The sequence below is a fragment of the Lottia gigantea genome, assembly GCF_000327385.1.
Source record: "Lottia gigantea unplaced genomic scaffold LOTGIsca_10, whole genome shotgun sequence".
Classification (NCBI taxonomy): domain Eukaryota; kingdom Metazoa; phylum Mollusca; class Gastropoda; family Lottiidae; genus Lottia; species Lottia gigantea.
In genome coordinates, this window is record NW_008706747.1 from 4,744,343 (window position 1) to 4,816,431 (window position 72,089).

Sequence of the window (72,089 nt, forward strand, 5' to 3'; positions counted from 1 at the left end):
ATATTAAAGCTACCATGGACTATACCACATTAAAGCTACCATGAACTATATATCAGATTAAAGCTACCATGAACTATAAATTATATCAAAGCTACCATGGACTATAAATTATATCAAAGCTACCATGAACTATATATCTTATTAAAGCTATCATGAACTATATATCACATTAAAGCTACCATGAACTATATATCACATTAAAGCTACCATGAACTATATATCATATCAAAGCTACCATGAACTATATATCACATTAAAGCTACCATGAATTATATATCACATTAAAGCTACCATGGACTATAAATTATATTAAAGCTACCATGGACTATAAATTATATTAAAGCTATCATGGACTATATATCACATTAAAGCTACCATGAACTACATATCACATTAAAGTTACCATGAACTATATATCACATTAAAGCTACCATGAACTATATATCATATTAAAGCTACCATGAACTATGTATCACATTAAAGCTACCATGAACTATGTATCACATTAAAGCTACCATGAACAATGTATCACATTAAAGCTACCATGAACTATGTATCACATTAAAGCTACCATGAACTATATATCACATTAAAGCTACAATGAACCATATATCATATTAATGCTACCATGCACGATACATCACATTAAAGCTACCATGAACTATATATCATATCAAAGCTACCATGAATTATATATCAGATTAAAGCTACCATGAACTATATCATATTAAAGCTACCATGAACTATATCATATTAAAGCTACCATGAACTATATATCACATTAAAGCTACCATGAACTATATATCATATTAAAGCTACCATGAACTATATATCAGATTAAAACTACCATGAACTATATATCATATTAAAGCTACCATGAACTACATATAATATTAAAGCTACCATGAACTATATAATATTAAAGCTACCATGAACTATATAATATTAAAGCTACCATGAACTATATAATATTAAAGCTACCATGAACTATATATTAAAACTACCATGAACTATATCACATTAAAGCTACCATGAACTATATATCATATTAAAGCTACCATGAACTACATATAATATTAAAGCTACCATGAACTATATAATATTAAAGCTACCATGAACTATATCATATTAAAGCTACCATGAACTGTATATCATATTAAAGCTACCATGAATTACATATCACATTAAAGCTACCATGAACTATATAATATTAAAGCTACATGAACTATATCATATTAAAGCTACCATGAACTATTTTTCACTAAAGCTACCATGAGCTATATATCTTATATTAAAAATACCATGAACTATAGGTATTAAAGCTAACATGAATTATATATCATATTAATGATACTATGAACTATTTATTTTATTAAAACTAGCATGAACTATATATCACATTAAAGCTAACATGAATTATATATCATATTAATGATACTATGAACTATTTATTTTATTAAAACTAGCATGAACTATATATCACATTAAAGCTAACATGAATTATATATCATATTAATGATACTATGAACTATTTATTTTATTAAAAATAGCATGAACTATATATCACATTAAAGCTACCATGAAAGATTAAAACTAACATGAATAATGGTATTGGGATATGGGATCTTGAAATATGAATAGGATATTAAAGTTGCCCTGAAAAAGAACATATTTTATTTAAGAACATGACATATTACAGAAATATAATATAATATGAAAAAATAGTGAAATACAGTACATGTATCTAGAAACAACAATATTTATATCAATTTATAACGTTTATTCACAGGTACAAAATAACAATGGAAAAATTAGACATGAGCAAAGATCCTCTAAAAAGTACACAAAACCCCCCAAAAACAGAACATAGACATTTTTTGAATGATAATGTAACAAAATTTCATAAATACAAAAATAATACATTAAATAAATGAAACAAAATGTGAGCAACCTATTTCCATATAACCAAAGAAATACCAAAAATATCCCTGGTTCTGTACAAGAAGTACTATCACCTCCCTAGGGATTCAAACAAACAAACACTACTGAGGGTATGTAAGATGACAATTTTAAATAGCAATGTATTATAACATGAAAACCTCTCTTGACTGCGAGAACAATTCACAACCTTTGTTGATCTTCAGTTTGCCTACTGTGGGTAATAGAATACCAGGTACATCTAAACGAAAAGAGGAACAAAGAGTCCAGAAGGTTGGGAGCCAGGAAGCAATGTAGACTCCAAAGGAGAAACCAAGCTAAATGTCTGTTACGAATCAAATCTATGGAATGTTTTGACTGACATTGAACTTCATAAAGTAAACAAAAATGGCGATACAAACGAACAAAGATATTTGTGCTCATTTTCAATTCAATTCTTGAGAAGATCTTCCCAGCTAGCTGACCCAATGAAAGACCCCTCCCTCCAATACCACTTCTAGTATGTACACTAAAGCAAGGTTGAATTCTGCTGTAGGCCTATTAACATCTCCATAAAGAGAAGATTTTCCCAACCAGCTAATCTCAATTTAAGACCTCTCCCTCCTAAATCAATACCACTCCCAGTATCTCCACTAAACTAGAAGGAATCCTGCTTTCAAGCCTGTTTATATCTTTGTCAATCCCTCTAGAAATAAAGGCTACAGTACAACTCCAAAGCGGTACACTAAAACTAGGATGAATTTTGCTGTAAAGCTGAAAAGGCTTCCTCAATTCTGGAATCTAACAGCTGTTCAGAGTTGACTAATTTTTCTAAGACATTATCTTCAAGTTCTATTAACATGCCTGTAAAACAAAATTTCTATTCTTGAAATATAGCCAGAGAATAAACAATCCTACCAACCTGTGCTGTGGTATTTTTAAATACAGAATAAGCACTCCGCAAGAAAAATGAAATGAATGGAGCATTACATCCTACACCCCAAAAGGAGAAATATTTTATTTATTGAAGTCAACTGTGGAATCCACAAGGGGAACATCATATGAAACTACAAGTCTGCCAAATTACAAGAATCAGATTTAATACGAAACACAAGAACAAGATCTAATTTTTTTATAGGGTTACCTCAGAAGCAACAGACAATATCTTATATCTGATGTTGGTCTTAGTTAAGTTTTTACGAACAAGGCCCCTGATATTTCAAACCATACCTGTAATTTGAGGAGCTAAATCCGGGTATTTTATCTCAACTCTAGAATATATTATCTCTGCCATGATTTCTGTGGGAGATAACTCTTCAGTCCTCTCTGTCTCTAAAACAGTTCTAGATTTCTCTATCGCTTGTTTTAAATCTGTTGTCGATTTTAATAATTTTGATAATTTATCACTATCCAGCTCCAATAGCATGCCTAGAATCAAATAAGGAATTCTTAAAGCATATAGTAAACTTCATGCATAATGCATAATTTATAATGAGTTTTAAGGAGCAATGTTACCATAGCGATCACCAGTTGTGAATGGTTGCGAATAATGAAGTACTGCAACTCGCAACTCAGTTACATGAGAGTTGTGTTTGAAACTTAAAACCAGTACTCTTATTAAACAACTAGTAATCGCTACTCTACAAGATAAAAAAAGTAATCGCTATAGTGTGAAGACTTCTTTTCCATAATGTTTATATTAGAATCTAGACTGTGGACTTGCCTGTTATTTTTGCAGCCAATAATTCAGAATCTACCAGTTCTAGTATTTTATCATACAATTTCTCTCCTAGAACATCTTTATCACATTCTTGATCTTTGTTTAATATAGAAACTTCAGGCTGTTTGGATTCTTTGGTGCTGAAAAACACGTTGAAAATCTCTTATAAAGATGGAAAGGTTTGTAAAGAGGTTTTTTTAAGCTTTCCTTATGTGTATCAGAGTTTTGGGGCTTTCATTTTTCTCACATCTTAGGATTTCTGTCATAACACACTTAGTTTCAGTAGAATTATAGTTTTCTACTTAAGATTTGGATTTGGACTTTTAAATAGAGATTTGGATACATACAAATTTTCAGTTTTCTCCACAACTCATTAAACTTATCATATACAAAGTAATATTCAAATTCAATAACAAGTTTTGCAAGTCAGATTTTGGCAAGTGTCAAAAAATACAAGTAGACAAACCTGTTTTTTGAAATTGTCTTTTCTGCAACTTTGACATACGACATTAAAACTTGTCTATTCTGCAACATTTCTAGAATTTTGGGGCGTTCACATTCCAACAACATGCCCGTTATCTTTTCAACATTCGTGTCAGTCAATTCACTGACTTGGCTGTAGATATGATCGCCGAGAATTTCTTCTGTTGGATAGACCTCTCCCATTTTATACATCTATCCTTTTACAATTATATTTCAATCTGAAAAATAAATACCAAGTGATAACTAGCTTTTGCGATAGTGATGTCTGAAACACTAACAGTTAACTGAAAATTGGATACCGTATATATGTGTAAATCGATGCTATCAGTGTCTCTGGTACACATAAAAATTAACTAATGATTAGTAAAGCTATTTTCAATTAAAATGTTTAACAATTTGATCAAGATAGACACAAAATCCTGTTGGATTTAGAATAACAAGCATGAAGCCACCGCATGGCTGTTGAAACATCAAATTATGCCAAATTTGAAATACGAGAGCCAGTATTTAAGCACTTTTGCCACTTCCCGACCAATAAAAATAAATTTCACTGTTTCAACAAGAATGACAAAAACACCTGAAGTAATATTTACTGAACATGTCTTGAACTAACATTTTCAGGCAGCTGATTTAGCCTATTGCTTGATCAATATTTAACTAGGAAACAAAAGAATCAAGGTATGACGACTGATGAGGGATCAACAACATTATCTGTCTGAGTCTTTGGGACTTTTCATGCAAATAAGCCACAACTGTAAGGCGTTTTGTCGGGGGTTTTAGTTTTTTTCAAGAATGACATGTTAATTCAGTAATCAATAAATATCAAAAACTCGTAATACATAGACTTCCGCTCCTCCCATTTAGTTTCATTTTAATGTATTTCAAATTATTTTGCTAATTCTAAAATAGCACACTTACCTTCACATTATGTTGCAAAAGAAATATCAAAGCATCTTTCCAAATAAGTGTCAAAATCCTTTAGAAAATTATTACACGTCACGCTTGTTTACAAGAACACCGTAAAATAAAAGTAGAAAAAGGGGAGATAATTCTAAAGGGAAGTAACTCTTAATAAAAATTCAAGACCACAATTATTTCAATGATACTCTTTTGTAATCTAAGACTGGCTTAGCCAAGCATCAGCGACTTTTGCGTTGACTGATAATATAAGAAAGAAACTTTAAATTCAAAAGTTCTTTTTGGACAGTCTTAAACTTAAATTATGCCACAATTTCAAAATCTTTAGGAATTCACAAGACCTAATTCTAAGGCACAAAAACATAAACCGACTTTTAAAATCATTTTTTATTTATTACAAAAGTATCTCATCCAACCTGGATGATAAAGTTCGAGCCATTTGTCCATCTTTGATAATATAAACTGCCTTGTGAAGCGCTGGATAGTAAGTCTCCCTCATTGCACACTTCACAGAGTCAATTTTTTTCACTTCTGCCAGGATATCTAACAAACAAACGAACAATGTTTCCTGATGCTCCCTAACAACAATTGTCATGGTGATGGCCAAACAACTAAACAAATCAGCGAAAAATAACGCCCTACTCTCTGTTGGTGGCTCTTTGCAGTTTTCGCATAAAATAAACTGAAAAAGAAATGTTCAAATTGTATATCCTTTGGCTTGATAATGATAAATTCTCATCCTCCCATACCAAAACAGCTAGTAGGCCTACATTCATTCTCCCACCCCAGGCCATTGAGACAGTTTAGTACCATTGCAGAAGAGTTTTCTCCGACCCTAGAAACAGTCTATCCCCCTACAAGCCCATTCCCCCCAACCTAGAGAACACCATTTCCCCACAAGTCTTTTTTCTCCCACTACAGACTAGTCCATTTCCCCACCACATATATTTCCATTCCCTAAACCCAAAACAGATGCTTCCCCCACTTAAAGAAAACTCAATTCCCCACAACAGAGAAGCTAATTGCATTACCTGGAAAAGCTCTTAAGCCTAACCTGCCTCTTCCCAAGACAGGTATCCCTCCACTCCAGACCAGCCAATACCCCAACCCAGACTAATGTTTTCTGCACCCAGAAGAGCTCATTCCCTAATCTCCAGCCGCAAGAGTAGAGAAAACCAGCCCTGCCCTACCTGAGTCAGACCAGCAAAAGACCTATGTTATAGTTTACCCCCTCCCCCAAGGGTAAACAAGAGAAAACCAGCTCCTCCCTACCTGAACCAGGCCAGCATAAGATCTAAGTACATGCTGTAAAATATCTGGTGGTAAACGGTCTGTTAAAACTACCACTGCATCATTTATAAATTGTATACCGCCGAGTTCTACATACACATCTTAAATATGAAATATTCCAAAAAATAGTTAAGGACGATAAGTTGTCAGGAAAATAGCCGATAACAACAAAATATGTCCTATTTGACAGAAAATAGTCAGAAAATCCACTAAAATCAAACATTGTAATAGTGATAAAGTTCTTTATCCAAGTGGAACAGCAAGAACCATACAGGTTTTGACAGAAATGAAATGAATGGAGTTATACGCCCTACTTTTCTGCACCTTATTGGGTTAAGACAACATGTAATGCAATGCAGTGTACAATGAGGGAAATTTTGACAGGACAGGCCTACTCTTTATTCGCTTTTTAACAGTCGAGGGATCTTTTACTGGAGCACACATGGAGCCCTGGTTTATTGTCCCATCTGAATGACTGGACGCTTTTCCATGCCAGCCCCTCAGACCTGCATGACTGACAGGATGAAACCAGGTTGAAAAATCGGAAGGTATTATCTCGACCTATGCTGGGATTGAACCCTGGCAGACAGGGTAGTGATCAAGTGTCTAACTCACTGAGCCACAATGTCCCTAAAACAAAAATGAGGGAAATTTCGCCAATCTCTTTAACTAGGATAAGAAATAAATAATATTACCTGGAAGATGTTGTGGTATAACTTTCTCTACAAACAGTAGTCTGAGTGGAAATCGGTTTAAATGATAGATAATTAACAGTACTAGTTTATAGAGTCTAGACCATTCTGTTGGTAGCAGCCCAGGTAATACCTTAAAAAATACCAATTACAAATAATGCATGTTTGAATCTATTTGAATGCAAGAAAAATTCTAGAAAAAATAAGCCAAAATACTCACAATACTAATTGCAAAAGGAAACTTAAAATCTAAAACAACATTTTGGCAAAACATTGGTTGCAGCTAATGAACTTTTCACATGAGGAAGTATATCAATCATTAATGAGGAAGTATTTCATAATGAAAAGTGGTATCAGGTGTCTAGAAGAGTAATTCAAATATTCATTGAAGCAAAATTCAGGTCTATTGTCTAACCAGTGATTTCTGAAAACGCATACCCCTGATTTAAATGATATCTAAGTCCACCCAAGTTATGTGAAGGTCAATACTGGGGCAAGATGAGTCAGCGTTGGTGTTCAACCTCTCCTATGAAGATGTCACGATACCTTCATTTGTGATATGAATTGACAACATGGGCCAACTTTCTGAAGCACCGGCCAAGGAATGAGAATTGTTCTGACCTGTATTAGAGCTATAGTAAGAGATATTTGAGTCACTGGCAGCATGTGTAGGTTGTCTAACACCATTTCTGTTACTTCTTCATTGATTACGCCTAGTTCTAGCACCAACTTGACATCTCCTGAAAATATCAATCAAATAGTTCTAGCACCAACTTGACATCTCCTGAAAATATCAATCAAATAGTTCTAGCACCAACTTGACATCTCCTGAAAATATCAATCAAATAGTTCTAGCACCAACTTGACATCTCCTGAAAATATCAATCAAATAGTTCTAGCACCAACTTGACATCTCCTGAAAATATCAATCAAATAGTTCTAGCACCAACTTGACATCTCCTGAAAATATCAATCAAATAGTTCTAGCACCAACTTGACATCTCCTGAAAATATCAATCAAATAGTTCTAGCACCAACTTGACATCTCCTGAAAATATAAATCAAATAGTTCTAGCACCAACTTGACATCTCCTGAAAATATAAATCAAATAGTTCTAGCACCTACTTGACATCTCCTGAAAACATGAATGTCAATGAAATAAAGTTAATGAAGAAAAATAATAACATCAAAAGGATATATGAAATAATGAAAAGAAACAGTTCAACGTCTTACTCTTCTGCCACTGACTGGGCTGATGGACCACCACGCCCTCTACACTCTTTTCAACAAAATTTTAAAAATCTGACTCACCAGTTTCAATAGCACAAGTTATAATTTCTTTTAAATACTGAAATAGAAAAAAGATATAGCTCAGTTACGTTAGCCACAATACTGGAAGCTCATGACAACCAAATTATCCTGGACTTAATTTCAGATTGTGTCCCTTAGAACTTTTTCTCAAGTCTGCACTTGTAACAAGAAAATAAGTTATAAAAATTACTATACCTGTGTATGGGACTCATGTCCATCCACAGTAAAACTTGTAATAAATTTATGTAGAGCTATTTTTATTCTCCAATCATATTCTTCTATATGATACATGAACCAATCAAAATGTTTCTCTGGAAAATTAACAGAGACAATCACTTTAAACAGAGGAAGTAAAAGCCCTTTAAAGGCGAATCTCGTAAGCACTGGCCTGGGCAGAAGAATTTCTTGCCATATATAGCTATTTCTATATACTTCTATTATTTTGAAATCAAAACTAGAAAATGTACCTTGTGAGTTCAAGGATGAAACTTTTAACATGGTGGCTATTTTAGTCAAGGTATAAGTACGACGTTCGTAATATAGTTTGACATTGTGAAGATGTATAAGACAAAGTTCGCCACAGTTTGACATTGTGAAGATGTATAAGACAAAGTTCGCCACAGCTTGACATTGTGAAGATGTATAAGACAAAGTTCGTCACAGCTTGACAATTTGAAGATGTATAAGACAAAGTTCGCCACAGCTTGACAATTTGAAGATGCCAAGATGGAAATAAATGACACAAAAAAATTCAAAGTCCAGCTTCAAATAAGTCTTGCTTACCTTCAACTTTAAAATTCCATTTTCTCAAAGGATTTTTCATCGCCGCTAATAACTTGTGAATTAATTGACGAATCACCATCCTTGTATCAAAATATTCAAATTCAACCAATGATTGAACAACTTCATTATAAACGTCACCAATGTGAAGCAAGGTACAAAGTGGAAAGAGATTTATCAACCAATCACAAGGCTTGTCTCTTGTCGCCTCGAGAACTGTTGTAAAAAGTTTGATGGTGAATTCTAGTGGAAGTGAAAACGTGTCTGTATACAATGACTCCTTATATAAATTGGCAATGATACAAATCAAGACGAATTCCTGAATATTTAGAACTGATGGTTCCTGACAATCTTTGTCTTGAAGAATTTGATATCTGTAATCCTGCAAAATTAAAAACAAGATATCAAATTAAAAAGAAAATCAAAAATACAAGTATGGAATTCACAAAGTTTTATATCAATTTTGATACTAAAAACTTATTGAAACACAGTTTCAAAACCAATCTCATGCAGTGTACAATAAGGTTAAATTTTACCATGACATATGTTTACTTTCTTTCACTTTCCAATTTGTGAGGGGTCTAGGTTTTTCATGCAATTCAAATGACTAGATGATGCTTTTCTGAGTAAGCCAAGAAGCACCTAACTGGCAAAGAAAGTCTGTCTCGTTAAATAAAAATGCGATAATTTATACAAATTACATGATTGCAGTGAACTATTGGTAGTTGCTATAACAACTATTGGTAACGTTTACCTTTGAAACTGCAGAAATAAATTTGAGGAAGTTTTTTTCCTGTTGTTTTTCTATTCGTGATTTAGTAATAACATTTTTTATGGACCAAACTAGTAGAGTCGTTTTCGGATGATTTAGGGTGTGGCGACATTTACATAAGTCAGGTAAAGACTGTAATATCTGGAAAGAAAATCAGACAATAAAATGCAGTGTGCAATGAAGGAAATTTGCAAATAAACCTAACCTTAGCAAGAATGCACATAAGCTCTGATAGTAAACCAGAATTTGATGTAATATTGTGTTCCCTTATTTAAGGAAGATGTATTATAAGAGTATAATATTATCCAAAGAATGGAAGAGACACATACAAAATCATAGTTGTATAATAGCTACTATGAGGTGTGTATTCTCCCAGATCCAAATCTTAATCTAAATGAGAGGGGACAGAGACAAGCAAATGTTGACTGTTGCCAAGGTGATGCTGAAAAGTGCTCACCCTGAGGTGAACCATAAGTCACCAAATCTAATCAGAGCCAACCAGTCAAATTGAAGGATAAGACTGTAGGAAGTAAAGAGTGTTAACTAATGATTGCTATAATGAAAAGTGATCAATTAAAAGTATATTTGTGACTAGCAATAGGTTTAAACAATCTGATCTGATATAAACTACATGGTAGAAATTAACTCTTAACACAACTATCATGTGATCAGAGAGTCAAAGGTATTGTCAAATATTAACTCTACTACTTTGTCCTTACAGCTTCAGGAAATGCAAATCTTTATTTACCTGGATAACTGTGTCTATTTGACCAGAATTATTTATGACAGCATCAACCAGTCTTTCCATTGTGGTTTCTACATCTATCAGCAATAAATACATCACATCTTGCAAAACCTGAAAAATATAACGAAAAAAAAACACCATGCAGTGTGCAATGAGGAAAATTGCCAAAACAGCTGCATCAGCTTACACTTTTTTCAACTATCCAGGGATCTTTGACTAGCAACGGTTTATTGTGCCATCTGAATGACAAGATGTTTTAGTAACGGAACTAAATGGTGCAAATGGAGTCAACCTCACCTGCTCGGTAGAATTGTTGGTAAATTTATTGAAGATAACGGTAAGTTCTGAGTTAAATTCTGGTTCAGATAGTAACTGTAGATTGACATTCTCTCTGTAACCATGGAGAATAAACTTCTGTTGTAGAACTAGAGGTAGATTTCTAAATACTCCACACACCAGCTGCAATGAAACAGTCATACAGTTTTAGAGGTGTGAGTTGACAAAATTAAAAAAAAACGAACACCTAAATTCAAATCTAGACCTTTACTTGATGTAGTTTCTTTAAAACAAACAGATCACAAATCAAAATAAGAGCTCAGTTTATTTTCAAGAAATAATGTGCTGTCGTAACAGTTGCCTACAAAACAATTAGGTTTCAGGGGTGAAACTAGCTCTTTAAACAAAAACATCTAAATGCCAGGACCCCATTCAAGTCAGGGTTGGGTTTGCCACTGGAATTTACCAGGCTAGCAAGTATGATTCAGGGGCAAATACCAGCAAATAGTTATCCACCTATATACACCTATACCATACCTTTCTCAATTTACAAATTGTTTCCTTGGTAAAATTCTGTTGGCTTGAGTTTTGATATATCTCCAATATTTCATATAAATATTTTTCTTTAAATAATACGGCAGGATTCTTCAGAAATAGGTCTAAATATCTAAAAAAAAAAAAAAGAAAGTAAATTGAATTTGAAGTTGTCTTAAAAGACATACAAAGTAATGACTGATCAATTACATGCAAGTTGTCATCGAAAATCATCTATATAACCAAATGTTAAATGCTTACCCTTTTTGGTCCAATTCGTGCAAATCTTGCAGCTTGAGCCAATTCTCAATATCATCTATAAAATACAAATAGAAACAATTACAATTTAATTTGATCCATCTCTTGCCCAAGGGAAACCTTTAAAACCTTCACACTGAAAATACCCGGTCGGTTGGTTGGTAGATGACAAATTAACGTTTTCTTCCAGTGGATGCTAGTTGTTGGTAGTCGTAGTAGTTGGTAGTTGGATTGGTTAAATTGGATGATTCTGTACTGTTGTTTCGATAATTCGAGAATTGGAAATACTTGTTGTAGACCGAGTTATATATTTTTTGGTCAGTGGGTCAATTAAGACAAATCATTTCAGCTATAGTTTATACTTGTTTCATAGTTTGCAGAGTTTTGAGAAATTAATTTTGAAAGACTATCTATTTTACCTTCAAAACCAGGACTTTTAGTTCCAATTCTTCTCAAACAGGAATCAGACGAACTTTCTACAGCCTTTCTCTCTTTCGCTTCTTTTTTTGAGAAGGCTTGTTGCTTGTAAAACACGCTTGAAACTAAATCACATAGTCTATCTTTATCTTGGCTAAATTCTTCAGAAAGATTCTTAAATAATGCTCCTCTAATTTGCAGAAATTCCACACACAAACTTTCCATTTTACTTTCAAAATTGTTCACTTTGAAAAATCTCTTGTTCATGGCTTCTTCGAAATCTACGTTTGATTTTGCCCGGAGAGTTTTGGAGACAAATTTTAAGCATTTTATCCATAATACACAAGGAAACTTGGAAATGTCTAATTGGCTGAAATTCAAATTTGATTTCGCACAGAAATTAGAGAAAAATTCCACATTTTGATCACTTTTTTTAAATTTCAAGTTTGACTTTTCTAAATATAACACAGGCAAGACCAGAATTCTATTTAAAAATTCTGACAAAACTTCTCCATTCAAATTTTCTAGAAGTTCTGAATATTGAATTGTGATTTCCATTAACTTGGATATAAGTTCTTGAAATTCTATCCCATTTTCCTCATAATTGATTGGTTGATCATGAAATCTGAGTTGTAGAAAATGACCAATCAGAGAAGAGATAAGTTGAAGATCTAGATATGTCACAGGCTCGCGTTGAATATGCTGCGTTAATTTAGAATAAAAGTTCAATCTTTCTGTAGTTTCCAACGAGCAGGGAACCTAAAAAGAAAAACATCAAATTAAAAATCATACAGGCCAATATGAAGATTGCTTACAGCAAAAATGCCTAACTCAAACATAACTAGAAGTCATCGAAATGCAAAAGAAATCGAAAGTAGAATTTGCATCCTATTTATCTCATATGGCTAGCTTGGCAAGTATCGGTACTATTCAAGGTAAGGCTTGTATCAAATGCAGTACCAAAAATCTTCCAAGATTTGTCAAGAAATCTCACCTCTACAATAGATTCGAACCAATTAAAAGCTTTCACCATATCAAAATAAGTATCATAACTTATAGATGGTAAGCCTGCCATTGGTCTGGAACAAACATTTCTTTCTTGTGTTTGTAACAAAAATACAGCACTTAGTTTCATTTTCCACCATCTTTGTTGAAGTTCTGTGTGAGGTTCTTCTAACCCTTCGATTATTTCTGATATTGGCTCTTCCAAGACTTCTAGAATGTCTTTGCTTTCATCCTTACCAAGGCCTTTCAATTCTTTATCAACCTAATGTAATAGAACAAGAAAGATTTAAAACTGTAGGTTTTTGGAGTAGCTTAGATAAAGGTAGAAAAAAGAATTAATTCACTAGGACCAAAGCAAGGAAACGAGGGTCATTATCTTGTCAAAAAATGTCTCTTTCCACAGACACAGTTACAAGTTATGCAAACGGAGAGTTATTTGCCTATCCCACATTACGGGCAAGATAGTCCTTTCGTCAGCGGCATTACAATGGTCAGTTGCTGAGTAGGACCGTTTGTTTTTGTTTCATTTATGAGGCCCAATCGGCAATGCAAGAACAAGATTTTGAAATGAAATGGTCAAATGTCAACGACAGAAAGATGGAATGCCTCATACCTTTTTGAATGCAAATTCCCAAACAGATCGTAAAACAGCCATTTCTGACGTATTTTCCATTGTAAAATAGTATGATTTTTCATAAATTAATTTGACAAGTTTCAAAACGCGTTTTTAACGACTAAGCCATTTTTTCCTCCTTTTCAAGAGAGGTCAACCTTTTCAATCTCCAATGCTGGAGAATTCAAACGAGTTGTCTCCCTTGACAAACAGAACACAATAAGTTTCTTTCGATTTTTCAGAAATTCGATCGAGATTTCTTGGAAAAGTCGCCAAAATTAGGAAAAAAAGAACTTTGAGAACCTAAATTGTAACATCATTGTTAAGATGTTTGCCCTATAACCAGCTGATAGACAGTTCCAATGAACCTTGAAACATTAGTCAGAGCCAACAAATTCTTCAGATTTTAGTCTTTAATTTATTAACTGAATCTATTCCATATGACGATAATGAAACATGCAAGGGCTTTTTTCTTATGAAACTCAAAATCACTTTTTGGCTTAATTTACACCCTTCAACTTTTGATACAAAATTAATGACCACAAAATAGAAATATTTTATGAATATTCTATTCAAATAATTGGAATTTGATATCAGATTTAAGAAAAAAGAAATATATCAAAATGAATGACTGCAATTGAAAAGAGGATAACTCAAGATTTTAGTACGGTACTGTAACAGGTACCAACTTTTCGAAAAACACAAAAAACTGTCAATTGCTGAGAATTATGAGTAAAAAGTAGAAAAGGATGTCCATGCTCTAGTCTCATATTTGAAGTTGATTAAATATTGAAATGAAATACATGTATAATGGAAGCAGAGGTCCAAAACCTCGAACATATTTCCCTGTTCGTGCATTCATTTTAACAGTTTTGGTTGGTTTTTACAGAATTGTGATCTGTATCACTTCTGGCATCCTTTTGTTGAATGAACCATCCAATAGAAAATGATTTAGATGTCATGTGATAAGAGCAATGAATATTTACACAAATCAGTCTATTTTTTGCCTCTTTTGGCTTTTCCACCGCGAGGTTTGCCAGTACGAACTCGACTTCTTGGTGATTTGGTTGTGGCTCCCTCTGTAGGTTCACTTGTTTCTGTAGCCTCTTCTGTGATAGTTTCATCAGTTTCATTTTCAGGGTTCTCAGTTTCATTTTCAGCCTCATTTTCATTTTGAGCGTCGTCTGTTGTTTGGTCTTCATTGGACTCTTCCAAACCAATAATGGCTGCATCGGAATTATCTGCAATGTCATCTTCAGTATGATCTGCATCACCATTTTGATTCTCGTCTTCCATTTTTGCAGTTCCGTTTTCATCACCGTCTGCCAACAAACTTTTTTCTTCGGCAGTAACGTCTGCAAAGTCGACAGTCTTCATAGTATCGTCTGGATCCATGGTTTCATCTTGATTTTGAGCTGTCGTCTGCTCTGTGGAATCCTCTTCTGCTTTGCCCTCATCGACTGACTCTACTTCCTCCTTTTCAGCGGTTTCATCATCATCTTTAATCTCAATAATTTCAGTTTTTGATTCTTCTTTTACTACCGTCTTTGACTTCTCTTTGGCCTCTTTCTCAGTTTTCTCTTTAACAGCTTCATCGAGCGCCTTCTTGTCTGCTTCTACTTTCTTTTTTAATTTCGCCAACATGGCAGTCTGCAAAAAAGAAAAAAGAAACTGACACATAAAATTTAGGAACAAAAACTTTGGACATAGTTTAATTATTTCAGATTAAAGGGTTTTCCTTGGGGTGGGGAGAGTACCTGGTACTGGTAAATCTGTGACCTCTATTTTCTCCCAAACCCTAATTAAGTATCAAGCTTTGTGCCGTCTTCCAAATAATTTCTAGTATTTCAATTAAACTTCAGCCTACCTTAAATTTATCAAAATGAACTTGAGTTTTACAATGGCCGACCTTGGCTGCCTCTTCATTATTATAGAACTTATGACAGAGTTTACAGAAAAATCCTGTTACTGGAATCACCAAACTTTGTCCTGAAAATTATCAAAACATTTATACAGTTGAAATTATTTATCTAAAATAAATGAAATCAATAATAACGTAATACTTTTCTGACCCGCAGAAGAAACTGTCAATCTTAGCTTAACAATAATAACAGTGTCACTCACCCACAGGCTTTTTGGAATCAAAAGTTGCCGTCTCCATTTCTTTCATATCTTTCTCTGAAGCGTCAAGTTGAGCCTTGAGCACTTTCTCATCTTTAACTTCAGGTTTAGGTGCAACTTTCTTTTCTGTGGGTTTAGAACTGGTAGAACTTTTACTTGTTCCATTTGACTGAAATTTGAAATATTAGATTTTGACTTTGTAAGAGTGAGTACAACAAAATATTTAAAAAAAAACTTGCATTCATTAGCAAAGTAACTATTAAGACTTTGAAACTATGGAAGAACATGTATTGCCAGTAATAGGTCTGATGAATATGTAAAAGGTCAGATGAATATGTAAAAGGTCACGTAGATATGTAACAGGTCATGTAAATATGTAACAGGTCATGTAAATATGTAACAGGTCATGTATATATGTAACAGGTCACTTGAATATGTAAAAGGTCACGTAAATATGTAACAGGTCATTTGAATATGTAACAGGTCATTTGAATATGTAAAAGGTCAGGTGAATATGTAATGAATATTTATGAATACAATATAAAATATATTAAGCAATCCAAATATGGTTAAAATACCTTGGAATCTTTATATTCCTTAGAGTCTTTTGAGTCTTTGCTGTCTTTTTTGCTGGATGATAATGATGATGATGTTGATGATTTTTTGTCCTTATCTTTGCCGTGTCCACGATCATCATCATGCCTGCGTCTATCTCGATCTCTGTGATCTCTCTCACTACTATCTGATCTTTTACTTCCTAAATCTTTATTCTTCTTCTCATTCTACAAAATGTCACATAAAATTACAGTCTAATCAATACTAGTCCAAGCTTTCAATCCGTTTTTAATTAGCTTTTATTTATAATTTAACCACTTAAGTCAGCCCTCTTGAGACCCTCTTTAGCCCTCAAATCTTCCCTGTCTGGCGCTGGTAAGCTAAACTAGTCTAATGCTTCTCCGAATACTGTTCTGAATAAAAGTTGCTCTCGCTAATGATGTTACAATATCAATAAGAACTGAAAACGTCAATATCTTCCTGATAAGTTACAGACAACTACTGTATTAATATTAAGATTTTTTAGGGACTACTTCAATCCTCAAAATAAAGTAAAAGAAAATGAAACTCACATCCATATGGCGTTTAGTTCCTCGATGATTCAAAACTTCTTTAAAATTTTTAAAACATGGTACATTACACCATCTACATCCCATGTTCACTTGAACAACTCGTTTCTGTAAACAAAACAAAAAACAAAAAATAATTTGTTGATTTGTTGATCAACACGATTGTCTAATAATGTTCAAAATTCCCACCAATATTAGAGGACAGCTTCATAAAACTTAAAATTCTTTACATAACCTGTTTGTTGCATTAGGTATCGTATTGTGACATGACACTACTTATAATCCAAATTCTTTGCAAGTAAATAACTTGTTGAGATCTCCCTTGCATCTAATTGAGCAGAGGCAAGGCCATACGCCATACATCATGAAATTTGTCAGAACAGTTGTGTAAAAAGACTAGATCGTACCCTATGAATACTGGTCTTCTTGTGTTTATCAGCTGGTATTTTTAATGGTTCAACACACAGTTTACAGAATGAATCATCATCCCTGAAACACACAATACAAGTAACATTTTAATGCTTTTGTGAGGCATAGGCAATATATAAGAATTAAACGTTGAGTTTCACTAGCATTATTGGTGTGTAAACGCACTTGATCATGTGACAAACTGAATAAATGACAAAGTCTATGTATGTTGAGTATGATCAACTGCATTTACACACCAATAATGCTATTGAGACCAACGTTTAACTCATATATTTATTTACTCATTTAGTTCAATTATTTAGTTTGCTTAACTGGTTCATTGAAGGGAGTGATAGTAGAAAGGTAAATATTACTCTTTAACATTTAATAATGGAAGGGCAACGCTATTTTCAATAAAAGAAACTTTACCAATGATAGTGTTTTGTGTCTAGAGGCTTATCCAACTTAATTTTTTTGCATTGAATGGTTCTTCTATCACATAGGGAATTAGAAAGAGACTTACTCTAATAATCTAAGATGTTGTTGAGCTTGATTTCTAGCCATATTAGATCTGGCTACATCCCCCACTCCTCTCATACGTTCTTCATGTTGACGAGATCTCATGTGCTGACCAAATCCCTGTTGAATGTTAAATTCAAATATTATAGTCAAATATCAAGTCTAACTCTAAATTAAATCAAAATGTTGATTGAATAACTGTTTTAAATAACAACATGATGAAAGTATAAATATTGAGAGAAGGTGAAATATGAAGTCCAATGTCAAATTGCATAGAGACCATAAATTGTTTGAATTCAGAAATGACATGGTTTCATGAAATCTTTACTTAAATGATTCAATTCCATTTTTAGGATTTGAAAATTTCTATTAGTCATTTTATATCAATGAAAATGGCGATGCCATACAGTGAGGAATGATGGAAATTTTGCCAGGACAGCACCACAGCCTACTTTGTTTTCCAAACAATTGTGATTTTTGAATTTATTAGTAAAACAAAAAGCAGCTAGGCTACATTATTTTCTTATCATTGACATATGGACCTATAGAAGCATGTGTCTGCATGCACCTGCAAAAAAACTTAATATTAGTTGCATGTTTATCTAATGGAAGGATCCATTCCAATGAGAGGTGTGGAAAGTATGACAAATAGGCAGAAGTGGAAAAATAGACAATGCTGATTGGAAGTTAGGCTACAGCCTACAGTCAAACAGTCTGCACCCAGATAATTATTTCAAGATTTTAAAATTATTTCCCGCAAATTGATTTAAATAAGAAATGAAGTTATAAAAGTCTCAAAGAAACAATCTGAAGGGGCAAAAGTTCCTGAAATTGTTCTTGAATTAACAGATTTTCCTAGCATCAGATCGGCTCAAAATTTTAGAAACAAATTCCAAGAGCGGGAAAAAGAGAACCAAGAAAGAAGGAAAGCTAACTTGAAAATATCCAAGGGTTAGATTATGCAATGAGTTCAAGGTCATAACAAAATTCTGTATAATCTTTAGGAAATGATGTAGGACCTGTAAGGGTCCGCGGGAGTAAGGCTGAACTGTTAGAAAGCAAGGTTTGATGCCACAAAGGGAATGGAGGTAAAAAAGTTGGTCAAAATTAACCCATCTGCTGCTCACCCTGCATAGTCCACCACAGAGAAAAACTTTGACCTAAAGACTAATATGCATGTGTGGAAGGGTTCATTTAAAGGTAAAGGGAAGTCAGGTACATCATATAGTAAAATAATCTAGATACATAACTTTAAATAATTTTTAATAACCATTGACCTTGACTAGGAGTCATCGCATACCATAACTAGCCTTACGGATAATTTTATTTATAAATTGGTCAAGAACAGGCACTAAGTATCTATATTGAAGCCAATCAAGGGCAATTATGAAATGAAATGAAATGGAAATGGTTATGAAACTAAATGAGCAGAATTATCATTCATTTGATACTTCAGTTAGTAACTAAGAATGATGCCTCAGATCTATGGAAGAGTCTAAACTTGAAAATCAGAAAAATATCTATAACAAGAAATTGCAGTACAAATTGAACAAGAAGTTTGAAAGAAACTAAGAAAGATTTACCGATTCATTGAAACATTCTTCATTGCAGGCATGGCAGAAAAACCGTGACTTCGGTCCACTCAACTGGAACAAGAATAAGTATGAAGGGATTTCATTGGTTGAAACAAGAACTGGTTAGTAAAAGAACCAATCAAATAAATAACATTAAAGATTAGTTAATAAACAAACTCAAACTGTAGGGTAAGGAAAATGAAACTAATTTTTAAAAAAAGATAAGAATTTTTTAAAAGAAATTGAAGAAAATCTTTTTAGAGCTGTCAAGAAAAATAAAAGCATTTTAAAATTTAGAAAAGATGCTCAGATGGAAAAAGTGATCAAAAAATTTTATTTGCTTGAGTTTTGAATTGAGCAAGAACTCTAATATACAGACCCAATATGAAATGAATGGAGTTTTACGTCCTACTATATAGGCCCATGATAAGCTCCAGAGGTGTGAATAGTTGAATACTCTCCTCATTAAAAGGAGAGTAAGAAAGCAATGAACAGAAAGCATGAATTGACAGAAGGAAATGAAGGAATGAAAAAAAAAACAGAAATTGAGAATAAAGAAAGATTTGAATATTATGGGATGACTAGAGAAGAATAAATGACTCCAAAAGGAATGAATGAAAAAGAAATGATGACCAACTTAATATGAAAGGATAAACTGAATGTGAAAGGATGAATTGAGCGAAGGATGAAATGGTGAAAAGAATGAATAAAATTTCCAAAGACTGACAGGAAAGAGAAAAAAAAATTGGCAACAAGGAAAGCCAACAACTTAGGAAAATCTGAAATCGAAGGCATATTATATATCACAAACACAAGACAATATCATGGTATAACACACTTCTTTAACACAATTAAGTACATAACGTTCCAACACAATTTACACATGTTGTCATCAGATGAAAATATTTAGTTTTTAAGTTTGGAAAACACATGACAGTTAAGACAAGCAAAAATATTTTTGCTCATACGAGTCCAATTCAAAACAAACATGAGTAGTCCACTATATTCTCAGGTAGTATAAGTAACAATCAACAGAATGCAAGTTATGTCTGTATAGTTTCTATTACTATTTATTCTACCTACAAATAAAATGGACTATTTGTGTTTATGTTTGAATTCGATCCAGATGAGCAGAAAAATCTCTGCTGGAGTACAACACGAATTAGACAAGATATAAAACAAAGAGAAGACAACTCACCCTGTCGGTGGTAGGAAATTTTGGGTCGTATTCCTCTCGTCTTATTCCTCCTAGAAACAGGCAAACGTATTATTAAAGATCTTATTTCAGAATATAAATCTATCACTCATACATTCATACTAACATACATACTGTTACAAGACATTTATTTGGTTATATATCAGGGAAAATGCATGGGGTTATTTGAAGTTGTTCACATTTCATTGTTCGTAGCACAACGCATTTTGTTAAAAGTGCAATTAATAACCATCATTGCAATTATACACACTGCGGTTTCGAATCTGTAGTCCTACTAATCAATTAAAGTTGAGGAAAAGCTGGAAGAGCTTATGAAGACAGGGTTTCACATAGAAAATATTCGGGAGACAAAATTTCAAACATATGAGAAGAGGAGATAATTCAGCATTTTAAGCAGTAAACTGAAGAACTGAATGTGAAATTTGTTCTGATCTCTCAGCAAAGAATGCTTCAGCTATATCTATTGCCAGTATATTTTTAACGGTTTTACACTAAGTTTAATGATTCCTTTCCTTGTCAGAAGATAAAGAGAACAAAGCTTATTTAATCCGGAATGGAAAAAAAGAATTGGATATTGAATGATACTTCTAGTTTAGTCACCCTTTGAAGAATTTGCTTTGATGTCACAGAAATAACCATTTGACTACAAATAATTGTGTGCGATTCAATGTCTAAAATGGATATGAAGATACAGTGCAAAATGACTTGCTGTATGGAAGAAATCTCATAATTGAGGGGTTCATGCATAAATCTAATTTTAGTTTGCTGGAACTATTTGGTTATGCATCGAAAATTATTGGTAAATGCAGTACGTGGTGTTATTGTTTGGAAAGGGACACTGGCTAATATTTTATAAGCAGAAATCTATCTTGTTAAATCAGTTTTGAGAAATTGTCATCCAGAAATTAACGAGTTAGGAGGGGACTGATCTATTATGACAAACAAATGCTCAAATGAGGGCCTATATAGATAAACTATCGCTTTTTCTGAGGAAACTACAAAGCAATAGCACTTGAATGCAACAATGGCGTTAGGAATTGCTTCCTATGTTGTGAAGACTTCAAAGATGAGAATGTTGGCTGTTTGGTAGAGAGTTTGATACATAAACCTCAGTCTAAATTATGAGTTTCACGGACAAATGAAAGGGGATTTGATTGTTACCTGGCCTAATAAAATCAGGTCTTCCTTGATGAACAGTTGGTGGAGGTCCTTGCTGAAATATTACAAATGCAGAAGTGTAAGCTTATATCAGAATCAAATATTTCTGTAAGTCTTGAGACGATTTCTTGGGATGAATTCTCCAGCATGACTTTCCGGCTGAAAAAAGGCTGGTGAAAGGCTCTTCAGAATAATGAAAATTCAAAAATTATTCTGATCTCATATTCTGAATCATTGCCTTGTTGAAAATCTGAAAAAAAAGTCCTCAATTTATGGTACAGACACAGCATGATTATGAAAGAGAATAAACCAAATTTCCAGCATTACTATAGAATTCTGAACTGTCGAGCAGTTGTGATCCAAGAAATATACAACATGCATATGCAAATGTTTGACAGAATTTTTGCACATCTTCACCAAAATGCAATATCTACATAAAACAAATATTGCTAGCAATGAACTTATTCAATTTTAAGAATCATTCTAAAGATTTCGATATCAATTAAACAGTTGACGAACATCCAGAGATAGCTGTGGTTTTGATCTTCTTGAAAATTATCAGGAAATCGGTTATAAAATTGACACACAGAAAGGAAAAGTTTTATGTTCCAATTTCCTGCTCTAGTTGGGAACTAATTAAAACTATCTACACAAAGACAATCCTAAAGTAAGCAAATTGCTGAGAAGTATGTTATATTAGCCAAGTGCTTCTTGGTTTGCAGTGTATGTTTAATGTTGAATTCTATAGCACTATAGCATATTCCAAATCGAATCTCCAGTTTGACTTGTATTGTGCTGTTAGAATGATTTTTGTTGATGAGAAAGGTACCTACATACGACTTCATTTCAGCATGGATAATGAATAAGACAAAGCAAAAGCCTTGCATCATTTCCTAACTAAGGTTTAGATACTACAAAGGCATTTATCAAAGCTTAAATCTATCACAAGATAAATAAAGGCAGTAGATATGAGCAATCTATAGAAACATCGGTAAACTTCTGAACAAGCACCACTGTACATAGTATAAGGTTTTATAAGAGATACTCTCTTATAGAAGCACTGGTCTAGGTCACAATGGTAGTTGACAATGGGGATAATGTTTCTGTAACAGTTCAGTTTTGTTTGACTGATGGCTGGTCTGAATGTTAGACAGGTAACATCAAGTATTGAAGGTCTGATTTGATAAAAAGTGAAGCAATTAATCCATAAAATGGATAATGAATAATTCTTTTGTCTTTGATAGAAATGCTTTGGTGTACACTGGTACCGCATGACTCCAATCTTTCACTCAGTTTAATTGTCGACAAACATTTGTGAAAGAGAAAATCCATGATAGGACCAAGATTGTTCACAGACAGGAACATGGTGATTATAGACTCTGGAATCTGGATGTGAACAGAAATCTCGAGAAGGAACTCATCTTGAAAATAAATACTAAATAAATATCAAATATAAAGTAAAGTCAAAAATCAATGAGACTTGAGTTCAAGTAGACATAAAAACTTCTTTAAGATCTTTTGTAATAAAAAATTGATAGTGTTTGAAGCTAGAAAAATATACTTACATCAAATCTGCTTCTTTTCATGTCCATTCTCATTCCTTCATTTGGTCGTTTCATTGGCATCATTGGTGGTGGGCCAGGTCTGGGGCCTGGTGGACCATCTAATAGAGAGGGAATACGTCCTGGTGAGGGGCCACCTGGAGGACCTAAGGGTCCAGGGGCAGGCCCCATCAATCCAGGAGCTCCCATCTTGGTGTTGATATCGCCTATCATCTGACTCTGTTGTTGAAGAAGATTACTGGCTAGGGCAAGTTGTGACTCTCTTAAATTCAGTTTCTCTTCCAGTCGTTTGTGATTCATAAGCTGTTCTTGTAACCCAACTGTTAGGGGATCAACTGTAGAAGGGGTAGGTCCATTTCTACCCATCAAACTTGGTGGAGCAGATGGCTCAGATAACAAGGGTCGTCCTCGTGGAACCTCTCCTAAAATTCCACTAGGGCCATAAGGACCCCTTTCTCTTCCCATTTCGAAGTCGTCTACTGGACCAGGAAGCAATCCACCTCCTCCTCCTCCTCTTCCTCTCATTTCAAATTCTCGGTCCATCCCCATATCTCGACCTCGCTCATACATAAACCTGTCTCTATCCATAGTAAACTAACTGATCAGTGAACTGAAAATAAATCAAATCAAACAATTACCTCGCCAAGAAAATGAATCTTAGAAATAACTAAATGGTAAACTTCAACACAAAGGAACTGTTCTTCAAGAAATCTTACAACTCTCTTACTAATTTTCATAGCAAGAGTTCACATTCATTTATCAAATGTGATCAATCACTTCTCTGTTTTTAGAAAAATGAATGATGTGTCATGACGTCATGAATTTATAAATTCATGCAAATTTACACTCAAAAAGCTCAATTTCAGTTCCCTAAATTCTAACATTTTAGGGTGCAACAGTTTTAACAACATAAGATCTTTGCAAAAATCGTACCAGTAATCATAAGAAGTCAACTGATTTGCTATTATTTCTATTTTAATTTTTGTTCTCTTTTCCAGATTTTCAAGATGGCGACGCCTGCTTTAGGTTTGTTAAAATTGAGATGCTGCAAAATCACAAAACGAATGAAAAATGATGGTTAATTATTGGATTCAAAACGTAACATGCATTGAAGGAATTTTAATTGAAAACAGACAGCAATGCAATTTAATTTGGGTGCTTTTATAAAACAAAACATTCATGAAAATTTGCATTGTTCTAAATCTTGTACGAAGCCTTTCATTGTTGTCATGGAGTTGTTTCAAAATGGCGTCGCTGGCAGGAATCAAGTTGGATGAAGACGGAAATTCCTCGTTTGCTACAAATTGTTTTCCTGTTAGACATTTTTCCAGCGTAGATGATGAAGGTACGTAATTCATTTCGACGACTGTTTTAGTATTATATCCAGATTTTGCACACAAAAAAGTATTTTGTTCATATTCCTTTACTAAGCGGTTTGTTTTGATTTTTCATAGTGTAGGAAGGTAGGTAACTCAATTCACGTAACCTATATTTTCAGACCACAACAACCTTTTGACTTTTTTTCTTAATACAAGTTGTTTAACAGAGTCTTTGAAAAGTGTAATATTTTTTAAAGACCACAGTGTAGTCTTAATAAAGTCTCTTATTTCCTAAATATTTGGCATATCTAAATGGTAGGCCCTTATTATCCTATTATCAACTTTTGTGATTATTTTCCAGCTGGTGGTGCATGGTATGTATCACATCGAGCTGAACAGAGGCGTAGGTTTAAGGCTGTATTATGTACCAAACCGAGAACGTACTCTCGCATCAAAGAGGAGAGAAAGAAATCAGAGTTGGAAGGAAAGAGTATAACAGAATGTAAACTTGATGTCGAGGAAGAAGATGATGAGGATGAAGGACCTATTTTAGATGGATTTTTCTTGGTAAACAATTTACACTGTACTTAATTGTCACCTTCTTTGTGATCGTTTCCATTTTCCCAAACAGTATGAAATAGAAATTTGGTGCCCATGCCGTGGAATTGGTGAACAGTATTCATTTTTGAAACTTTAAAATTTTATAACCAGCCCTTATTCAAAATGGCTCTAGTGGCAGCTTGTACTCTTGCTGTCTTCATTTGATTAATTTCTTTAAATCTAGAAAAAAGGTTGTAGGCCAACACCCATGGATTGATTTCTGTCATAAGTTCAGCTTTAAATTGGCTCAATTTCCTTACAATTTATCTCTATGTTTCTATCAAATTGTTTGTATTTTATTTACAGATGAAACATTGTTGTGTAGAAGATCCAAGTGATCTCTGTTCTGTAAATATTTCTGGGCAAGGTTTTACAGAAGTTAAAGAAGATGATCTAGTGTTGTTTGATAATGTGGCGTATGTTAATGCTGCTGAAAATTACCTCCCTTTTGGTAAGCTATAGATAGAAAAAACCTTTTTCCAATGCTTACCTGAAATTTTATCTGTTAATAAAATTAAAGATTTTTTGTGAAATAAGCACTGTCTTATTCAATCTTTTTGGTAAGTTAAAAAAAGTATAAAGAAATTTAGTTTTATCAGCTGATAATTACAGGTTACACTAACTCAGCTTTAATCAATAGAATCATTCCTTTTTTTTTTTTTAGAGGCGTTCCGAGGTTTTCCAATCTTGAGGGAATTAGAAGTTCCATTAAATGGTTTGAGAAGTTTACAAATAAAACCAACAGATTATATTACATTAGAGGTAGGTGGCAGTGGTATTTCTATAAGTCATTAGATGGAGGGGTCGAGTAGGGATCACAGAATAGTCAAAGAGCACCAGACATTAAGAGCATGATAAGAAATTTTCATGTCCATCCAGTCTCATTTTTGGGAGACTTCCATGGACCCAGAACAGTAGGATGTAAAGCTTCATTTCATTTCATTATTATAATAAGATACTGAAAGTAGGAGGTAAAAATCAATATATTTTGTTTTAGTTGCTAGACCTATCATATAATAACCTATCACAAGAAGATATCCTGTTAGTGGGAACATTACCCCATTTAAAAGTTTTACATCTAACTGGTAATGGTTTTACCAATATACCACATGACCTGTGTTTACCCTTCGTACCAGAGGGGCGGTAAGTTTAAGTAATAGTTATTTAGTAAAATTGTATGGTAAAGAAGTGATGTGTAACTCACTTACAAGCTAACGATAGCTGTCAGACAATATGTCATATGCTTGTGAAATTCTTAACCATTTTGTGGCTCAATAACTAGACAATTTAGCCAATGCTTATTGGATGAAAAAGTGGAATAGATTTTAAACTTCGTTAGTTTTCAATTGAGCATAGAGTTTGCCAGAGTTTTGAGTCATTAAGATTTTAAAATTTGCATGGTTATTTGGATCAATATTGCTTCATTTTCCATCCATTCCAGTAAAAGTCAGTATCCAAGATTTCCCTACCTAGAAGTTTTGATGTTAGATGATAATAAACTCTCTGATATCAACATTTTCGCGGCTATGGCTGGATTACAACGTTTAAAACATCTCAATCTAGAGAAGAATCAGATTTTTTTCGTACCTCAGTTGAAGTCTGTTCAAGGTAAAATGAAACCCGATGAAAAGCTGACATCACCTCGAAAGAAACGGAAAACTCCTCGCGAGGGAAGGTTAGTCATGTTCTTTTCTACCCAGCAAATTTTTCTACAATAATTGAAATATTGAATTTCACTGGAGATGTATGGGCTTGCTTGTTATTTATTTATGCTTGTCAACTTAGCAAATACACAATGTATAAGCCAAGAGACGATGTTGAACCCATTTCGCTCTTTCCATTTTCTATTTAGTCATAATCTCTCATGCCTTGTCTTTTGCTACAATAACCTAACTTTACTACAGACACTTCATTTTCTTTTGTCAGATCAAGCAGACGGTCAAAGTCTCGAATGTCAAGTGCAAATGCAAAACAATCAACAGAAAACATTACAGACGCTACTCAACAAGAGGAGAGCACTGAAGTTCAAGATCACCAAGGGGAAGTAACTGAGTCTGGTGCTGGTGTTGAGACCAAGCCTGAAGAAATCAAAGTAGAAAATGAGGAAGTGACAGAAGAGAAACAAGAAGAAATACAAACACAAGATCCTCTCATCAGCAACAAAAGTAAGAATGCATACTACAGGCTGACTGAACCTTGTTTAAAACTCCTGCCAAAATTCCCTTCATTGCATACTGCATGACATTGTCTGTCTTCATTACCTCCGTCTGGAGCAAAGAGGTGCTGAAAACTTCAATCTAATTAGTTATTTTTCTAATCTAAGATTACTTCATGAATTCTTTTGTATCTGAGTCATTAGATCTATCAGTTAGATTAGAACAAAATTGGTCATCCCTTTTTTTATATATATTTTTATGTCGTATGTTTTTGTAAAGTCATTAGATTCTGTTTGTAAAATTCAGATGAGTTGCTAGATGAGGATTTTGAGCTGTCTCTGGGAGATCTGTCAGCTAGAATCAATGATTTAAACCTAGAAGCTGATATCAATCCACGAACACCCTCCACCATTCGGAAACCAAAATTAGAACCAGCATCTCAAATAGCTTTCCCTGAATTACGTTATCTTAGTCTAGCTTATAATCAAGTGAGTCATTTTTGGACTTTTGCTCTAAAAAATTCAAGTCAACACAATTCATAAAATGGAGTTTTTTGTCCAATTTTTTGCTCTCAGTGATTTCTGATGTTTCATGAAAGATTATGGTAGCAGCAACTGAAAGATATGTGTGTGCTAAAAAATTATTTTTCAAATGCATAATTTTTTTTGGACCAGGGGCCATATTCTCAAAAATTTACTGAAATTGATGTTAAATTAAGTTTCATTATCCAATCAGATTACTGTATGTCTTAAGATCAGGAGTTTTCATGAATAAATCCATAGATAAACATGTAAATAATACTCCATAAAGAGCAGTCTTTGGCAGATATATTGTCCAATCTTCCGTTTCCTAGCTCTGAATATATTTTTAATAAATTGTTGAATTTTAGATTTGTAATGAAGAAGCCTTACTGGCTGTAGCTGCCTGGCCGATGTTATCTGAACTGGTATTTCATGATAACCCTCTAACTACAGAACATGTCGGAGCTCCTCCATTACTTAAACGATTTCTACACGATAGATTGGGCATTAAGCTAGTCAGGTATGTAGTCGGAATACAGGGGTGGGGAGGTAGGGGAACAGGGATGAGTCTGGGGATGTGAAGTTGGTGGGCAGGGGGAGAAATGACTAGAGTTAAGAAACGGGACTGATATCACTGAAGATATGATTCACAATTCATTGATTGAGTTCAATTTTCTGTTCTAGGAAGAGAGTGGCTCCCTCTATCAAAAAACACGTCCAGATTTCAGACAAGCCGTCAAGAAGAGTAAGTGATAAACTTATAATTTATTAGCAGCTTTTGCGATAGTGATTTTATAGTCTTAGTGGAATTACAAGACCTCTGACAAAAATTTGAGCGGTGTAAATCAATGCTATTATTGTCCCAAATACAACTCTTTACAATCCTTTGAGAATCTAATCAAAGTACCCGTTTATTTGAATTTTAGAGTCAAGTTCTCTAACTTCAGGTGAAAACACAAGTACCAAAGATTCCAAGGCCGACAGTCGAGCAGCGTTTGATGTTAGAGGCTCCGAAACCTCCACCACCTGGTCTCATGAAAGACGAAGAACGTCCATCCACTAGCTACAAATCACCTCTTCCACCAATCAACAAGCAACAAAGATCTGCATCTGCTGGTGCATTGCCAAGACGACGAGAAGAAGCAGACGCGGGACCTTCTGATGCCTGGTCGTCCGATGTTGGAGAAGAACTTGAAGCAGATACATTCTTCATGACCCAGGTTTGTTTCGCCCTTTAAATCTTTAAGAGTGTAACTCTTGGTATATATATTGGTTCTTTTGAGAATCCAAATGATGTTTCAAACTTGTTTTTGGGTATGGTTGCTAATGCGGTTATTTTTGCAGGTTGATGATCAGGAGGAAGAGAAAGATTCCAGACCACCAACTAAACTCAAACCTAGTAAACCTCTAGATAAACGTTACCATGGTTACGAAGAACTGTTCGAAGGCGATGATGAAGCTGAGTTTGAAGAAGATAAAGTGTCAAAAGGTATGGCCAATTACACTTTTTCCTACATCTATCCATTAACTGAGGTCTCCAAAAAATGGGCTTAAATTTCATGGGTTTTGTAGATCAGCCACAAAGTTATGTCACTACAAATACAACTGACAAAAATATTTCTCAAAATTTGACATCCGAATGAAGTTGACAGAGGGAGCCAAATTTTGTATCTGGATATATATCGTGTTTTGTTGTCGTTTCAGATATACAGAGTAATGTACGAGCTCTACGATACGCGTTGAATCATCAACTAGTTTATCGTGATACCAAATCATTACAGCTACAATCTGTTACTAAACCTGTTAAAGCTTACAGAAGAGTGAGTTAACAATTACTTTACCTATTACTTCATTATTTATAGGGTGAAGGCTATGGTGGCCACAAGTCACCAGAATCTGTTGGGCACAAAACTCTTGTCAACTGGCCCCCAAAAACTGGTCCCCCATTCCATCTAAAGCTTCACTTCGAAAACATTTTTCTGGCCTCTATCTCCCCCAAAAGTCCTTTCTATTATTTATAACAATAGTCTTGTCAAGATACTCTGATGTCTAAGTAAGTTAAGTAAGAATTTTTAGTACAATATTGACAGGTACAGCTTATGATCTTCTGAATTTTTCAGCACCCCCTGCCTCCATCCCAACCCAAACCATCAAAAGAAGAGAAGATTGAGAGTATCCTAGAGAATCTTAGAAACAGAACAACAGTAGATGAAGCCAGTTTAAAACAAGTGTTGAAAAATAAGAAATTAAAACATAAATTCCCAGAGGCAGAAACCTTGTTGGCTCAGGTAAGATTTAGAAAAAATCCTCAACAGTAAAATACCTACATAGAGTGTAAAGAGCCCTAAACATAAACTTGGAGGTCTCTAATGATATTTCTACCAGGCAAGTTGAATAGTTAAGTCGGTAGCAAGTTTGATTAACGTTTGCTGGGTGATATGGTGCCATAAGGTTTGAATCCACCACCAGTGCTTTCGAGAGTCAGCCTCATGTTAAAAATTGCTCTTGGTTATTTCAGATACAACATAGGTATAATGCTGTACGAGTTACATCAATGAAAGAAGCAAAAGATGCACGAAAAGCCGTCCAAGATACATTGAGTGATATCAGCAAGAGGTCAGGGGTCAAGGTCTCACACTGACCTTGAACCTTGACCTTGAAGTACATGACCTTGAACTGTGTCATACCTTAATTGATCACTAAGAAACCTTACCAGCTCGTCCTACTGGCTAAGTCAAGTTCTTTCAAATCAAAACCGTTAACATTAAACCATGGGGATATGTACCTTAAATTTTTAAGTTATGGACGTGGCTTTGGGGATGTAAAACTGTGAATAACCAATAGTATTGTATATATTAATGTGATATTGTAGAAGTATTAATTGAACTGTGATAGAATTATAAGTATTGTATTTTAAACCATTGTAACTGTATCTGTGATTAAACCTAAATCAGCATTACAATTATTCAGTATTTTATTTTAAGACCAGTTTTTTTAAAAAAAAAAACTAAGCCAAAGTTTTATTGCAAGTTGAACGATTTCATATTTTAAGAAAATGTATAATATTTGAATGTTATTGTGAATGTAAACTGTTGAAACTGTACGAAGTATTCTTCATTGTATTTTGCTATTTGATATTTATGATATACTGTTACATGTTGAAGCCATGGTGAGGCCAAAATAAGGTGGTTATCTACTGCTGATTTTGATAGTAAGCAAACTTTTAAAGCCAAATTATTTATCTTACTATGTTATATTGTGTGATTCAAACAAACTGCTGAAGGAAAGGTTTAAGTATTATTGTCAATTCCATATTCAATCTGATTAAAACATAAAGTCAACATCATAATCTTTGTTTAATTATTTTATCAATAAATAGATGGACCCTTGTTCACTTTATCCAAATAGCTTTGTATCAGACAGTGAATTTTAACCACACAAAACAACCTTCTCATACAAGAGGAGTTACTTTTAACGGAACTTCGATATTCCAAATAACAGAACGCAAGTCTGTCATAAGTCCTTATAAAGCACATATTAAAATCCAAATTGAGGTAGCCAAAGTTGGTAAATAATATTTTGTCCTACTACACAAATTTGAAATTTAGATCAAGTGTCAAAAAACAATATAGAATCCTATCATGGTCCACTCAAGGTAAAGAAATGAAAACTGTAGCGGCATAAAATTCATCTGAAATTTTAATCAAGTTTCCAAGCTAAGAACAAAGAATTTCAGCATGGTCCACTCAAGGCAGCCGAATAAAAGCCGTAGGTTCATAATAACCATTCTGTCCTACTGCCGAACGATTGGATATGTGTAAAGTGTTAAAATGGTGAACCCCAAATTTATAATTACCAAATTTCTGAAATAGACAGAATGGATCAGATTTGAAAATGACAATAACAAGATCCTTACGAACACAGAGAACTGTAAAAATTATTAGAAAAACTTTACCTGAATCCTAATCGATAAAAGGAATTTTAAGCTCATTTGATTGGTTAATAAAAGTTGAAAGGAACATATAACAATTACGTTCTTTTTTCAAAAACCTATCATCTGCTTCAGACTGCTTTCTGTACGAAAATTGATCGTCAATATTGTCTAAGAGATAAAATACTCAATAAGGCCTACCTTTAAAACTGAAGTAGCATCAAATGATTCCCTGTCCTTATAAGGTTGTCGTCTGGCCACAGAAGCACCGGTGGGGTCTTTCCTCATTAGGGTGTTCATCACTGTAATATGAAGTTTGATGCGTTCATACTCTCTCTGCATGATATTAGCTGAGGTGAATTTATCAGCTATTCTGTCTACCAAATTCTGTAATCTGAAATATAAAATGGAGTTGAACATCTTTGGTAGGAATTTACACATTCTTTTTTTTGATTTTTTAAAAGCATGAAAAAATTATCAAACTCATAACTTTTGACAAAAACATGCACATTTAATTTTGTGCGCTTTTGCCCCAAAATATGAGTAAGAATACACAAAGTTCAATTATATTTTTCCAAGTTTGGAAGGGTCCAACCTAAGGCACTTTTACTTTGCTTTTGTATTTGGAATCTTAACCCTGACAGTTCCCCCATAAGTCAGATTTCTTCTAAATTTTACCCCCAATTTTAGGCACTGCTGTCAATCTGTCTAATTTGTCTCCCCAGTATTTCATTTCGGGGTCTGTTAAACAAAGAACAAACCTACAAAGTACAAATACAAAAAGGAAAAGTTACAAACCTATCTAAATCGTCTCCCTGTAATTTAGCGTATAAAACATCAACAGAGTTAGGATCATCATTCATATATTCTAAACCTTCCACTGTTAATTTGATTGGCTTCCCTTTTAATATTGGTCTATAATAGAAACAACAAAACACATATATATCAGTTAAAAACACACAATATCAAACCCATGATTATGTACAATAAAGGGTTTCTAAGGATTTTCTCTACACCCTTGGTTCCCAACCTGGGGTGTTTTCACCCCCTGGGGTGTGGGACTAAGGTGTCAGGGGTGTGGCCAATTGGTGTAGGAGAAGAATTTGTTTTGAATTGAGAGAGCACCTTACATCAACAAATGTTGAAAATGTTGATGAAACAAATTTTGAGGGTGTGAAAGGTGCACGTGATTGCTCCAGGGGAGTGAAGGCTGAAATAGGTGGGAACCACTGCTTTACACATTGTATGTATATCAGGGTCACCTTCTTAACAATGTAAAGCTATTACAACTGACATAACACCTCAAAAGGATAATTAGAAAAAACATTTTGACAGGAATACCTACTCTATAAGATCCTGTTGACATTGCTGCAATAAAACTACAGCCTGGTTTATCTCCCTTTCATTCAGTAACGCCATCGTTCCGATTGTCATGTGAAGTTTTTTAGGGTTCTGGAATATTGTGGCATCTAATCCTCTATCCTGGAAAAAAAAATCATAAAATTTGACGACAGCACCACAGAATTATCGGAAAATATAGATAATTGAATCTGACTTGTTTTCAGTACTGTGATGGGTCATATCATGTACATAGATTTCATCTGGTTACAACCAAAAAAAAACAACAGAAAACAATCATATTGCAGAATTAACAAATTAGGTCCCTGGCATAACTGTTTAGCAATAATATTTTTAGATTATCCATAACCAATTGTAAAGTCATAAAAATTGATCATAAATAAATAAGCTGAAAAAAAAAACGAACCCCATCACATTCTCTTAAGACATCGATTTTAAAATCTTCAAATCCACCAATCACAGCGTCCGATACAACTGGTATTGATAAGAAATGAGTAAATTGTTGTTTATTACGTGCCGAGTTAACCAGAACGTCAATACGAGTTTTAGCTGATACCACACCCTTCTTATCTCTTCCCATTATTACTGAAATAAAATAAAATAAAGGTGTTAGTCCTACTGCATCTAAATAAAGTATTTAAACCAACATATCAGTTTTAACCATTAACCAAAATCAAGATAAAATGTCACTGGCAAAGATGACAGAATAGACAAGAAGATAATAACTCAAACAATAAATATATTAAAAAGTTTGTGTGTTGTAATCCAGGACATCCTATCACTTTCTAGGTGGATCAAAAGACATTGAATTTTGACTTGTGTCCTGGGAGTTTTAAGGACAATTTTGGACTCAGCTGCTAGTCTAATGCCAACTCTTATCACCTAAAGGATCAAATGACACATCAAAAATAATGGTTTGTGGTTTTGGGAGCTCAAATGATGGTCAACTAAAGAATTTTGACCAAACAATGTGATTAACTTACCGACTTCACCCTCCATGCCTTGTTTGGGAATTCGAATCTGTGTCTTCGTCTCATGTTCCAGCCTATTCTTAGTTTCCCCTTTCTTTCCGATTATAAATTTAAAATAGGCACTGGGAATGTCCAAGGCAACTCGGTACCCAGATTCCGTCTGCTCTATTTTAGTAAATGGATCACAGACTTCGTCGTTATAGCAACTATCATCTTCCATTTCTAAACAAAAATGATAAAATTCAGGGGTACAGATAATATGAAAAAAATCATTGCCTGTCATATTTGGCACCCCTCGATTTTTTATTGAACTGTTCCACACATGCAATACTTTCTATATTATAAAACAGTGTGATCTTATGTTTGGAAGAGCTCATTGGTAATATTAAGGGTGTTTGGTACAGCCTTTAAATTATATCCAGCTTTGTTAGGGACCAGAAACACACAAAAATTGAACCATTAAGAAATTTAAAGAAATTACCGAATTCTTCCTCATCATAGTTGCCTCCTTCATTTTCGATCTCACCCTTGTCGTTTTTGATGGGATTTTTTCTATAACATCTATTACCAATCCATATAACTGCGGGCCGTAAAATATCCATCTTCTTTCTTCTGACTAACAATATATTAAAAGAGAAAATTGGATTATAGTCAAAAAAAGGGTAAAAATGGCATACAAATCTTCTTCACCTTTTACTTAAATATAACTTAAGCCATTTTCAAACATATTTGAACAAATTTCAAAAGTCTATCATTTCAAATCAAAGCCTTTCAACAAAATGAAGATGAAAACAGCCTTTACAGCCTGTAATATTGATCAAAATATTGAAAATTTTGATAAAATGTTACAAATTCACAACTCACAATGTGGTTTGCTAAAATGAAAGTAAAGAGGTCAATAAACAGCCTTGACCCTCTGACCTTCAGCCAACCAGGAAGTCATTCACTGAGCATGTCTGAAAAATGTCTGCCCAGAAAAGATGTTGCCGACCAAAATAGGTAAAATTAGTAAAATTGTATGAAAATCCTTCACCGATTGACGATCAATTAAGCCAGATATGTTGATAAATGTCTTCTCTAGAAAATCAGATCCAAAATTGAGAGCAGACGTCATTTTGTCGGCCTAATTTATTACATGTACTCGCCCTTTTTCAGGCTGGGGAATTTTGTTTATTTTTCCTTCTACGACATAGTCTTCTGTTTATGTGACTTCTTTTGTCTCAAGTTTCAGTTTCGATTTGTCAGACATTGCAGTAGAAATTTGAGGAAATATTTTATTTCTTGATCAATTTGTGAAAATCACGTTGCAGAAAGGAGTAGCTTCAAATGATACCACATCCATTGCAGTTTCAGAATTGTAGCATTTCATTTTTGACAATGCCACACACAAGTTGGCATAAGTGACATTGCTGATGACATCTCTAAAATTAGGCCAACTCATTAAATATTAGACAGGCCATTATGTGAAACACTCTGCAGTAAAACAGAAACAAAGGTACAGTAATGTGATTTCCATCTAGGCCTACCACATGGCAAACTAGAACTTCAAACTTAATTTTTACTTATGAGCTTGATTTTGTTTTCAGATGAGAACTAAAAGTCCTTTATAAGGATATAATATTCAACCACACCAGTACATCAATCAACAACAAGAAGCAGACGTGGGTTTGAGTAATGGCTGATGAGAAAATGAGTCCACCAGATACATCCAACTATTCTCAGACTATTTCTGCCATTTCTCTTCCAACTTACAAGGAGTCAGGTAAGTTTGATGCTGGTGATAACGATAACCAGGACTGATCGCCAAATTTAACAAAAATCTGACAACAAGTAACTGTTGCTAGAGTTGAATTTTACTTTGAGAAATACCACAAAATAGGACCATATCTTTTTTTGAACGGTCAGTCATGAATGATAAATAAAGTCCAATTATCAGTGCAGTACTGGCAAATTAAGTAAATCTAAAACCTTGGTGGTCGTTAAACTTACATGGTAGTTTGTCTGAAAATGTGTTGAATTGATATCAAATCAATACACCTATAATCTGTTTTATTTCATTTCTGTTTTAGAAGCCTCCACCTCTAACAAGACAACATTCAGTGAAGCTTCAGCCACTTTAACTGATGCTCCTTCAGGTAATAGTCTGCCTTTATTTACTCCAAATTACTAGTTTAAACAGTCACCTGGTATCAATCTCCATTAAGTGTAGTTATGTTGTAGTCATATTTCTGGCACCTCAGCCAGTGCTTTCTTGTGTCTCTAGCTAGTAAGAAGAGAACTAGCACTCACCACTTACTCTTACTCTACATGTACTAGAGCTCATTTCTTGGGGTTTACTTTCCAATATGTGGTCTTAATGTTAGCAATTGACTATAGCTCATCTCATACTGTCAAGACATGTCTTGGATACACAATCTTCATCAGGACAGCTAGTTTAGTGAACAAAAAATTTGTTTATTTTTCAGCGACGTGTAGCTTTCCAGGTCCACTACAAATTTCCTATTCTACTGAAATTACAGAACATGTTTACTCTAAAGATGTCAAAGGTAAGACTTTAATTTTCCTCATTGCACATTGCATAGTATTGTCTAATCTTCAGAGATGTTCTTGATAGTTTCCCCTATTGCACACTACAAAGTTTTGCAGTTACAGTTACTGCCAGCAAAACTTTCGGTTAATTGGTCACTGGTTAGACTAGTCTATCACTGCTTTCATTGCAAAGTTGTCCTGATTGGACACTGCATGGAGTTGTCTTTCTTCATTACATTCTTCCGGTTGGAAACAAGGTAAAACACTATCTTATTTTGTTGTTTTCCTTGAATAGATGAATTACATTCTGCTGACAAACTGTCATTGCTTTCATGCTGGTGGAATTATTACACACTGATAAATTCATGATAATCGTGTTCAAGCTTGTTTAAAATAATCTTTGTAATGTTGTTTCAGATGCAACATCTCTACCAGGAAATTGTGGGCTGTATAACTTAGGAAATACATGTTTCATGAACTCAGGGCTACAGAGTCTGCTAGCTTCAGACCAGCTGGTGAAATTCTGCCTGGAAGCACTAGTCATAAGTCCGGAACTACAAGACACGTTATTAGGAAGGTTTAAGACACTAGTTATGAAGATTTGGTCGGGAGAATATTCAGTGATATACCCCAGAGATTTTAAAGATACACTTAGTTTATATCACAATCAGTTTCAAGATTATAGACAGGTAGGAAGAATGTTTTTTTTTACGTTCTTTTGCCATTTAAGTACCATTTCCAGGATTTTGTTGAAATATCCTCAAATTTGAACTGATCCCAAAATCCTGGGCATTGTAATAATTCTATGTTTTGCCATTTAAAGGGATTTTTCACTTAACTTTTAATGTAAATCGAGTTAACAGGGAAACTTATAGCATCTATTTGCCCCATTCCAATTTTCTGTGGTTCTTGTAATTACACTCTAAGTGTTTCATGACGTAACCCAAAAGATCCCTTTATAGTTGGAAAGAGTAGGCAAATGCCTCTGACAAAATTCTCCTCATTCCACACTGCAGGTGTCTGTCATTAACATAATCAGGTGCAGAAAACTAGGATGTAAAGCACCATTTTATCTCTAATAAACTGTTTTTTTTTTCTGTTACAGCATGATTGTCAAGAATTTTTGGCTCTACTTTTGGATTCTCTCCATGAACAACTGTTGATGACATCCAAGCATTCAGCCATAACTGACCAATCAAAGGCATCTTTACAAACTGATGAAACACATCTCAGCCAATCAGAATCTTTGACACAATGCTCAACTGATCTCTCTAGTCATCTGAATAACAAACCTTCTCATTGGTCAGGTGCTATAAATACTAACCAATCAGAGTCCATGGATACTAGCCAATCAAATAATGTGATACAAACGAGTCTGGACCAATCAGATTCGATCTTTGTCGAACCGGAGATTCGAGAAGGTAAAATTAATTCCAAGCAAGCTGTGATGAACGAAAAAGACTCAGATTCGACAGGAAGCAGTACGGTTACTATTAGCAACATATCGCTACTGTCAGAGGATAGCAACCAATCAACTGTCTCCTTACATAGTTCGGACTCAGAACACGCCAATACTTTCACCACTTTGAACATCAAAACTGAAAATAGCGCCAATGCTGTGGAACCTGAACTAGATATGGTTGCTATAGAAACAAGTGCTGATACCATGACAACTACTCAATCTGCTATTGCTCAGAATAACACGTCGCCGTCCAAATCTAGTGCAACGCATACATCAGACAATCGCGAGATCGATACTAAAAATATCATCCAATCAAATAGCCCGAATAAGAACGTTGAAGTAAAGCTGAATAATACTCGAATAACGTCATTGGCTAGTTTGGAAGAATATTACTCGAAAGATTGTAAAACTTTGAACACGAACATGCTCATTGACGATGTTCTGAACAACGTGAACATAGATTCGGACAAATTTGCAAAAATGGATAATCGCTCACGGACTGAGACACAGGTCAATGTTTTGGAGGAAGTGGAAACGGAAGAAGAAGAAAAGTCTGAAAAATGCGATGGGTTCGGTCTCAAGGATACGAATGTACGTGCAGATAAAAAGTCTCGCACTGCATGCGCCAAAAATCTTCCGTTATGTGAAGAAGAGGTTTATAGCGATATAAAAAGATTTAAGATTGATCAGAACGAGGCAGAGAAAAATGTCCAAATGGAGGCGATGCAGAAATTCCGTAAAAATAAATCAAACATCAGAGACGACTTGTCACGAAGGTCGGCGACCCCTGATAGTCTGATGGAGGTCGAAGGTGAAAGTTCAGATGAGGAAGGGGAAGTGACATCACGAAGTTCGACTGTTGATGATATACCTTCTGTACCTCCAGTGTTAGAGAGCTATAGCGAGAATGACGAACTGGAAGCTGATAAAGCCTGGGATGACTATATCACAGAAAATAACAGTGTGGTCGTTAACTCATTTCAAGGACAGTTCAAGAGCACTGTAAGAAAAAGATTTTTCAGGAGTTTTAGAATCTATATAAAATATATGTATATTTTCTGCTTCCTCCTAAAATGTCTTGGCTTAGCTGGCGACTGGCGATCGCATGACATTTTTGCAGTGAGAGTTATATGACGTTTTTCACGGCATCCAAACGAACGCCTCAGAGAGGAGAAAGCACAAAATTCTCCAACTAGATAAAACTTTTCAGCAGTGCTTTCAAAAATTGTATCAAAAACCTCTTATATTTTTATATTTGTAGATTGTGTGTTCCGAGTGTAGCCATATCTCAGTGACATTTGAACCGTTCATGTATTTATCTTTACCTATACCTAGAGCCTTAGAACGACAAATATGTAAGTATATCAGCTATCTTTAATTAACTTTGATTTAACAAATCAAAAAACATGCAACTAAAATGACAATGCACTTGTGGTTAAGGGTCATGCTATGTTTTCCTTAGCATCCCATAACGAGGCGAGTTTATATATTTTTGTAAGTTACTTTAGTGTCAAATCCATTTAAATGTCTAATCCTGCCCTAATTTATCTCTAAAACTAGCCCTTATTTTTGTCGATGAGTGTTAGTCAGCTACTGAAATCTAGTTATCGGATGGGACATTAAACCAAGGCGCTGTGTGCTACAGGCTGTGCACATGAAAGATCCCTTGACAGTTGTAAATGGAAAAAGAGCAGGCTAATGCCGCTGTCATGACAAAATTTTCCTCATTGCACACTGCATGGAGTCTGCCTGTCTTCATTAGCCCATAATGTGCAGAAAAGTAGGATGTAAAACTCCATTCATTTCATAATTTTTTGCAGGTGTGATAATAATGCGACCAGACTACCCTCCAACTCGATATCTGTTAAACATGTTTAAAACAGACAACGTGGCTAAACTACGGAAACAAATTAAAGATCTGACCAGTCTACCTGACGGTGATATCATCATAGCTGAAGTCTTGGATTGTCACATCTCACGCTTACTGGTGAGTTTCTTCATTTCTTGATTCAAAACTGGAAGCCATTGTGGTTCAATGAGTAAGACGCTTTCCTGCTAACCAGGAACTCAATTAGAACTAGCTTCCTCCTTCTCAATTTTTCTGAGGAATTTAAATGTTTTCTTCAGGATGACAATATTTTGCTGCGATATGTGAACGACTCGACAAGAAAAATCTACGCCTTTGAGATGATGACACCTGAGAAATTACCAGAGTTACCTCCCACTACAGTTGCCATGGAAACCACAGTAGTTTCAGCCAATCAGGATTCAGATTATTCCATACCACCAATCGCCAGCGAACCTGGAGATATTTTTAGTGCAATGGGAACGTTTTCTCCCAACACATTTGACCAATCAAGGCACAGATCTTTCAGCAGCAAATCAGAATCGAGTACTGATTTGTCAATTGGCCAATCAGGGTTCATTTCTGCGCCAGACACTGCCGGTAAATATTTTTATAATTCGTCAAAGTCGATCAATTTTGTCATTTACTTGGTTATGTCGATTAAATGGTGGTTGTGGGTTCTAATCTTTGTAGGCATATGAAAGTCTGGTGACCTTGAATTAGTCTTCTTCAATTTATATTCCTTCAGGGACTGGAATGTGGGAATGGACATCTCATGATGAACGTATCAACCCTCTACCAGGACCGTCCTGGTCTGACAATATCTATGATCAGCCTATTGGCCCCGCCCCTCGGTCCAGCCCTGTCAATTTCTCGACAGCGACGCCTGGTGACGGAGCTACAAGTATGTGTGGTATCGCAGACCAATGGAAATCATGTGCTATTTGTTTAGAGGAGTACGCAGACAATGCTCTGTTGATCCATAGTTCCTGTGGTGGAACTTTCTGTGATAACTGCTTGGAGGTGAGTAGTGGGAGGGGCTTTAGGATTGATTGACATGCTAAAATGATAGTGTGCCTTTAATGATGGGAAGGGGTCTAAAGAATTGATTGACATATTTAGATATATATGGGTGCATGCATGTTAAAAGTGGGAGGGGCTTAAAGGATTGATTGATATATGCACCTATTTGATTGACATGTCAATGGGGTTATTAATGATTAATTTGTTTATTTCAGATGTCGATGAAACATAGTAGTGATAATGTTCATTGCTGTCCTGTAAGTTTTATTTATATGTGTTTTAAATATATACACATTACTGCTTCCTTCACAATTGCACACTGCATGGTGTTGCCTATCTTCATTAGCCCAATTGGGAGCAGAAAAGTAGGGTGTAAGACATTATTTAATTTGATTCATTTGTTGCTTTAAAATCTTTTAAAATTTTACTGAACTTTTTTAATTGAATCTGAACTAAAAAGGACAGAGTTTTATCTCAATCTGTTCATTGAATTTTGAATGCTACTTAAAGCAATACAAAATTGAAATTTAGAAATTTAAAATATTTCGATTCAATTTTCAGACTTGTCAGTCACCAGCCAATAAATGTGAAGATTTTTTACCATTAACAAGCTCAAATGGACAAAAACCTCTTTCAAGGTAGGGACATACTGATTTTAAAATTGAATCAGAAAATCAGAAAACAGTATACAGTGAGTCAGCATATGGAAGTCATCTTTCCTTGTTATTCCAGTCGACTCAGCTGTAAATGGGTAAAATAATCTGGGAAAGATCAAAGCCAAGGATTGGCCCAGGATCAGCTGGTAGAAAGGACCCTACCTGAACTCAAGTTGTTCTCCTTGTAAAAATTTGTTGTTTTTTTCTACCAAATAAACATATTTTCCCAAATATCTTTTGAAAATGTCCATGTAAAATATTTCAGGATTCTTGCCATTCCTGTGTGTCAGAGATACCTAAAAGACGGAGAAGCTACGTTATTTAATCACCCGAATATAGTCTATCTACCCAGTCAGGTGACAGGACAATCTTTATATAGTATTGTCAATACAGTGCTGCCACCTGGATTGGTGTATTCCGTTCTACTCACAGACGGACAGGTTCGTACTTCTTCTTTTATTTGCATCAGGAAATTTTTGCTAGAAGATATTGCACTGAAAGCAGAGGATATGAGTTTATTTGGTACCCTGAACAAGTCTTTGCTGAAAGATATTACACTGAGCATGGAGGGCTCTGTAAGTTAAGATGTTTGCTCTTTAAGATAGTACAGCATATGTTGAGATGATACCCTTAGATTTGTTAACCCCATTTATCTGGATTAAAAATCAGGATGTAAAACTCCATTTTGAATTATTTCAGGGTAAACACTGTTCCCGATGTCAGTACACTGATCATTGTAAAGGATGTGTAATGAGTCGAGAAGGGGAAATAACTCTACAACCAGGTGACCACCTCGCTGTCGAGATCGAAGAGCTCGATCAGATCGTGGAATCATTGATTGATCATGTGACCATGAATGACCTCCGACCTGACGAACCTACAACTATTTACGACTGTTTTACTGCCTTTACTCAATGGTAAGAATCAAAGTTTTTAAGCCAAATCTACTTTCTGTTTCAATATCAAGATTTGATTGGTTTAAAATATATACATTAGAATGCGACTGTGTTAGAAAACTTGTTAGATTACAATGTAGATGAAAAGAATCAGAGAAAAAAATAAATACAATAATATCTATTTTAATTAGCTTGTCCAATATCTAGACTCTTGCCGTCTTGATGTGTTCGAGTATGATGTAATTTGAACTATGATTTTGTCTGTTTTCTAGCGAGGATGTAATTTTGACTAAACAATGTTTTCTGATTTTCTAGCGAGGTGTTGGATGAACAGAATCCCTGGTACTGTCCCCAGTGTCGTAAAAACCAATGTGCTAACAAGAGAATGACAGTCTGGCGCTACCCTGATACTCTTATAGTTCATCTTAAACGGTACTATTTCTTTTCTTAATCATTTCTCTTAATATGCCGTCAATTTTGATTAAGAAAAGGCATCAACTCCATTGACTGTTTACTTGGGGAAGGGTCTCAACCTAAACATCTTCAGGTTGACCTCTATTTCTAAAACTAGCTGTCCTGATGAGGATTGTGTATCTGAAACACATATCAGCAGATGAGCTCTGTTCAATTAGCTAACATTGTCTTATATTGAAATGTTATATCCAACTGTCCTGATAAGGATTGTGTATCTGAAACACGTGTCAGTAACAGGTGATCAGCTTCAGTCAATGAAAGTAGAAACCATGTCAATAATTTTCCTGTTTTTTTTCCAGATTTGTCTTTCATGAATTTTCTAGTACTAAAATAGATAATCCTGTGATATTTCCCCAGAAAAATCTGGATTTAACAGATTTCTTGTCCGGACCTAAAAATACTGATCTACAGTATGATCTCTATAGTGTCGTCTGCCATTTTGGGGGTGAGTTTATTTTGCTTCTGAAATATTTCCTTTTACGTTTTTTCAAGCATTAATTCTGCAAGGGTTCTGTGGGATAAGCTGGTTCTTTGGCAAACCTCAACCATTTTTCTAATACAATTCCTGTTTATTCAGGCTCTAACTCTGGCCACTATACAGCCTACTCTAAACACCCGATCTATCAGGAATGGTTTTACTATAACGACGAGACGGTCACCAAACAAACTCCTAAACATGATGAATACAGCAGTGGCTACGTTCTCTTCTATCAGAAACAAGGTAAGATGGCTGGCTGATATTTGAGGTGGCACAGAAATTGGCACTCTAGTTCCAAACAAGCTGGCTGTCTTGATAATGGATTGCATATCAGAAACTAGGTGAGACAACTGGGCAAGATGGCTAGCTGATATTTCAATCAAATTTTATCTTCCCTCCTGGGTTGCTTCAAAACTAAAACCCAACTTTTACAAGGATAATAACTTGATCCTGTCCACCTGCTGGAAGCTCTATAACTCAAAATATTTTTATCTTCCAGGCTCCAGAGTGAAAATTACTCCTCCAGTAAAACACGAACTAAATGACATAGCTGGTGCCGTTGGAACGTCAATCAAGACATCAAATCAATCAACAGCAACCAATCAAATAGCAGCAACATCAACCATTGTAGCGTCAACGATGACGTCTGAAGATACCTCGGAACCTCAGCATTCCTTCGATTTTTACTCCTAATTAATGATTAATTAACAATTAATGGTTAACAACTTCATGATTTGGATAGCCTCAATTTAGATTCTGTTTTCAATCCGGGGCACATTAAAATAATATAGATATAGACGTCTAAATATTTGCTGTACTAAGAGGTCAATTTCTGGCATTGATGATAGGTTAACTCTAGAAAATATAAATTTTGAAACAGCAAAGTTTCAATACCTATAAATTGTGACACGAAGGGAGGGGGAATGTTTCTAAATTGAAAGGGAGAAGCTGAATTGTGTCATGCTTATTCTAAATTTGGACATATAATATAATCAGACTTGATAATGCGAATTGGAAGTGAGGGGACAGATCTAAATTGTAGAGGGAATTGGCTTAATAATTTTACAGAGGGAATGGAAGAGGGCATACTGAAGTTCTAGATTGGAGGGGGCATGATGACTGCAAAATTGTAGAAGGGGACTGTTCTAATTTGTAGGGGGACGAAGATTGCAAAATTTGAATCTAGCGGACAGTTCTAAATTGGATATGGGCATGATTATTTTAGAAAATTATAAGGGAGGGGATTGTTTAAATTGTAAGGGTGGGACTGTGATAATTGCAAAATTAGAAGCGAGTTTTTCCGAATTGGAGGGGGTAGAACCCTGGTTTTTTGTGATGTTTCTGAATCGTAAAGATTGAGGGCAGGGGGAAGGGAGGGGCAAGCTAGTGTAGATAGTGTAAATGTAAAATAATATTGATTATTTATGGTGGTTATTTTGTAACAAGTTTGTACATCGTCTTTCCTGTCATTTCATTTGTTAAATAAATATTGTCAAAAAAACTACCATCTTCTTTCTTCCTTCATTGCCCCTTATCATTGAATAGATAAGACTGTGGTTCACTTTATCCAAATAGCTTGGTATGAGGTGGTGGATTTTAACCATTTTTTAACAAAACACCTTTTTCATGCAAGCATGCACTCACCGGATCCAAGTGTGTGCTATCTTTACAAAACATTTGTCAGTTAGAAGATTATTTTGTAAGGATTGGAAACTTGACAGTTTGTGCATTAAAATAAATATAACTAGCAAACTTCAATAGGGACACAGGCTGAAATAGGTCAGTTGTCTGAAGATAGCATAGCATGAAACTCTAAGTAACATGTTTCAGGTTCTGTTTTACTATTTTTATAACTCAAGAGAGTTGTCTGAATGTCGCATAGAGTGGATAATTGAGTAACAACATGTTTCAGGTTCTGTTTTAATATAACCAGTAATAATATGATAAAAAATATAAGCTTTAAATGATAAAATCATCTTAATATATTCCTTGCCACCTAATATAGGCCAATTTCTCTTCAAAGAATTGAAAATAAGCTTTTAACAGTCCATTAAGCCCCCTTGTTTTGACGCGAGGAAATTATGATGCTACAGGCATATAAAATATATTGGATTATGCTCCCAATTATAAATAAATTGTAAATTAACAACATTTGGAAAGAAAATCATAAAATTGTGATCTTAATTATAAATGCCAAAATAAAAAAATATCATCAATCGACATGTTTAAAATACTGATTAAAATAATTATAATATATCCATAGAAATTACAAGCTTATTATGTGAATTGTAACTCCTGTTTTCCAAACATATCATATTACTTATGGTGGTCACTTGATTGACCAGTTCTGCTCTTTCAGGATTCATGTAATCAACTGGCCGCGTATTCTCGAAACGATCTTAGAGCTAGGATGTCCTAGGTTCTTATCTTCTAACATTGATTCTAGGATATCCTAGGTTCTTATCTTCTAACATTGATTCTAGGATATCCTAGGTTCTTTTCTTCTAACATTGATTCTAGGATATCCTAGGTTCTTATCTTCTAACATTGATTCTAGGATGTCCTAGGTTCTTATCTTCTAACATTGATTCTAGGCGCTGAGATCGTTTCGAGAATACGTAGCCTGGACTTTTAATACGTGTAAAATTAATTTGGAACAGTGTTTAAATGCGTTCCACATGTGCCAAAAAAATAGTAGGTGCAGACAGAATTCAAAATGGTGGAGAATGAAATAGATGGGAACATTTTTTAATATGATATATCTGGTTCTGTACCGTTCGATTGAAACCTGAATTGGAACAAACAGAACCTGTTCAGAACTCATCAATCGAGTTCCACCATGGAGTATAGGACAGCATTTAAGATTAAATTATTCGAGTTATCTAATTGGTCGAAATAAAATTCCTCCACCAATCAAAATCTAACAAATAAGAATTCCCTATAAAATTGAGCACAAGTATTACAATGGAATGCTGATTGGACGAAATCTTCACAAATATTTATTTCTTTAACTTCATCATCTGTAACAACGCCTGAAAAGATACAGAATATTTCACACTCTAGTGATAACAGATATGGCTTTGATTCAAAACATTAACGAGAGTTGAAATGAAATGGAGTTTTATGTCCTTCTTTTCTGCACCATATGGGCTAATGAAGACTGGCAACGCCTTGCAGTGTTCAATAAGGAAGGTTTAATCAAAACAGTGGCATTAGCGTGCTCTTTTTTTTCGATTTCCAACTGTCAAGGGATCTATAATGTGCGCAGTCTGTAGCACACAGGGCCTCGGAAACCTTATTTTGTTTTAACGAGGATAAATTATAAAGGAACCTAAACTCATACCTATTTTAGTTGTTTTGGATTATTGTGTTGATTATATTGTATAGTCAAGTAAAAATATCCATAAACAGTGTGCATTGAAGTAAACTTTGCCCAGCTAGCTTATTCTTTTCTTGAAGGATCTTTACGTGCACAGCCTATAATTCACAGAGTTTCTATTTCTTGTCTCATCCAATGGACTAAACACTATCACTGACAGTGGAAATCAGTGAATATACAGCCATCATACAATATAACAGTAAAGGCCTACCTGTGTAAGTGTGTAGTTTTCCTGTTGTAGTTTTTCCACCACGTTAAAATGGTCGGTATCTGGTATATCAAAATATCGGGTTTTTATTCCCTTGTCTCTTAAACTCTGAAAAAATAAAACAAACATTTTTGAGGGCTAAATTGGACAAAAAGAAAGAAACAACCATTTTTTAAAGCTCTGAGGATACTATCTATCCTTGACCAAACCTCTTGGAGTTGAGGTTATACAGGATTATAAGAAAGAGTATATTATTCAAAATTTGTATCCCAATAAAGTTATTATTATTATTATTATTATTATTATTAGTGAAATATTAATAAATTAAAATGGAGCAGTTACACCTACCTTTTCCATCTCTCCAGTTTGTCGTCTGAATTCAGGAGGATCATATTCCCCGACTGCCAGTAAGATTTCACGTCCTCGGCTCTGATTGGCTATTTCTGATATAAAATTACTCGGACTAAAGCGCCATGCATCCTCGCTACAACAACGATATCGAGACAAATAATATTCATAATAATTTGTTTACATGCCCAGTATTCTCGAAAAGATCTTAGCGCTAGGATATCCCAGGTTCTTATCTTCTAACATTGATTCTAGGATGTCCCAGGTTCTTATTATCTAACATTGATTCTAGGATATCCTAGGTTCTTATCTTCTAACATTGATTCTAGGATATCCTAGGTTCTTATCTTCTAACATTGATTCTAGGATATCCTAGGTTCTTATCTTCTAACATTGTTTCTAGGATATCCTAGGTTCTTATCTTCTAACATTTATTCTAGGATATCCTAGGTTCTTATCTTCTAACATTGTTTCTAGGATATCCTAGGTTCTTATCTTCTAACATTGATTCTAGGATATCCTAGGTTCTTATTATCTAACATTGATTCTAGGATATCCTAGGTTCTTATTATCTAACATTGATTCTAGGACATCCTAAGTTCTTATTATCTAACATTGATTCTAGGATATCCTAGGTTCTTATTTTCTAACATTGATTCTAGGATATCCTAGGTTCTTATTATCTAACATTGATTCTAGGTCATCCTAGGTTCTTATTATCTAACATTGATTCTAGGACATCCTAACGCTAAGATCGTTTCCAGAATACGGGGCCAGGACTGGAAATATCACTTCAAAATAAACTATCGTCATTTCGTTTGGTTACGGTAATTGGAACTTGATCAATTCATATTTATTTATTAGCAAATTGTAGTCGAAGTTGAAATATTATTTTGAAAGGATTGACTACTGGCGGCAAATTCAAGTTCCAACTACTTAGGTTATTCCTTAAAAGTTTCACAGAATTCTAAAACACAATTCTGTCAACTTTTCAAACCACAAATACACTCCCCTACTATTGCCTTTATTTGATTTTTGTATACATGTTAAGAGTCAGCTCAGATTCATTGACCTACCTTGTTAGTTTAAGGGGTTCATTGATGTAAGTTGACACCAGAGGTCGAAGGTCGTACACACCACTCACTAATAAGGCACCTAAAACAGACAAAACATCTCTTTAATGATCTGATAACTCATGTATTCACGTCTTCTATATTCTGTTTCAATAATCCCTGCAAGTGCCTGGTCTATTTCCACCTTTGGAACGAACCTGTACCTGTACTACACCCCTATGCCAGTGCCTTCTGTGGAATAGTGACTAGTTGCTTATCAATAGTAACTGGTTTCTTTTCAACCACCCTAATCTCTAACAGTGATATATTATTTCTTTTTTACCTTTTATTAATTCACAATCGAAGGCATCATCTTCACCAAACTCTGATGTCAACATGATGGCAGCTAGTTGAGCTCCAGCAGAATGTCCACATAGATATATACCACTGAAAATATAGACAGTAATTAGGGTGGGTCAGAATTCACGGTGGGAAGGGGAGGGGAGGGGTTAGTTGGGCTCTAGCAGAGTGTCCACATAGATATATACCACATAAATAATGCACTTAATTTTAGTGGAATTTCATGCACCACAGACGTCTGATTGAAAATTAGAATGGTGCAAATTGATGGCATCAGTGTTCCCAATACACATAAAATTTTAGAAAACCTCTTGACAATCACTTTAAAAGATAAATAGACCCAATCAAGACTCCTTTCATTCTTATTTCAGTTTTAAAAACTCTGAGTTCTCCAACATTCTGTGATTTACAAATTACAGCAGTAATTAATGAAACACTTAATTACCTAGATTGTCTTTCTTTGGCAAGTTTAAAAATAAAGGCCACAGCTCGTTTTATCTGAGACACAATTTCATCCATACTGACTGAAACAGAACAAAAATAAATTGTCAGACAACTTCTTTCTCAGGTTTTTTAAACTCTGTAAAAACTCATCCTCTGTCATTATCCTGTACAAAAAAATTTGTTACTTCTTTCTGTGATATATGTCGAAAACTTATGAGTGGTTTTTAGCAAGTATTTTGTATTTGACAAGGTTAATTCTATGCTTATGTCTTTTTTTTTTGTTTTATAATAAATTGTTTAACCCCTCAAAGTCATATTACAGAGTTCAGAGTTTTGGAATTGTTTTAATTCATTGACAATCAGTGCTCAAAGGGTTATAGTAAGGGTAACTAACCTGAGGGAGCCAGATCGTACCCGACTGGTATAACTGTCGCTCCTGCGTGGCATAGAGGTGGGGCTAAATACCCAGACATCTCTCGACTGAAATAAAATATAAACATTTTAAACTTCATTCCAGCTCATCCATGGCCAAACCTCTAGCCCAGTTTATCTGTGCCCATTTCCTACTAAGGCAACTATCAAGAATTATCAGTTGCCTTTGATCTACAAATCTACTCTTAAGCATGTACTGCCAGTGCTTTCAAAGCAGTTGACACAGAGTTGTTACATAGCGTTTATATCTTAAAATAAACTGAAATATGTTTTACATCCTACTTTTCATCTCAAGTTAGGACTAATGAAGATGTATGCAATAAGGAAATCTTTAAAGACAGTGGCATTAGCAATTTCCAAATATAAAACCACCTTTTACTAACCTTAAATCTTGCCAGTAACCACCATGGATAAAAATCAAAATTGGACTGCCTTTTTTGGAAGTTTTTTTGTCTATGTACACATCTAGTTTTTGAAACGGTGTTGGACCATAGCTGATATCTGTTTCTACCTCTAGACTCCATTTAGCTGTTCTGGTACCTTCAAATATTCAAAATTGAAAGTAAAATCCTTGAGGGTAAGGAATTCAATTACATCCAATTACCCCTAAAAAATTACAATTTCATTACAACTTTGATTCTCCATAGTGATCTTACGAGTTTTTTACTGCAGTCCTGTTCTAGTGATATAATATTTTACCAATGTAGGCATGTCACATAGGACCTGTTTTTTCATTATTGGCTTTATATGCATAAATATTTCTTGACAGTTTACTGGTACGGTACGGGGCCAAATACGGGGCCCTTAAGCTACGGGCCTGCTGTGGGTAGAATACGTACCTTCCTTTACAGTTTTGATATGTGAATCTATAACATCGTCAGGGCTGAGTCTATGAGACCATCGTGATGGACTGTAGTGATAGTCATAGTCTAATCCATTCTCCTCCATTTCGCACCTAGAAATATTCAATAACAATATCACTTACTGACAGTGTACCACCATGTCCCCTTCTCAGCTCATTGCTGTATTTATGACCCCTTTCCTAAATCAATAAATTGCAATAGTGCCAGTAGGCCTAAATGTTATCTCTGGAGACAGAGTCTATGTCTAAGTGGTACTGATACAAATGGGGCAAATGTATTGCGCACCACAATGAAAAATTTGGCATGTGTTGCTTGCATGCCTTCTTTTCTTGAACAACTGATGTCATTCTACAAATAAGTTTAAGAAGAGGATTCTGTTAATATTTAGCCTACATCAAGGCAGTAATGCAGTCTTTAATTAAGCAAGGCAAGGCCCCATTTCTTAATTTAGGTTTTTTTCTCAACAAAACTCATTCAAAGGACCATTTTCAAACAAAACTAGCCAGTGCCTGTGTGAAAAATGTCCAAAATGCATGACATACCTCTAGAATGCTATCTTTGACTGACAGGTGTGGAAATTTACACCACAGAGGAATGTAAAAAAAGATTTGACAGCTCTTCCCTGCAAGTTTGTTTCTGTCTTGTTTCGAGTTTTTCCACTCAAAGTTTCTTCATTGTTACTTTAGATTCATTTATTCCATGTCTATGCCATTCAGAGAACAAATTTGCATTGCGATTGCATGAAAGACGGCAGAATAGAGATGATTTGGAAAGGACGTCTGCTTGTAAAGAAATTACCTGTACAAGGGACATAACCCATTTCTGTTACCTGTCGTAGTCTCCTTTATCCAGACTCAAATGTCTGCATTCATAGACTTGATTACCTAGACACTAAATAGTTAATTCTTGAGGCAAGGCATACTCACTCTTTTGAAAATCCAGGTACAAGTAGCAAATAGTCTAGTCAACATGGCCAGAATTTAACTCTTGAGTGATTCCGCATATACATGTAATTGCCTAATTTGTATTGTTGTGTGTCCACTCGAGATCCCCTGCACCATGTGGGCTAAGGAAGACAGCATAACTGATAATGTTCATTTGGTCCATGGGTATGTGAATTTGACATAACTTTCATAGAGTGCACATAGCTCTTTCCACACAAGACAAACAGCAAAATATTCCATATTCAAAACAAGGATAGAATGGGGGCTGGGGGGCTGGGGCTGTTTCTTTTCAAAATAAGACTACAAGAGCATAATATATATTTTATTAATAATAATAATAATAATAAAGATAATTTTTGTGTTATTCGATACTAATTTGTACAACAATGTTAGAATGGGCCCCTTGTATAAAACAGGGTCTGCAATGTTCGAAAGGGCCCCTTATAAAACAGGGTCTGCAATGTTGGAAAGGATCCTATTTAAAACAGGGTCTGCAATGTTAGCAAGGGCCCTATTTAAAACAGGGTCTGCAATGTTAGCAAGGGCCCTATTTAAAACAAGAGGGCACAATGTTGCAAAGGGTCCTATTTAAAACAGGGTCTGCAATGTTAGAATGGTCCAGCATATATTAATCAGGTCAAGGCCCTTCTCACAAAAAATCTTACAACAAGAATTTGTCGCAAAAGTGGAATTTTACATTGAAAATACCACAAGCCCTACTTACTACAAAATTAATCATTTGATTTTTTGCGAAACGGGACCACTGATGTTAGGCTTTATCTCAATATTTCATTAGGCTAATAAGCTATACTTTACAAAAGTCAATCTTGACAAATCTGTTGCCATGGTAACTAAGTATGATAGTGCAGAAGTTAATTTAATCGCAGCTGGTGATTGGATGAAATTATACACATTGTTATTTATAATATATAACATTTTCTATGAGCAGCTTTTGGGTATGAAATGACGCCTGAATTTAGACACCAAATTAAGACAACCAGGCTAACATCTTCACATGTCAAGGTATAAGATGTAGTTTGTAATATCCTGACATTGTGAAGATGGCGGGCAAGTTCTGTCTTTGAAGTGACAACTAATTAAGAAATTAAACATCTGAAAAAGTCAGAAAGATAACCTTATTCACAAAAACTTACCTTGAGAAATACAGTCATTTGATTGAATAAGAAAACTAAATCTTAAATCAATTTTATATTAGTGATTGACCAATCAGACGACTGAAATAAAAAATCATCTAAAATTAAGTTTTTAGGGAATAAGTCCTTACATTTCTCCAAAAGAAATGACAATTTTGATCAACTTGTGAAAAAAAATTTTGGAGACACATAGACCAAGATGCAGACGTCATTTCCCACCAAAAAGCTGCTGATAATTTTATAATGATAACAGAGTTAAATCATTTTAATTAAATAATAATAATAATAATAGGTCACCCATAATTATATACAACTTTATAGCAAAGGGATTCACAAGAGATTTTCTAGCCTTTGTATATCTATCAGAGACAATTTAATCTGCTATTTACACCATTTTAATTTCCAATTTCTGTGGTTTCTGTAATTCCAGACAAAAATGGCCAAAGTATGATGATGCCCATGCAAGACCATCTCTTCTGTAATGAGTTTGCTCTTCATAATAACTTTCTGACAAGCACTGACAAAGATAAGTAACATAAATGTTACTGTTACACATACAAAGGCTACAGAATCTCCTGTTAATCCCTTTAACTTAATATATAGCATAGAAAAAATAAAATATTTAACACTAGTTAACATAATTTAAAGGAATTGTTAAGAGGTTTTCTCAATTTTTTTAACTGCATCATGGACACTGATAGCATCAATTAACACAATTCCAATTTTCAATAAGAGAATTTCACTAAAACTAAGTGTTAAATGACCTCTTTACAATCCCTTTAAGTACAGTCTATATTGCTGTCAATCCACGGATAAATTTAACTCATCGCAAGTGTCCTAAATTTAACAAAACTCAAATTAATAGCATATTTACATGTTATGGTTAAGGGATTGTTAAGAGGTTTTCTAAAATTTGTATGTGTATCAGGGACACTGATAACATCAATTTACACCAATCCCAATTTTCAATCAGACGTCTGTGGTTCTTACAATTCCACTAAAACTAAGTGTTTGATGACGTCATTACAGTATCTATAAGTAGCTGTGATTTCATATACTTTAAGCATTTCTATAATTACAGGAACTCTGTTCACAGACGTGTGATTGTAAATTGGAATGGTGAAAATAGATGCCATCAGTATCCTCGATACACAGAAAACCGCCTTACAATCTCTTTAAGTTGCATTTTTACCTCTCCAGTAAGAAGCACCAGATTTTACACTTTACGTCACGTATCAGATCATTTACTAATTATATAAAATATACACAGAGTTAACGAATCTTAGTTAATTATATACAATTAGTCGTTAATCATCATTAATTATAATATACAAACATAAATATATCTTTTATAAACTTTATATGGCTTTATTTATCATCTATCTATTTTTTCTTGGGTCATGACAGAGCCTGTTTTAATAAGTCAAGGTCATTTCAGAGCATAAATCTTTAATCCCCATATTGGAAATAAAACTTTCTGTTCAATCTTTCTGCTCAATATTAGGCTAATAAAGACAGATAACACAATGCAGTGAGCGATGAGGAAAAATTTTGCCAGGCACATCAGGTAACATCAGCCTACTATTTTTCAATTTTCTACTGTCTCAACCTTTGCCAGGATTGATCTATGGACTTCAAGTCTAAGATTCTATAGCCAAAGTGGAGCATCTTGATGATTTTTTAAACACATATTTCAGTCTAAATATTTCCTAACAAAAAATATTTCAGAGCATATGCTTACAACTTTTAATACACTTATTTCTTTTGACTATTTCACAGAAAAAAATCCACAGATGATAAATTAGCCCTCTTGCCCTCAAATGCTCATGGGACAAATATCTATAGAGTAATACATATATTGGAATGATCTTAATAAAGGCATGTATCTTTGTTATTGACTCCAAAAATGAAGAGGGGGGGGGGGAGATTTCCGGGGGAAACTGCAATAACATGCGTCTTAGGAAGTAAAGTTATATACTTTATGAACACCCCTTGACATTGAATGAACTCTTCCACACATGCATTTTTTTTCAATCATTATCACACTTTCATGCATGTTTGGAAGAGCTCATTTTGTAATTACAGGGTATTAATGTCACCAGCCTGGAACTAGGGGAAGCTATCCTTAAGTTTTCACCAATGTGGTGTAGTCTCTTAAGCACTAAAAGATAAGAAAAGATGGGGGTTTCCCACCATAGTCCGGTTATTCTAAGAGGGCAGGCAATGCTTCCAACTAAAAGTGTAGCACATTGATACCTATATAAATAATGAACTGCAATCAAAATATAAATGCACATTACTAATCACATGATATGATTTCAAACTGTATCAATGAATCAAAAATTATGAATTGTTACTATGTGATATCACATTGTCATAATATGACATCACATGAATGGTTGTCAAGCGACATAATGTGACATCACATGAATGGTTGTCAAGCGACATAATGTGACATCACATGAAAATTCAAAATCAGAAAACTTCAAACATCAATTTAGAATGGTTGCTAAGCGACATCATATAGTTCATATAATATGACATCATTTAAATTAATGAATCAAATGGTTGCTATGTGACATCACATGGAAAGTTGATGATTTATTAACACCCTTGACAATCCTGTCACATGACTGTCACATGACAGAACGAGGTTTGTGGTTATAAGGATACTATTAATCAACTTGTGTAGGATAAATTGGGTTAAGGAATGAATGAATGAATGGATATATCAAGGATGAATGATATTGTTGCTGCTGGTTTGGTTATGGTTTTATTCTTCCTTTCTAGTCTCTCCATACTGTTTTATTTCTTCTTCTTTCACTCCATATATTAAACGTCTATGTCATCTAAATAGACAAGACAAAACATTTACATAGTGAACAGGAAATTTACTGATGTCTGGTAGATTAGTTTGATAGATGTTGGTCTGATTGAGTCAGTAAAACAACTTAATGACATGATCTATTACAATCATAGATCTTATTTACTTATAAGAAGAACATAGTAAAATAACTCTTGAGTACCTCTTTATGAACTTAAATTGCGGAAGAGCCAAACGATAATTTTCTGTCTAAAAAGTCAAACAGAGTACAGGAGTTTGATTCAAATTTTAAGTTACCTACCCTGCCTCATCGTTTGATTTTATCAATAGCCCTTTTCACTTCTCCATCTTTCACATCTCCCCTCTCTGTTAGCCGAGACAAAATACCCACTACGAGATCGTCTGCTAGGCCAGGACACGATTTCTCAGCTAAGTCAAACGCATTACGTAGTTCGTCTATAGCCTCTATTTTCTGTATAGGTCGTCCTAATCTACTATAGTCCTCTCGATAAGTTACTTTTAACTGAAATTAAAAAAAAACATTGGTAGGATGATGCGTAAATCATGAATTAATGTCCTACAGAATCACTTACTGACCGATTTTTTTCAAGTATAGAATGAGGAGGTACTATGCATTTTATCATTTTGTTTAAGTTTAAGCTTAAGTTGAAATTTTTATCAGCACAATGGGTTCAAATCCTTCTCAAGATAAGAAAAAATGCCACAGTGGTGCTTGTGAAAGTTGATCTGATGTAGGTTTCCAACCTTATACATACGCACTATTAGTCAAATGGACGAATGTGAGAGTTAACCCCATGGTGACAAGAGAGATTACCCACCTGTGTCAGAATAGGTAAAATAGCTGTGGGTAAGGAGGCTGATTGGATTGGGCGTTGACCGTTACTCTCTGGTACGGGTGGGGCTGGCGCTGGTCGTTTTTCAGGCTGAAATTAGACAGAATCATACATAAAACAGCAAAAATATGTCAGGGAAAGCTTTATTGAATCATATTCTAGTTCTATGGAAACCAAGTTGAAATTTGACAGCCTTTATTCATCAGACAACTTTCAGGACTTTTATAGAAAAGAATAGGAGAATTCTAAATCAGATAGCTTTCAGTTCTATTTCCAAAAAAATAATATACTGGTAATTATCTAGAGCAGTTTGATTTTAAGACAAAATACAAGTTTCACACAGAGCAACAAAACCACCTATCCCAAGGCTTTGTAACACAAAATGAAAAGCACAGAACTAATAAGAGTATTGAAACAGTTTGAATCCTTGAAAGAATAGTTTTTATGACCTTTGCTGGATGACATCCATCATAAAATGATGATCAAAGACACGATAAGAACCAGCATGTCATAGAAAAGACTTCATATAAGACTCAAGCTGCAAATTTATAAAAATATGAAAATGTCTCATGCACACATAGAATATAATATAGATATTTAAGAAATGACTGAATAGATAAGAACCATAGATATGTTAATAATCCCAACAGATAATAATTATACCAATGATTATTTTATACCCACGCTGAATAAATACAAAGATAACTATAGAGACAATGATAATACAGCATGTAAAGAGATCTACTAAACGTTTTATGTATTTGTATTAGAGACACTGATCGTTTGTACCCTTCCAAGTTTCAATCAATTGCTGTGGTTCCTGTAATTTTCGAAATGCTTCATGTATATTATCACATAAATATTGCAATAACTGCTAATAATATCTGAGGAATTGCTGGAACCACAGAGGTCTGATTGAAAATTTGAATGGTGCAATTTGATACTGTAAGTGTCCACAATACAAATTAAAATGTTTAGAAAACCTCTTTACAATACATATAAGTATATTACAGGTAATGCATATCATTTTCCACGTGTCATCAGCATGAGATGAGCTCTAATCAATTAGTTAACATATAGTCTTGGAAAGTTAACATTTATTTCTAAAACTAGCTGTCCTGATGACATTTGTGTATCTGAAACTCTGGTGTTAACAAGATAAGTACTAAAAGTTATCGAAGATATATGCAGTAATGATATTGTTATATTGCCATATATAGTATAGTATGTTACAATAGCGCCACCTATATGTTGTCATGGTAACTTACTACTGAAGTACTAATGAATCCTGGGTAAGATTGATAAGGATGATCGACGTTAACCCCACTGTTTCGACTGGATCGTAGGTCCGGTTGAGATTTCGGACGTGAGATATAAGGCTAGGAAAATTAAATGGAAAAGTAAAAACATAAAATCTACCCCAAAACCACAGACAGAAATAGTCAAAATAGTGTGCATTGTGAAATTATTAGTACTTTGAAGACTTCAATTTTTAAGTATTTTGTTTTAAAAACAATCCATGAAAACAAATACCCACAAAAAATGAGGGAAAAACTTTGAAAAAAATAATATGTCTCTTTTAACAATCCACATTATTTGCACCAAATGTAAATTATTTCACATTTATCATTTGACACCCCTTAATCTTGAAATGAACTATTCCACACATGCATATAATCATTATGGTATAAATGTGAAGGAGAGTTCATTCAAAAATATCAGGGGTGTTTTGATGATTGTTACACTATTTCTAGCCTTAACCACGTCATAAAGAGTGCTGAAAGAAATTTCTAGAGATAAATTGGAAATAAGATAGGGTACTTTTCTACAGAAAATATTGAAACAAAATTCTGATTGAAATCCAAACACTGACTGCAAAAAGTATTAAAAAACAAGACAAATTTAAATTCATGCAACAAGAATAAAGCTTGAACTAGCAAGATGCAACATGCATGCTTTTTGTAATTGAAACATTGTGTTTAAATTACCAAACTTTTGTCAATTTTCAATTTGTTTTTTTATCAAATCTGTCAAATACCAAACAGTCCTAAACTTACACTCTCAAAGAATACATGTTTTAATAATATTCAGAAGTTATTTTAATCTTCAGATACAGTCTATTCTTAAATGTTTGGACGTATTTGCAGTCAATTTGATAAATTTCCGTTGACAGTTTGCTACAGCTTTGAGGTAAATTTTTTCAGTTGACTTGATAGCGACAGTTTGCTACAACTTAAGAGGTATAATATTTGCAGTTGACTTGATAGCGACAGTTTGCTACAACCTAAGAGGTATAATATTTGCAGTTGACTTGATACTTGCCGTTGACAGTTTGCTACAGCTTTGAAGAAAGTTTTTGCTGTGAATTGATAGCTACAACCTAGGATATTATTTGCAGTTGACTTGATATTTGCTGTTGACAGTTGTCTACTAACTAAGAGGCAGATATTGTCTACGGCCTAGGGAGATACATTTGCAGTTGACTTACTCTAGAATTGAGTTGTTGCAGTTGTTGATGTTGGTGAAATTGATGTTGGTTGTAATGATGATGTTGTTGGGGAGGTGCTGGATGGTGCTGCTGCTTATCGATGTCAGAGTTACTCCGATAATGTCGTGACTAAAACAAATAATTTCGGGGTCAAGAATGTTTCAAAAAATGTTTTGCGGTTACCCTTAAAATGAAAAAAAAAAAACCAACGCAACATCTGAAAGTTTCTTCACAAAATAGCTGGAAAAACTGTATGTCTTTTATGCTGTCCAATCCATATTAATAATAATTAAAAAGAAGTTATGCATGGATATGTATTTGAGCTGGAGTTATTAAAAATATGTGTTATTGCACACAGACACATTGTCAAAAGATAAAGCAAAAGACACACCACACATTTAAAGAAGCAAAATAATAAGCCTTTTGTTTTAAATAGGCCAATTAATTGCAAAACACATTGCTTGAATGAACCCATTGGCATTACTTTAGCAGAACGAAAATATTAACAGCATTAACAAAGAACAGCGTAATAAAATGTAACACTGGGAGATAACTCACTGGTGAATCATTACGAGGAGGTTCTAGTTGTTCTGGAGCCGACCCGCTTCGTCCGTGATACACGTTAGGCATTGGCGTTTTATTCACATGCTAAAAATAAAACAAAATAAAATAATAAACATGCAACGCACATGCAAAATAAAATTGAAAGCAACAAAAATAAAATTCAATTATACCAAATCAAACGAATTTTTAAAATTTTCATTCATGGATTCATAATCCACATTGGTCTACTCTATAAAGAGACAATAAAGACAACTGGTGCAAAGTTTTTGTGCTTATTTCAATTTGGCCGATATATCTTACCATTTTAAAAAAATTGACGGGCTCATAGAAAGTGAAGTTATATTTATAAATCTGCATGCACATAGCCATATACCTTAGTGCACAGTGATGTATTATCAAAACTGTAGAAAAGAGAAATTGTTTAATCCTTTTCTACTGTATCAATAATCACAACCCATTCACTGACCATAAGCCTTATTCTCAAAAAAACCTCACCTCACTTCAGATGATTTTAGTTTAGATCTTTAAATCTGGATTTATCATAATCAAATTTTGAAGAATAAGGCTGCGGGTCTTTTATTATCTTATATCTTATCCCATGAAAAGGTTAAAATACGTGCAAATGATAATTAAAATCCAATGAATGTCATGAATCAATTAATTAATAAAGGTGTTGATTAGTTATTAACAATATTAGTTACTTAATATTTATGCATACTCATTAATTATGTACATAAATTATCAACTATAATGATATCCAATAACCAATATATAACAATATTGCGATAGATATGAGAGCATAAGCATCCAAAATTGTTAATTTTTGTTCAATGGTCGTACAAAAAATTTCATTTCAAAAAAGTAAAAGAAAGTTCATTAGCTGCTACCAATGTTTCGCCAAAATGTTGTTTTGGATTTCTGGTTTCATTTTGCAGTTCAGTTCAGAGTCCTTGTTTTATTTTTTCCCAATTGAAAATAAAATTTGGAGGGCTTATACTTCATTTACAATGTACATGAAAGGATGGGGGAGGGATAACTAATAGGTGATTATTTATGACAGGGGTCTGTATCTATATTAGGGGATTTCCTTTACACGAATGATCATAATAGGGGATTTTGGCAGACATGGAGAAAATAGCCCCAGTGGCAAATCAAATTTCATAATTTTCGATAAAGAACAACAAGAAACTTTCCAATTTTTTTTTTATGCAATAGTTTGGTTTTCTTTTCTGTTTCTCGATCCCTGCCGTTAAGATAAGACACTCTTTATGTTACAGATTGACAACCAGTTCCAATTTGATGATGCAATTTTTACCACAAAGTCAACAAACATCGGACAAAGACCTGTCAGAGAACTCATACAATTAACTTTTGGGCATCACAATACGAAATTTGATAGGTTAATATTATCACTGTAAGACAATCAACCAATCAGATTTGTTAGTATTATAGATGTATATCTACCAAATAAAAATCTGATTGGTTGATCTCATTCAGGTAATTTAAAGACCAATCATAGTTCTAAGCATTATGATGTACTTTTGTCCTACAGACATTTGATTGGTCAATATTATCACTGTAATAATATCAACCAATCAGAGTTCTGTATACTGTGCATGTATGATTATCTTATAAAGTTATGAGGTTTCTAACAAGTCCAATGCCATTGGTAGACAATGTGGTATATATGGAAGGGCCATTGTTACATAAGTTACTATTTTTAGATACACTTACAAAGCCTGCGTAATGATTGGAGGGTTTTTGAGCCGGTTTTGGAGGTTCCACTTTGGTTTTGAAGGTTGAGACGGAGCAAAAAAATTGCGATTTCTTGGTTGCTGCAAATGAAGGCAGATATTTCATCAAATTCAAATTTTCCAGAAATTCACATCCGAGGCACATTTACTACTTTGTAAATAAATAACTACATAATAAATAACAAAAGACTCCAACTGGGCTCGACACCACCTCCAAATTAATGGACTCTCCCAAGCATGTGCATTTCTTCAGCTGACATATTTTGACATGTTTGACATTACAAAACTTCCAGTTAGATAAATTACATATTCAGGCTCTTGCACTTCTCAGAGCTATTTATCTTGTGCATTTTCTTACTTTCCCACTATACGAAAATTCTTTCAATATTTGCAAACCATGCGCATTACTGAGGTCAGAAAAATTATTTCTGGGTACAGAAAAAAGGGAAGAATTTAGAATTTAGGTCAAATTCCAGAATGTTTTGTTCCTAGAGCAGTGAGAGAGCAAGCTCATCAGTAGTATAGTAATATATATAATAATAATAACATACAAAATATAGAGATATGACAAAGACAGGATACAGAAATACAAATAAAGCTTCATAATGATTGGCATACGAAATACGAAACTAAGCGCCTGACATAGTTAATAGAACTAGATCACGAACGCGCAAATTGATTTGAATCTTGTTTCTATGTAACGACACATATTATGGTATGAATAACTGGTTCCTATTTTGGTATTTGATAAATTTTGCACCCCAAAAAATGGCATTTTTAACAGTAAACTGAATTAAAAGTTAATATCAATATATACACAGGGATTATTTTATATACAGTTATTCTATAGACGTACAAATATGGTAACAATTTATGATACACAACATAAAGCTTGCTAAAAGCAACATAAACACTAAACACTATTATTGCAAACTTTAACATGTTAAAAAATCCTGAAAGGTTTATAATATTAAACTGTTTTGAAAACTTTCGATACAGGAAGCATAAAAATCTCCTAATGTAGCAGAATCTTTAAAATAAACTAAGAATAGAACATAAATAAAAAATGCCAAATATTTGTAAGCTTTCAGTTGGCAAAAAGCACATAAAATTTAAATATGGTTGAATTTGCTTGTCAGCAAGCTAGAAAGCGAACTTTTAACAACAAAAATTAAATGGCAGAATAACTTCAAAATGTGAAATTTTTAATTCTTGAATTATGTGATTTTTAATGAAAAGCAAAACAACACTGTGGCTACATAGAAATAGTCCTCATCTCTTAAAGTCTATCAAAATATCTTCCGCCCCGAAAAAGGGCTATCAATTTTCAGTTTCAGTTGAAAGGTCAAGGTCATAAGGTCAAGGTTAAAGTTTATCATTTTTATAAGACGTAATAACATACTTGCAAAATCTAGAAATCCAAGCCTTATAAAGTTTAATATTATCAAAATTTTAAATCATTCTTAAAGGTTGAGGTCACAAGGTAAAGTTCAAGGTTAAAAATGTCCTTATCCAATTTAAGTCAAAGGTCAAAAGTCAAGAAGTCATGGTCAAAAGTTCAAGGTCAGAGAGAGATGAAGACTAAACTATGAGGCATTACTATACAAAGAGAGACAACTCTTTTTACCTCGTCGTTAATAAAATGTTGTTGAGGGGGTGTAGGCTCCCTGCTAGACTGGTACGATGGCGGGGGCTCCTGAATTTGAGGAGCTGTAGGCTACAATGATATTTACGATTTTCAGTAAAAAGAAAGGGTTCCAGAGATTGTAAAGAGTTGTCCTAAATATTTTATGTTTATCAGGGACACTGTTAGCATCAATATGCACCATTCTGATTTTCAATCAGATGTTTTATGACTACGACAAAAGCTGCAAATATGATATGAAGACCCTTTGTGATAGTGATATCATAAAACGCATAGTTTAAGTAGAATGGCAAGAACCAACTTCTGATTGAAAATTGGAATGGTGCAAATTGATTCTATCAGTGTCACCAATACACATAAATCAAAAAGAAAAGAAGGGGAAAAGTTGCTCATTACAAAAAATGAAGGTAAGAAATTAACACACAAGGATAAAAGAAACATTCACAAAATAAAATAGAAAGGGGAAGAGTTTTTCATTACAAATCAGGAAGATAAATTAAATTTCAGTTTTTGGCAAAAATCTACCACAAAATTGTCTGAAGGAGGAAAAAGAGGGAAGATTTATATTACAAATCAGGAAAGTAATAATTCAAACGCTGGCGAAGGAAGGAAGAAACATTCAGACTACAAACTAAAATGACAGTAAAAAGACGGAGTAACGTACCTCGTGTGAGTGTGAATTAAAACCACCATTTAACATGATATTCTGTAGCCCTTTTCCAGCTTCTCGGACCGTATTATTCCATTCCTCGGCTACTGTCTCTTCTTCACTGTTCTCATCACTACAATTGGTCAGAATATATTAAACAATCAATTGAAATTTAACTAGCGGGTCATGGTTCGATATTTTTAAATGAAATGATCATAAGTGGAGAGATATGGTGAGATGGTAAGTGCAATTAATCTTTGAATCAAGGCTAATTTGGAAAACTCTGTCACCAACAAAACAATAGCTTCTTTACTGGTACTCAGTCGCAGAGGGTGTTTTGAAAATTCAAAATCTCTCACATCAGCGTAGACTTCAATGCTGTTGAAAAATATCCCACTTAAAAATAATAAACCTTACTCATCAGAGTCGTCACTGTCGCTGGTTTGACCTCGGTTTAATTTCCATGTCTTATAATGTTCTATTAGTTCTACTAGATACGATGTTTTCTTCGCTCTCTGAACAAAACGATGGCGTAATAAATCTCTCGCACTCGGTCTCTACAAAAATAATCATATTAATACAATTCTATCCCCTGAGATATTTTTTGAGGTTACTGGGGCTGAGGCCATTTTCTCTTAAAGGGATAAGTTCACCAACCGATTGACCAATCATACTTTAGTCTCAGAAACCGTGTGACTAAGCTCATCAGTAAGAGTGTTCACAGCTCACTGGCAAAATTTGAAATTCATCACACCTTAGTTAGTTTCTAAGAGTTGAGATTTTTGATAAGACTACCTAAAAAACAAAGAAAACAAAAATTTACTTACGTTTTGTGGGTCTTTGTTTAAACAAATTTCTACAAATTCTTTAAAAGCTTTGGAATAGTTCCCTATTAACTGAGGGGGGTTGTTTTTTGGAATGAGGAATAACACTCGCATGGGGTGGAGTTCGGAATTGGGTGGTTCTCCTTTCGCTAGTTCTATTGCTGTGATACCTAAACTCCATATATCAGCCTGCAATAGACAGAATGAATGAATGAATGAATGAATGAATGAATGAATGAATGATGGGATAAATGAATGAATGAATAAATTAAATCTTTCAGAGCAAGCAGTATAATTAAACCAGACTAAGTAGTTTGAATGGAATTGCAAGCAACACAAACGCCTTTCAATGGTGCAAACTGATTTTATCAGTGTTATTTATACACAAAATAGTTAAGAAAACCTCTCGACATCCCCTTTCAGTCTTTATCCCTTCGACTCAAGGCAATTCTGACTGAATCATATATCTGAATCTCTTCAAAAATGTATCTCAGATTTTACCTTGGTGTCATACGCTGATTGTTTGATAACTTCAGGTGCCATCCAAAATGGCGTCCCTACGAATGTCTGACGTTTATTTGTGGTAGCAGTAAGTTGTCCAGCAACTCCGAAATCAGCTAATTTTACTTCTCCTTGTTCTGATAATAATACATTGGCAGCTGAAAATAAACAAATACAATAAAATAATTGAGCTAGCAAAATTTCTTAACTATTTCAACGCTTGTGGTTGGTTTCCTGGCCACATAATTACACCATATGTACCAGATCAGCTGGTTAGGAGATGTTATATTAGAGGTTGGAAGCCGACTCTACAAAGTACTGACTGTAGCATCAGAATTTTTCATATTTTGAGGAGGATTCGACCTCACAGCACCCGACAATCCAACTCGCTACCAACTGAGCTATTAAACTGTCACAAAAAAACAGTGTTCCAACTGGTAGCATACCTTTAATATCTCTGTGTAATTTTCGTTCGGAATGTAAATAGTCCAGCCCTTTTAATATCTCCCGTATTATAATAGCGATGTCTGACTCCTGAAAGGCACCTGCTTTCATCAAATCTAACGCTGATCCACCCCCTAAATATTCCATGATGATCCATAACTTAGAGCCCTGAAAATAATAAAGAATTTGATTAAAGAACTGGTCTGGGTACATCTACAAGGGTAGATTTGCCAAGGTATACTGGAGGCATGTGTTTTTCTTCTGCACATAACTGGATTGGTAAATATCTAACAGAATTCCAAGAAAGGTCAAAAAATATTTTTTCTTTTATCCAGACTGTACATACATGGACATTTATGATTGGTTAAAACTTGATTGGTTAAATCACTTATATGCAATAAGAACATAATCGAGAAGTTTGAAAAATTATCAAATGGCAACTTTACTCTCAAAGCCTTCTTCAATGTTCAAAGCCTTCTTCAATGTTCAAAGCCTTCTTCAATGTTCAAAGCCTTCTTCAATGTTTAAAGCCTTCTTCAAATTTTCATTCCCCTTATAAAAGTCATAAGTATGATAACCTCTCCTCTTACCTTTAAATATGAACCAAAATATTTGGTAACAAAAGGAGAATCACATTGAGAGAGAACCATAATCTCTTGTTGAATGTCCTCAATTTCATCTTCCGCCTCTTCTAGATCTATTATCTTTATAGCTACCACTAACTTCGATTCATTGTCGATACCTAAAACAGAAAAATCCAAAGGTATTATCTCTAAATATGCTGGAATTGAAGCCCTGACATTCAGGTTACCCAACAAGCATCTAACTTACTGAGCCACAAAGTCTCATGTGGGCTAATAAAGACAGGCGATTCCATGCAGGGTACAATGAGAGAAATTTTGCCAGTACAGTGGCATTAGCCTGCTCTTATTTCAATTTCCAACTGTCGAGGGATCTTTAACGTGCACAGTCTGTAGCACACAGTTACGATTTGACGCTTTTTACATGTCAGCCCTCTTACCTGCATAACTGACAGGGCGAAACCTGGTTGAATAATCCGAAGGTATTATCTCGACCTATGCCAGGATTGAACCCTGGACCTTAAGGTTAGCGAGCAAGTGGCTTCCAAAAATACAGGGGGAAAATGGTTTGAAAAATCTGAAAGTGTTATCCCTGACATATGCCGGTATTGATTCCTGGACCTCTTTAGAGTCAAGAAAACACAAACCTTTAAAGACCTCTCCAAAAGATCCTTTTCCAATCTTTTCCAACTTGTTGAACCTTTCTTCAGGATCTATCAAACCTCGAGTCTGAAATTAAACTTGAAATATTATTTCAAGAGTTGGGACAAAAAAATTGAAAAGAAAGATGGCACTTTGAAATTCGCATACACATTGACATAGCTTAAAGGGATTTTAAAATTTTATAGTTTTCTAAATTTTTTATGTGTATCTGAGACACTGATAACATCAATTTGCATCATTCCAAATTTCAATCAGATGTCTTGGGTTAATTCTCCATCTTTAAAACATACAGGGACCAATTCATCACTGTATGATGAACTACAGTTACAGCTACAGACATGTTAACAACATTGACTTTTTCATAATACAATGATACAAGCATTATCCTGTCAAACAGAGATGCAGTATCAAAGTTCAAAACCTAAATTTAGCCACCACTGACCTGTGACTAGCCAGTCCGCGAATATTTAGTAGTGTGTAAATATTGGATCAGGATCACCACTGATTAAATCAAGTCAAGAGTAGGGTGTCAAAGATTATCATGGACCATGAAAGTCAATATTACTGTTGAAGAAGATAATTAAAACTTACATCAAGTCGTGTTGTCAGATTCAGATGGACTTTTAGCGTCAAAAAGTTTTTAAAAGTAGCAGTACAGGGTATATCTTAAGAATTGTTATGAAAAGTTGGAATTAAAACAGTAAAATATTCATATTTATATGTCCCTCAAGTCTTATTATCATACTTATCAAAGTTGTAGCATGCCCCAATTTTCAGGTAATATTTTGAAATGAGATGAGACGAATGGAGTTTTACGTCCTACTTTTCTGCACCATGTGGGCTAATGAAGACGGGCAACGCCATGCAGGGTGCAATGAGGGAAATTTTGCCGGGACAGTGGCATTAGCCTGCTCTTTTTCGATTTCCACCTGTCAAGGGATCTTTAACGTGCACAGCCTGTAGCACACAGGGCCTCGGTTTATTGTACCATCCGAACGACTAGACGCTTTTTCCATGTCAGCCCCTCGTATCACTGACAGGGGAAAACCGGGTTGAAAAATCCGAAGGTATTATCTCGACTTATGCAGGGATTGAACCCTGGTAATATTTTGAAAAGAAAATCATAGTCGTAAAAGAAAATCATAGTCGTAAAAGAAGAGTTTATTTATGGTAAAAAAATTGAAATTTGGATAGTCCTTGAAAAATTCATAAGCAAATAAAATTCATCACAGAAGAAATACTTGAATCCTTCTATTAACATAAATGGAAAAAACAAAACTGACTTCACAGTACCGGTATGTAAAAAACTTATATATTGTTAACACTGGGAGAAAAATGATAAAGTCTCAGGTCTTGTGTATATAGATCTGTCACTTCCCCTTTAATCACTGTTTCGGTACTTAACATATTTTATGCATATTTTGAAAGTAACACAAAATCTAAAGTGACTTTATAATATTAACCAAACGTCAAATATTTTTGAACACGTGAGAAAGGTTTTTGTTCAAAATTGGAAGATTAAATTAGCTTTTGTCTATCTAGGTGTAACAATGTGATGATATTAGATGTCATTCTGTTTGAAAAATGAAAAGGGATACAGATATAAACTGAGATACCACAATGAGGAAGTTATTTATGTATCATGATAACAATAGGGTGGGGTTATGACTTATTTTGATAAATGACAAAAAAAGAGGGTAGGGTTGGGTTGGATAAGGTACATATTTCATATTTTCTCTCAACTCCGGAAGACTGTAGGTGATATCACCCTATCCGGAAGACTGTAGGTGATATCACCTTATCCTGAAGACTGTGGGTGGGGACTTGTATAAAGATTAACTATAGCAGTAATATACACATCCCTTCCCTAAAGGTTATGGGTGGGGACTTGAGTAAAGACAAACTAGTAACAGACAGCAGTCGTAAAGATATCCCTCCCTAAACTTTTTGGGTGGGGTGGGGATATGTGTAAAGATAAACTAGTAACAAACAGCAGTCGTAAAGATATCCCTCCCTAAACTTTTTGGGTGGGGTGGGGATATGTGTAAAGATAAACTAGTAACAAACAGCAGTCGTAAAGATATCCCTCCCTAAACTTTTTGGGTGGGGTGGGGATATGTGTAAAGATAAACTAGTAGCAGTCAGCAGTCGTAAAGATATCACTGCAGCCCTGAAGGCTATAATATGATAGGTAATAATTTATTCTGTCTATTTTTTATATTTTATAGACATCATATTTCATAAACCTAGACAACACATCACCTTACTATTTCATTTCTACGTAAATCTCCTCCAAAAAAACTAACGATGTTGTTACTGCCCTCTTATTCTGTCTTGTTGCTAGATGCTATGGCTATTGGCGGCTATTGGCTATTAGCTAGCTATTGGCGGCTATTGGCTATTGGCTATAGTTATCAGAATGAGCCATTTAAAAACATTGAGTTTTTTTAGCACATTTATTTTTCCTTCAGTTATAAGCTTATTAATCTTAGTTTTAACTTAAAAATCCATTCTTAAATTTGATTCCTTTTTCAATTTTCTATCAAAGAAAGAAAGAAAAAGATCACTTAGTTTCAACCTTTAAAACTTTCTTAAATCCATCATAAAATTCATTAAATTTTTGAGGTAAAATTAAGATTTGTTCTCTAAGTTCATCACTGCACCTAATTGAGAGCGTAATATCTATTTTTAAAACAAATCCTGATCATTTCAATCTATTTACAAAACTATTAAACATAAAAGTGTATATATATATAGCTGTGTAAATATTTTCATCATTACAATGTCAACAAAATTAGTCAGTTTGTTTCCTTAATTAAAACAATTAACAATTATAATTAACATGAGTCATTAAGTACAAATTAAAATTTCCACTTTATTTTCTGTTATCAACTCCATGTCCTTGTCAATAAATATACCAAGTACTAATGATACAAACCGCGAAATGAAACCTGCAATCCAAACAACATTCTGGCTTATCATCTAATTTGAACGCACCCCCTTTTTTGCTATTATATATTACCATGTTTGCTCCCTCCTTCTTCATTTCATCTGATAACGACACGTGTAAATTGTGTTGAAACGTTATGTACTTTGTTATTAAAGTATTACATTATACCATACCATAATATATTTCCTTGTTTTTTCTGTTATCAGATTTAGTTTCAACAAATTTGTTACAGTTTAGAAATTTCTGAAAATGAGCCATAGGCCTGAAGATATCAATCTATATATATATACAGATAGATAGATATCATTTTCATCTACATGCAGGAAAACAGATTTCTCGGAAAATGAACACTATTTATGGTCCAACAACAATGGTGAAAAAATTGTTTTAAGACTGTAATTTAAGTATGAAATGAAATATATCAACTTCAAAATAATACTGAGAGTCTTAGATTTGCCAAAAGGTGAATGAAAATGTTAACCAAAGAAAATATTATTCTTTGAAATAGATTTATAATAATGAAACTGCTGTTTATATAAAATAAATTTGACACTAGCTAGGTGATTTCAACTTTGATAAAGTATGTATTTATGATATCTTGGGTGTGTCAGTATGGTCTATTAAAATACTCACAAAGTCTTTCAAACAAATTGATTTTATAATTTCTAGATTAAAATGACCTGAAATCTCTGAATAAATTAAAATGAAAAGAATGGAGTTTTTTGTCCAACTTTTCTGCACCTAATTGGGCTAATGAAGTATGAAATGAAGGAATATGACAGGACAGCAACATAAGCCTACTCTCCAAATGGCGAGGGGTCTTTAATGATCAGTCTGTAGCACACAGTAACTCAGTTTATTGTCCCATCTGATTGACTAGATGCTTTTCCCATGCCTCCAACATGGTATCCAGTTGGCTCCCTAAAATCTTTGAATAAGTGATTCTGTGCTTGATATGGTATGGTAAGGCTGAATTTAAATCTTAATTTGTTATTTCAGACTTAAACCAAAAGAGAATTTTTAACAAGACCCACCAAAATAGCAAAAATTGAAATCACACGAGAAAATTTTTCATAAAAGAAAATAAATAATCTTGTATTTGTTCATTAATAAATCTATTCATAAAAACAGCAGACATATAGAAAGCAATAGGGTTCAGCCCAAAACTGACATAACTCGGCTATTTATAGACACAAAAAATAGCAAAAGGTGACACCTGAAACCTGCAATGTCAACAGCCAAAGAGGAAGCCATTTTACACTTAAGAATTTCTTAGAAAAATACACATCCGGTCCCAAAATTACCGTAACAAACGAAATTTGATACAGAAGACATCCTTACCTTTCGGTCTGCCATGATACAAATTGTTTATCGTCACCCAAAAGTTATTTTGTCCCACTTCTGGTTAGAGGAAGATCCAGATTTTTTGACACTTGTTTCAAAACTTTGTCCAAAAATACTTTAAATCCGTCCGTCAGGCTTTCTTTAAGTTTGTCTTTTTCTACAAAAACTTTCCAACATCGAATGTATCCAAATTATTCCATAATTCGAAGAAAAATCAAAGGGAAAATTTGTAAACTCCATTTAGAATTTGTAAACGATTCACTACAATCTGAACCGCCATGTTGTTTCAAGGGTGTGACTCTCAAATATTCATTCGCTAAAAGAAATAGTTCTAAATGCAATTTTTTTTTTATTTCAAAATCTTTATTTACCAAAATCTAAATTTCATTTACAAACAGAAAAAAGCGATCTTTCGAGTATATTTATTTAAATTGTGAATGCCGTTCCGGATTTCCTTAATTTGACTGGCGTATAAATACTAAAAATGACATGATACCTTTGACCCTGTGAGGTGGAGGTCAAATAATCTCTCTTTGATGTAGGCCGCCAGGTAAATTGACATCAAAAGAACCTCTTGTTAAAAATGTGTAGTGGTCTATATCAACAAGATTTTGAATCAAAAGTCGAATCAAAAGTCAAATTCAAGAAAATTTGTCTTATTCCAATTTTTTGCCTTAAAATGCAATTCAATTTCTGCTGTTTTCTTCTGCAAAAATTTCATGTGTCTCAGAAATCGTAAGCAATCCTCTAAAACATAATGAACATTAAGCCATTTTATAAATTTGACAAAAGACAACTGAACGAGGGATTTAAAAAGAGTTTTGTATCTAATATTCACTGCACTCATGTCTAACTTCTTTCCATTTTGTCTATGCAATGCACCAAAGTGATGCAGAGTACCCCTGAAGAATGAATGATTTTTTTTTTCAAATATTTACCATCAGAAAAGTATTTAAAAGATTTTGAAATTAATTTTATTCATGATATATACAATGTACGAGTCATTATACAAGCACAAGCATACAGTGGATTTTCTTGGGGGAGAAGGGAAGGGTGTGGCCTCACTTCCACTCTTTATTTCTTATCATTTTACATAGCGAAGCCTGGTGCTGTTAGCCCCTGACAATTCTGTGGTGTCCCTACTAAGAATTCATAGAAAGACCACTGAGCACCAAACGCCATAAA

General features: G+C 34.2%; 8 protein-coding genes across 8 annotated transcripts; 2 read left to right on the top strand and 6 right to left on the bottom strand.

Moving 5' to 3' along the window:
• Window positions 1–2,668: 2,668 nt before the first annotated feature.
• Window positions 2,669–4,303, bottom strand: LOTGIDRAFT_156301 (hypothetical protein; the record flags this gene model as incomplete). Its single annotated transcript, XM_009046304.1, has 5 exons — window positions 2,669–2,781; window positions 3,148–3,345; window positions 3,433–3,557; window positions 3,637–3,777; window positions 4,104–4,303. 5 exons carry the CDS (start codon window positions 4,301–4,303, stop codon window positions 2,669–2,671), a joined length of 777 nt encoding a protein of 258 aa, XP_009044552.1.
• A 1,104-nt stretch (window positions 4,304–5,407) lies between these two features.
• On the bottom strand, window positions 5,408–13,774 carry LOTGIDRAFT_230079 (hypothetical protein; the record flags this gene model as incomplete). The annotated part of the gene is made up of 15 exons (XM_009046305.1): window positions 5,408–5,720; window positions 6,311–6,429; window positions 7,024–7,153; window positions 7,642–7,760; window positions 8,333–8,369; window positions 8,528–8,643; window positions 9,116–9,494; window positions 9,867–10,025; window positions 10,633–10,740; window positions 10,927–11,088; window positions 11,443–11,572; window positions 11,701–11,755; window positions 12,117–12,873; window positions 13,109–13,381; window positions 13,733–13,774. 15 exons carry the CDS (start codon window positions 13,772–13,774, stop codon window positions 5,433–5,435), a joined length of 2,874 nt encoding a protein of 957 aa, XP_009044553.1. The 3' UTR covers window positions 5,408–5,432.
• Window positions 13,775–14,132: 358 nt separating this feature from the next.
• Window positions 14,133–24,432, bottom strand: LOTGIDRAFT_230080 (hypothetical protein). The gene is made up of 11 exons (XM_009046306.1): window positions 24,348–24,432; window positions 23,418–24,024; window positions 21,856–21,907; window positions 20,677–20,726; window positions 17,909–18,024; window positions 17,385–17,466; window positions 16,981–17,085; window positions 16,432–16,635; window positions 15,857–16,022; window positions 15,600–15,721; window positions 14,133–15,382 (listed from the first exon to the last, which is right to left on the bottom strand). The coding sequence occupies exons 2-11, from the start codon at window positions 24,000–24,002 to the stop codon at window positions 14,729–14,731; spliced, it is 2,136 nt and encodes a 711-aa protein (XP_009044554.1). The 5' UTR covers window positions 24,003–24,024; window positions 24,348–24,432; the 3' UTR covers window positions 14,133–14,728.
• A 225-nt stretch (window positions 24,433–24,657) lies between these two features.
• LOTGIDRAFT_230081 (hypothetical protein) lies at window positions 24,658–31,357 on the top strand (the record flags this gene model as incomplete). Its single annotated transcript, XM_009046307.1, has 15 exons — window positions 24,658–24,759; window positions 25,095–25,300; window positions 25,640–25,784; window positions 25,998–26,095; window positions 26,331–26,476; window positions 26,775–27,008; window positions 27,260–27,498; window positions 27,796–27,977; window positions 28,379–28,530; window positions 28,695–28,755; window positions 28,958–29,230; window positions 29,355–29,499; window positions 29,715–29,830; window positions 30,131–30,298; window positions 30,529–31,357. Coding segments are annotated over 15 exons (2,390 nt in total), but the record flags the coding sequence as incomplete, so codon positions are not given.
• Window positions 31,349–35,149, bottom strand: LOTGIDRAFT_230082 (hypothetical protein). Its single transcript, XM_009046308.1, has 8 exons — window positions 35,136–35,149; window positions 34,753–34,887; window positions 34,284–34,493; window positions 33,707–33,885; window positions 33,287–33,423; window positions 32,740–32,856; window positions 32,143–32,335; window positions 31,349–31,873 (listed from the first exon to the last, which is right to left on the bottom strand). The coding sequence occupies exons 2-8, from the start codon at window positions 34,871–34,873 to the stop codon at window positions 31,757–31,759; spliced, it is 1,074 nt and encodes a 357-aa protein (XP_009044556.1). The 5' UTR covers window positions 34,874–34,887; window positions 35,136–35,149; the 3' UTR covers window positions 31,349–31,756.
• Window positions 35,150–37,231: 2,082 nt separating this feature from the next.
• LOTGIDRAFT_109772 (hypothetical protein) lies at window positions 37,232–43,895 on the top strand (the record flags this gene model as incomplete). Its single annotated transcript, XM_009046309.1, has 7 exons — window positions 37,232–37,489; window positions 37,906–37,958; window positions 39,114–39,264; window positions 39,524–39,621; window positions 42,999–43,115; window positions 43,457–43,602; window positions 43,735–43,895. Coding segments are annotated over 7 exons (984 nt in total), but the record flags the coding sequence as incomplete, so codon positions are not given.
• Window positions 43,896–47,198: 3,303 nt separating this feature from the next.
• On the bottom strand, window positions 47,199–50,806 carry LOTGIDRAFT_211849 (hypothetical protein; the record flags this gene model as incomplete). The annotated part of the gene is made up of 8 exons (XM_009046310.1): window positions 47,199–47,330; window positions 47,571–47,706; window positions 48,647–48,725; window positions 48,966–49,069; window positions 49,428–49,506; window positions 49,821–49,906; window positions 50,242–50,398; window positions 50,698–50,806. The coding sequence occupies 8 exons, from the start codon at window positions 50,804–50,806 to the stop codon at window positions 47,199–47,201; spliced, it is 882 nt and encodes a 293-aa protein (XP_009044558.1).
• A 13,204-nt stretch (window positions 50,807–64,010) lies between these two features.
• On the bottom strand, window positions 64,011–71,188 carry LOTGIDRAFT_211854 (hypothetical protein; the record flags this gene model as incomplete). Its single annotated transcript, XM_009046311.1, has 7 exons — window positions 70,902–71,188; window positions 66,595–66,676; window positions 65,957–66,108; window positions 65,369–65,534; window positions 64,923–65,080; window positions 64,425–64,610; window positions 64,011–64,154 (listed from the first exon to the last, which is right to left on the bottom strand). The coding sequence occupies exons 1-7, from the start codon at window positions 70,914–70,916 to the stop codon at window positions 64,011–64,013; spliced, it is 903 nt and encodes a 300-aa protein (XP_009044559.1). The 5' UTR covers window positions 70,917–71,188.
• Window positions 71,189–72,089: the final 901 nt, after the last annotated feature.

What these genes read in the sequence shown, in the direction of transcription:
- LOTGIDRAFT_230080 (XM_009046306.1), bottom strand. Translation starts at nt 24,002, where the DNA reads ATGGATAGAGACAGGTTTATGTATGAGCGAGGTCGAGATATGGGGATG. An exon ending in TGAAAAGAAGCAGATTTGAT is followed by an intron (nt 21,908 to 23,417) that starts GTAAGTATATTT and finishes GTAATATTTCAG; the next exon opens with CAAGGACCTCCACCAACTGT. An exon ending in TGATTCCAAAAAGCCTGTGG is followed by an intron (nt 15,722 to 15,856) that starts GTGAGTGACACT and finishes GATAATTTTCAG; the next exon opens with GACAAAGTTTGGTGATTCCA.
- LOTGIDRAFT_230082 (XM_009046308.1), bottom strand. Translation starts at nt 34,873, where the DNA reads ATGGATATTTTACGGCCCGCAGTTATATGGATTGGTAATAGATGTTAT. An exon ending in TGTCAACAGGATCTTATAGA is followed by an intron (nt 32,857 to 33,286) that starts GTAGGTATTCCT and finishes TTTCTATTATAG; the next exon opens with ACCAATATTAAAAGGGAAGC. An exon ending in ATGCTACTTCAGTTTTAAAG is followed by an intron (nt 31,874 to 32,142) that starts GTAGGCCTTATT and finishes TGTCTATTTCAG; the next exon opens with AAATTTGGTAATTATAAATT.